Here is a 72,089-nt window from a genome sequence, read left to right as displayed (position 1 = left end):
AGGCCCCATTGGAGAAATATATTTTTATTATTTTATCAGTTTCCTAAGCCTATCATTATTTTCTTTTTATTTTCAAGATTAAAAAAATAAAGACAATAAACATAAATAAAAGATCAATATTCCCCATTGATCATATATTCTTCTAGTAACATATGAGTGGAAACTTTTGTCACATAGTTTAGCAGTTCATAAGAACAGAGGAAAATAACTATTAAAACAATTATGACTATTATTGAAAATATTCCATATAACCTAAAAGCTGCTTAGTTTACATTTTAGTATATTAATCCCCAATGTATCTAATATATCCATATACCTTGTCTGATGTGACTCTTCTTAGGATGTTTGATGTAGTTGTCTTCAGCTGATCCTTTTAGGATGGTAATTGGAAGCAACGGAAGAGAACGCACAAGAGAGTTTTCCAGTTTTATAGCTCTTCAGTTGAGTTTTGTGGAAATAGGAAATTTACTAGACTTAGGATAAGGTCACTTCTGTCAAGTAATTTGATTTCAAAGACAAAGAAAGGATACTTGTCATTTGATGAGGTTGACAGTAGTCCTTTGTGCATCAGTGTCTTCCTGATGGACACAGTGATAACAAGAGGTTCTCAATGAATAATTTACCTGATTGATTAGTGTGATAGTGATTGATGACACTTAAGGAGACTTGAACAACCATGGGAAAGGTCTTCCAAGGAGGAACAAATCTTCCACCCCTTCCTGTTTTCCAGCCCATCAAAGTAAGCAGAGGGATTGTCCTGACAGTTCATGTGATGGGACACCATTTTTCTTCCATCAAGAAATACAATTTAGCAAAGTAGGATTTAAAAAAGCAACATGATGCTAAATGCAATTGACCTTGAACAACTTGGGCATTATGGGCGCTGACCTGCACAATTGGAAATCCATGTGTAACTTGACATCCACAGGTTCAGCGACCACAGATCTTCTGGTGCTATAGTATAGCTTCTATTTTTTTAAAAAAAGTCTCTGTATAAGTGGATCCATGCAGTTCAAACTCATGTTGTTCGAGGGTCAACTGTACTGGTGAAGGACAATGGGTTCAGAGCTGAGAGATAAACAATGAATTTTATAATATGAATAATTAAAACATTTTTGACTTTTACTTTGAAAAATATTCAAGCATACAGAAAAGTGAGGATAGTAGTATAATTCATAACCATACACCCACAGATTTCACAGTAGTTAACATTTTGCTATAGATGCTTAATCAATTGCTTTACTGAAGTATTTTAAGGTAAATTATGGAAAGCATGACAGCTTGTCTATAAATATTTCAGTATTTATCTCTAAAAATCCATTCCTTTGTTACACAACATAGCAATGTCTAACAACATTAATAACTCACACATAGAGCCTAAAACTCAGTCTGTATTCGAATTACACGAATTTTGCCAGAAGTATTTTTAGTTGTTTTGTTTTAAACCAGGACTCAAGTAAAGACTATGTGTTACATTTACTTGCTACATCTACTGCTACTGCTAAGTCGCTTCAGTCATGTCCGACTCTGTGCGACCCCATAGACGGCAGCCCACCAGGCTCCCCCATCCCTGGGATTCTCCAGGCAAGAACACTGGAGTGGGTTGCCATTTCCTTTTCCAATGCATGCAAGTGAAAAGTGAAAAGTGAAAATGAATTCGCTCAGTCGTTTCCAACTCTTGGCGACCCCATGGACTGCAGCCCACCAGGCTCCTCTGTCCATGGGATTTTCCAGGCAAGAGTACTGGAGTGGGGTGCCATGGCCTTCTCCGGCTACATCTCTAGCTTCTTTTATTCTAGAACTTTCTCCTCTCTTTTTCCCCATGATATTGATCTCTTGAATAACTAGACTAATTGGCTTATGAATATTTATTTTCAGAAAGAAATTTAAGGACCATTTTAATAGAAGTTTTAGAAATTAGATATTTCTACTCTAAAAAATCTTCAGACTGGAATACAATTTAGACTCCTAGCCATTTCTCCCCCCCGACATATGGCCTCTTAGAGCAGGTTCAGCAGTTACACTGTTTGGGTTTGACTCCTTGTTTCTCTACTTAGTAGAAATTTAGTTTTTGGCAAGGTATCTGATTTCTCTAAGCCTTACTTTTCTTATGTGCCAAATAGTGGTAGCATCTACGTTCCAAAGTTGTGAGCATAACATTAGATAATTTAAAGAGTCTGATATGGCACTTTGAAATTGTATGTTCTCAGCTATTAAATTGCCATCAGTGGGAAGTAGAAGTAATTTTTGGCATAGCACTGAGTTTGTGCATATGGATATATCAATTCCTTTCCCTCTTTTTTGATTGTAGTTGTTGTTTAGTTGTTAAGTCATGTCTGACCCTTTGCCATCACATGGACTGCAGCCTGCCAAGCTCCTCTGTCCATAGGACTTCCTAGGCAAAATACTGGAGTGGGTTGCCATTTTCTTCTCCAGGGGACCTTCTCCACCTAGAGATTGAACCCAAGTTTCCTGCACTGCAGGAAGCTTCTTTACCACCGAGCCACCACGAAAGCCCAAGTAACCAGTCATATGTATTTACAATATGCTTATTGTTGTCAAAATTGACTGTGAAATAGAATTTTTATTGATGTGAAACAAGTTTTTCTGAGTCCATGGCATCATCAGAATAATTATCAATCATCTTAAGCTATTGCCCACTTAGTTGTTGATATCTAATGATGATTTCCAGAAATAACTAATAATTTCCAGTCTTGGTTCATGCCTGGAGATAGCAGATTCAATTTTTTTGAATATTGGAAAAGCATAAAATAACATATTATAACCTAGTCCATGTCTTTCATATTTTATTTTTCAATAAATAACGACTATTGTTCTTTTAGTATCTTGCATTGTTGTTGTCACTTGACATTTTAGGAACTCATGATTATACAGCAGCATATGTCAATCATAAAAAATTTGGAAAATAAGAAAATTACTGACATATAGACTATAAATCACCATTATGCCTTAATTTGGATTAGCACCAGGTATTTTGATATGTTGCATAACATGATAACCTTACAGTATTCTGCCCATTGAGTTCTGCTGTTTTGAAATAGAAAAGCCACAGCTGATTTTCTGCTCCTCACTACATTCTCACTTCCATACCAGACTGCTTCATAGTCAGGAGGGAGAAATCTTCTTATTTGATTCAATCAGGACAGATGTTGAAAAGTCCATTAAAATAGAATTCATAGTAAAAGACTGTTGTTTTTTAAAGACCATTTTCCCACAGATCAGGGGGAGCAGGGGCTGGTTTCAGGATGATTCAGGTGCATTACATTTATTGTGCCCTTTATTTCTATTATTATTACATCAGCTCTACTTCAGATCATCAAACTTTTTACCAACCTTCTTTCTACCCTGATCCTTTTATACTTTCTAAGTAGTTTGTGAAATATAATTAGAATATGTAGATCATCAATTATTTCAATCAGTGGATTAAGATAGCTTTTATCATATCAATATTATTTTAGGATTTGTTTTTGATGTTTTAAATGTACCTTCTATTTTTACTAAAATTGACAGTTGACTTTCGTTAGAGTTTTGAGAAAGTTCTTAGCAGGATGGGAGACACTGTGGAATCCACTTCAAGGTTTAGAGAAATAATTTGGAGTTAGGAGCAAAAGAATTTGGTAATGACACTACAAAAGACTGGCCTAAAAAGTAGTGGAGAGCAGTATTTCAGCTTTGGCTAGCCCTGGCAGGAACTATATAATCACTTTTTGTCTATATATGCAAGGAGAAAAACAACAAAAAGTACGTGCATCTTCTTTAGTTTTTGATTTTTTCTGCTACTGCTTATTTTATCCATAGTATCAGTCCTAATGTCTTAAATGTGCCTAAATCCTTTTTACTTTCCGTGTATTTCTATATAGTTCACAATTAACCATAATCTAGAGCAATTATCCAGAGAAGGAAATGGCAACCCACTCCAGTGTTCTTGCCTGGAGAATCCCAGGGAAGGTGGAGCCTCGTGGGCTGCCGTCCATGGGGTCGCACAGAGTCAGACATGACTGAAGCGACTTAGCAGCAGCAGTAGTAGAGCAATTATCAAAAGCAAGCACAGTGTTCTGGAAATCTGTGGGGGCATTCATTTTGCTTAACAAAACAAAGCCGATAGATTAACAATGGATAATGGTAACATTGAAATCATCTTAATACTGCTTTCTTTAAGTATGTTCATTAGAGGAAGGTTAAATAAATAGTATGTTCTTTCCAATAAAATGGTTCATTTGGTATTTTCCATTTCTCCCACTTAAGTTAGCTTGTCAATCTTTCTTTGCCATGACTGCACCTTTTGTATCAGCTATGTACCTCTGGCTTCAGTTTTCTAAAACTAACCCTTTTTAGCGTGGAAATCTTTTTTTTTCCTTTTTTTTTTTTTTGACTTCAAGATTTCATTTTGATTATTTCCTTCTGGCTTGGATTCAGCAAAATGTAAGCTAACTCATTCCACTGAGTAAGGTTCTTCTTCATTGAGAGAAATTACAATTACTTTCATGATTGCCACGTCTGCCTCTGAAGTTTTATGGCTACTTTAAAGATGGGGTTCTGTATTGGAATAGGAGAAAAAGACATAGGATAAGACAGTCTTGGACTTAATGGACAGGGAAAGAAACCTGCTTTTAGAGGATAGCGAGATCTGTGAATATTCACGGAAAAACATAGGGGAGGTAGTTCTTGGCATCTTTCTATTGTTAGGTAGGCTTTTCCATAAAAGAATTGCTCAGTTTGAGTTGGGAAGTTAATTAACAGCATTTGTATTTCATTACCTTATCATTTTAATGCAGATATGTAATAAATAGAAAAGCAGTTGGAGGTGGCAGTGATCTTTCTGGCATTTTCTTTAATCCTATGAATTAAAAAATTTTATTATAGTATAGTTCATTTACAATGTTGTGTTAGTTTCTGCTGTATAGCAAAGTGAGTCAGTTATACATATATCTATATCTATATCTATATCTATATCTATATATATATCTCCACTCGTTTTTAGATTCTTTTCCCAGATAGGCCATTACAGAATACTGAGTAGAGTTTCCTGTGCTATGCAGTAGGTCCTTATTAGTTATCTACTTTATAAGTAGTAGTGTGTATATGTCAGTCCTAACCTCCTAATCTATCCCCCCTCCCTCGCTTTCCCCTCTGGTAACCCTAAGTTTGTTTTCTACATCTGTGACTTGTGAATTTTTGTAAAGGGTAGAATTTCACTTTCTGAACACAAGAAGAGGGTCAATTGACAGCTATGATGAAAAGGGCTTTTAAAATGCAGTATGTCTTCTAAAAAACTTGCTTGAAATTTTTTCCCTTTAAATGTCAGGTTTTTTTCCTCCAGGAAAGGATAAGAAATGTTATGAAATATGTTAAATATATTAAAATGCTTGTAATTTAACTTTTATGTAATAAAATATTAAAATAAATCTAATCCTTTATCTAAACAATTGCTGAGAAAAATACTGTTTTTAAGTTTCATCTGATTTAAGAGACAGAAAAGTTAAACATTACAAAGGAAGTAGAGACTCTCAGAACTGCTGTCCAATTAAAACAAAATAAAACAGGGGCCTCTAGTTAGAAAGAAAGTCACTGGGCAACTTGTGTGGAAATGCTGGAAATCCATAATTTTTCTTTTCTTTTGTGCTAAATAGAAAAAAGGAACCAAGATAACTCTGAACATGAAGAAATTATTTTCTTTGATTAGCTGACCATAATCAAAATAGAAAAGGAAAGACATTGGCTCAAGTGAAGTCAATTTACAATGACTTTAAGGTAGTTTCCCCGCAGTCATAGAAAGATGGACCCTAATATGTCTCACACAGGGATTTGTCTTCTGAGTACAAAGTATGAATAACAAGAAAGGTCTAATAGACTCTATGCAGACAGTTATAGAGTGAAATGTGTATTATAATTTAGGTTTAGTGAAAATTGTAAATAATTTATTGATACTGCTAGAGTGATTTGGTCATTTTAGGTTTTTGATGAGCTGCTGAATTTCTGGGGCTTTGATTTGTTGGCTACTCTGTGGTGCAGGAGATTTTTGATGAGGATTTGGTAGACGACTATGTGAATGAGGGCTGTGTTTGGCTATCACTAAGCTCTTTTGTCCATTTGCTTTTGTTTGTGGTTTACAGCATCTGGGTTTTTGTTTGCTTGTATTTCACTAGCGTTGAAACGATATTTTCTCTGCTCATTTTGCTTTCTTTTAGGATTTTTTACTTGATGCAATTGTTGTTTAATAGTTGTATTCTTATGATGTTTTGGTTGGCTGGAGAGCTTTGACTAGGTTTTATCTTTGGAAATCCCTTTGGACCAGTGCAATTTAAATAGGGTTGAGACTCTCCAAGTTTTTGTCAAGCAGATGAATTTAGCTGTGTGGCAATCCAACCATTTTTTGCCAAGGAAGGTACAGGCTGAAGTGAATCTGATGCTTGTGCAGATGAATTCACATGTAGTCTGTTTTTTTTTTTTTTTAGCCTGTTTGTCTCTCTTGTTTCATACTTGTCTATAGGAAGAGAAAGGAGAAGTATTTAGCTTAAATAACCTCTCATTTAAAATTTCATGAATTCAAAATCTTGACTAAGTTTCTTATACATTGAGTAAAACTCTATTATTATTAGATGATAGGAAAAACTCTTTTCTCTGAGACTGCTATTGTGTTAGAAGTAGAGTTTTATTTCAAGAGGACTCTCCAAATGCCACACTGTGGCTACCAGCCCAGAGTCACAAAGCCTGCCACATCTTCTACCCTTGACTGGTGCAATGGAGGAGAATGAGAAGCCTTGAGTTCTCTATTAGTCGGCAATACTTCCAACTCCTAGAAGACAAGGCAGAATTATATTCAGAGCCTTTAACTAAGGGACTTGTGCATTTTAGGTGCTCAATATATGCTGACTAGAGAACATATATTAATAAATATAGAAAACATAAATGTATATTTATAAACTATATAAAATATAGTTTACATGTTTATAAAATAATATATATATATTTATATAAAGATGATATAAAGAGAAACAGACTATTGTACAATACTTTTCCATATAACATTTCTCTACTACATTTTCTTTAATCCTTCTAGGCACATCTTCCAGACAAATTACTAATTAATCTTTACAATAAGATCCTCTAATCTTAGAAGTTTCATTGCAAAAATACTCCCATTCTCCAATTCAAGAATTTGTTTTTTGAAATTAAATATTTTGAATTTTCTTAGAATCCAGAATTGGTCATTTCTATCTCTTTATGATTCCATCCAAGTCTGTAATCTAAACTTTGAAATTCTGCATTTTGTATGCTTCATTTTGGACATGCTTTACTAGTTCTGTATGTTGCTTTAGTAACTTTGGGTGTGAAAGATGTTGGTTCACATCTCTGACTGTCAGAAATCCTGCACATTCTTTGACACTATAGGTATTTCCTGATTCTTCTTGCCAAAAGTGATTTCTTATTAGGGAGTGATATCTATTTTATTTTGTATTGAAGTATAGTTATTTATTTGTATACCATATTATTTTACTCCACTGAAATTTAATTCCTTGCCAGAAATTATACATTACTTTCTCTCCTCGTCAATTATAATGTCTTTCATAAAAAAGGACCACAAAAGTATTCACTGATTGAACAAGTATTTGATAGTTCACATCAGAACCACCTTAAGATTTCTCTGCTTTAGTTTAAATATTAATATCAATATAAATATTAATAACATTGATATTGATATTGTTTCCTTACCATTCCTTTTCCAGATAAAAATGTTCTCAAATCACATTCACCTCTTTGATTTTTTTCTACTGAACATTTTTAATTTTTTCAGTGTTCTCTGTTAATGTGTTCCTGGATTTTATTGCTATTTTATTTTTATATTGAAGCTAATGAAGCTCCCATACTTTGGCCACCTGATGTGAAGAACTAACTCATTGGAAAAGACCCAGATGCTGGGAAAGATTGAAGGCAGGAGGAGAAGGGGACGACAGAGGATGAGATGATTGGATGGCATCACCAACCAGTGGACATGAGTTGGAGTAAACTCCAGGAGACAGTGAAGGACAGGCAAGACTGGTGTGCTGCAGTTCATGGGTTCGTAAAGAGTCAGACACAACTTAGAGGCTGAACAACAGCAATATTTCGTGAGTGTTTATTGTGTGCTAAGATCATTTCTGAGCATGTTGTGTTATTAATTCCCCTTCTGTTAATACAGCCTTTTGAGGTGGGTGTACACAGGTCATTGTAGCCTCAGCAAGTCTGTTAGCACAGGCTCAGCCAACTTCATTTGTTTGAACAGCTGCCCACACTATTGAGTCACTATTGACTAATAACTAAAATGATTTGTAGTCCATGTTAAGTTCCTTTTTAAACAAATTGACTTTGGTTTATGGTGTTTCTTTTATGTTTCTTAAGTTGACTTTGAAAAACTGAAATAGAGAACTATTTATTACTGAGAGATAGAGAAGGAACATACCTCAACATAATAAAAGTCATATGCAATACTAAGCCCACAGCAAACATTATTCTCAATGGTGAAAAACTGAAAGAATTTCCTTCCAGATTAGGAATAAGACAAGGGTGCCTACTCTTACCACTATTATTCAACATAGTTTTGGAAGTACTAGCCATGGCAATCAAAGAAGAAACAGAAATAAAAGGAATTCAGATTGGAAAAGAAGTAAAATTCTCACTATTTGCAGATGACATGGAACTATATACAGAAAATCCTAAAGATACTATCAGAAAATTACTAGAGCTAATCAGTGAATTTAGTAAAGTTGCAGGATACGAAATTAATACACTAAAATCCCTTGAATTCTTGTACACTAGCAATGAAAAATCAAAAAGCGAAATTAAGGAATTAATTCCACTCACCATTGCAACAACAACAACAAAAAATACCTAGGGATAAACATACCTAAGGAGACAAAAGAACTGTATACAGAAAATTATAAGACACTGATGAAAGAAATCAAAGATAACATGTTCTTGGATTGGAAGAATCAATATTATGAAAATTACTATACGCACTTACCCAAAGCAATCTACAGAATCAATGTAACCCTTATAAAATCACCAGTGTCATTTTTCACAGAACGAGAACAAAAAATTTCACAATTCATATGGAAACACAAAAGATCCTGAATAACTAAAGCAATCTTGAGAAAGAAGGATGGAACTGGAGGAATTAAGCTTCCTGATTTCAGTTCTATGTATGTTAATATTTAAAAGCACAGACTGGTACCAAATGCATCTGCTTAGCATTGTGGTTTTGCCACTGACCAGTTGTGTAACCTTGGGACACTTTTCTTTCTAACTAGTCCATAATTCAGATCATAATGTATAAATTGTGGAGTTACAATAATGGTATCTCTTTTTAAGTTTCTTTTGAAGGTTAAATGAAATAAAAATGTAGTTAGGATACAGTAGGCACATAGTAGGTATTTCACAAAAGTTGGCTACTGGAATTGATTTTTTCTATATCACATTCTGTCAATTCTAAACCATTTTTCAAGCCTTTGCAGACATGGCAGCACTTGGTCCAAGGAGAGAAGGTAAAACAGTCCTTGAATGCATGCTAAGTCACTTCAGTTGTGTCTGACTCTGTGACCCAATGGATGGCAGCCCACCAGACTCCTCTGACATGGGATTCTCTAGGCAAGAATAATGAAGTGGGTTGCCTTGCCCTCCTCCAGAGGACTTTCCTGATCCCAGGATTGAACCTGAGTCTCTTATGTCTCCTGCATTGGCAGGCAGGTTCTTTACCACTAGTGCCAGCTGGGAAGCCCAGTAAAACAGTGAATAAGGGTAAATATGCAAAATTTTTGAGAAAAACTGGTTTTGGTGCCTATTCTTCGTGTCCCTAGATGCGTTTGAATATAACTATCTTTGAGTAGACAGTTTGGAGCAAAATCATTATTAGCATACCATACCATATTACTTTCATCACTAGGGCATGGGCATCTTCAGGTTTTGGTGGCTGTCTTATTCCTAGTTTGTATATTGTGGGATACACTTATTAGTGTAGTGAGAAAGGGAGATCACAGAAATAAAGGACAAATATAGTAAACAAAATGATGAGCAGTAAGATGAGTAGGCAAAGAACTAGTTGGTTTTGACTGAGAAAATAAGCAAATATTCACAGAAAATAAATCACTTGATATTTTGAACAAAAAATAGAAACAATGACATTTTTTGGAATTACGAACATAAAGGGGAAGATTATCTGGACCTGACATAAGACATATTATGAAATGACAATTAGAGGTCACTTTTGGCAAGAAGGATCAAGAAGGCCTATAGTATCAGGAGATGTATAGATTTTCTAACAGGCAGAGGTATGAACCAATGACTTTCAGATCAAGAGAAGTACTAAAACAGAATACAGAGTGACTCTCTATTGTAACAGAATGGATCTAATCTAATGAAGGGCGGGAAAAACATCAGCTAACTAGATACTTGGTGCTGAGTAAAAAAGAGGATATTAATGTTGAGAATTTGGAAAACAAGCTGTCACTCTTACGGTTTTGTAGCCTTAATTTAAATTACTTTTCTGAAAGAATTTATCTTCATTCCAGGCCACAAAGAATAAGAAGTTCACAGTCAAAAATAACTGACCCCACATGTACACAAAGCATGTCAAGGTGAATCAGCAGAAACAAATAGCTGTATTAGACCTTCAAAGGACTTCAGTTAATGGAATTATCAGATACAAATGTAAAGATGTTCTTGAAAAGACATGCAGGAACAAAGCACCATGAAAAAAAACAAAGTAAATTTTAAAATGAGCAAATTATCTTCTAGAAATGGAAAAAACCCCATAAATTGAACTAAAAAAACACAGTGAATGTATTTAACTTCAGATTAGGTGCAACTCAAAAGTGAACAAAAGATAAGTATGAAGAAGCTATCCAGAATGCAATATAGGAGAAAATAAGTAGATGATATAAAAACTGTTAAAAGACATAGAAGATAGAGCCACAGGGACTAGAATAATGTATCTGTTTTGGAATCCCAGAAAGAAAAGAAATTGAAAGTGATAGAGATATTATTTGAGAGATAATGCTGGCAATTTTATAAAATTGCTAAAGACAGCAACCCTTAGATTTATGAAAGCTAATGCCAAATAAAGGAGCCCCTGATGGCTCAGATAGTAAAGAGTCTGCCTGCAGTGCATATGTATTATATAATTATATATTATAGTGAAACTATGAAACAAGAAATACCAAAATGGAAGTTATAAAAGTAGCCTGAAAATCATAAAAGAAAAATGATTCCCTTAAGAATGAAGAAGAATTTAATGAATGAATGATATTCTTTATCATGTTTCTTGTCACATATTTTACAAATATATAAGAACAACAGCAACACTCTCTGCACTTTCATTAAAAGCATATCAGAAGTTCATTCTATCAGAGTGCTTGAAAAATTTTCCATTAACTGAAAAATTCAAAGTTTAAAGAACTAAATCTGGGTCTCTTTTCAGATTTAGAAAATGACCAGTACCTCTTTTCAGATTTAGAAAATGACCAGTACCTACCCTTGTGGCTTCTTCCTTCTCGATGTGGTTAAATTATTAGTTAAATGGATTCCGGTCCATTACTGTGCTTGAGCATGTTCACAGTCCAAGGGTAGGTGAAGACTGGGGACAGGAGTAAGAAGAACCAGGCCTCAACAATGGTTTTTATAGCCTGCCATTTTCCCTATTCCGTTCTTTTTGAAGATAGCAAATATTCTGCTGGAAGAGAAGGTCATGACTGGATTGAAGAGTTCTGCTGAAATAAGAGAATAGATAGTTGTCATTTACTGCGTTTGACAGTTGTCCTTTGTCTTCCTCCAGAGGAACAAGTGCGCTGTGATTCACCGCGCCAGGTTTTTCTGTGCCTGAGTTCAGTTTCCTGGAAGTTTAGGTAATCTATGTGCCAGTGGGGTCTCAAAGACTGAGCTTTCCATGCTTCTTAAAAATGTCTAGTGGTTTTAATAAAAAAAAAATACCCTTTATAAATCATGCCCATTTTATCCAAGATGTAATGTGCACACGGGGAAAGAATAATAAGATTGAAGGTATGAGAGACACTATAAAATATTAGTGAAAGGAGCCCATTTTGTTTGTTGTATAAATCCCATTGCACTATCTTATTTTGCACCCACCTCAGTATGCCTTTTATTACAGTAACGTGGATGTCTGTCTGACCTGCCCACTTAGTTAGGGACATATTTGGTGTTTTGATCACCTTTGTACTGACCATAGCTTTCAACATAGACTATTGTGAAAATCAGGTACTTAATGTCTGCCTGCTGAACCTGATTTTGTTCTATTTGACGGAAGACAGAATTTCTTCTTGAAATGGAAACTGTAACTTCAGGTACTGTTGACTTGGTCACATTCCACCTTCCTATATTTCAAAAATACGTAGAGGAATATGTGAACTATTAGATGTGCAATTTAAATAGGAATTTTTCACAACTTTTATGCATATCACTCACTTCACTCTTGGAGCTCTGTCACTTCTTTTTGATTCTGCTTCTCATGTAATATTTGTCTACTTATCCATCAAAACAAAACTGCTCACATTTCATTCCTTTATGAAGCCATTCTGAGCTTTGATTATTGTTTAATATCTCATGATTTAGTCCTCTGTTATACTCTGCTGTGTTTCTCTCTCTTTCCTTTTCTCTTGCATCTAGCCATTCATGGTTTGTTATCTAAGCTTCTTAATATTAACTTCTAGGAAAGTGAAAGAACCAGTGTGACATAGTCTCTATTATTTTTTGGGAGCCTACTTATAGTTACCACAAGAAAGCTAGAAACTTAGTTTGGAAAGTTTTTGTGTTCTGGAGTCTTTGAACTCTGGTGCATGCTTCTGAAATTTGTTAGTTTAAAATACAAATTTGCCTTGTTTTAATAATGTTAATATTTATTAATTCCAGATGATTAGCTAATTAGCTAAAATGCAAACTTTTACTTTAACACAGGTAGTGGATACACGGGATCAGCAGCAAGTATTATTTGACATGATTTTAGGAAAAAGATGACAAGTGATGCATGTTAAATTATGTTATGGCTTAAATTAAGCCTCTGCTCTCCAAAAGATATGTTGAAATCCTAACTCCCAGTAACTCAGAGTGTGATTTTATTTGGAGGTAGGGTCACTGCAGATGTAATCAGTTAAGGTGAGGTCATACTGGAGTAGGCTCTATTATGATATGTCCTCTTGAGAAGATGGTCACATACAGACTCAAGGAGAATGTTGTCAGAAGACAGGCAGAGATGGGAATTATGCTGCCATAAGCCAAGGGATGATTTGAGTTAACAGGAAGTGGGAGAAGCAAGCAAGGATTCTTTCCTCAGGAGGAGCAAGGCCCTGCCCACACTTTGGTTTTTGAAGTTCTAGGCTCCAGAACCGTGTCAGTTCAGTTCAGTTCAGGTGCTCAGTCATGTCTGACTCTGTGACCTCATGGATTTCAGCATGCCAGGCTTCCCTGTCCATCCCAACTCCCAGAGCCTATCCAAACTCTTGTCCATCACGTTGGTGATGCCATCCAACCATCTCATCCTCTGTCGTCCCCTTCTTCTCCCACATTCAATATTTCCCAGCATCAGGGTCTTTTCCAATGTGTCAGTTCTTTGCATCAGGTGGCCAAAGTACTGGAGTTTCAGCTTCACCATCAGTCCTTCCAATGAATATTCAGGACTGATTTCCTTTAGGACTGACATATTGGATCTCCTTGCAGTCCACGGGACTCTCGAGTCTTCTCCGACACCACAGTTTAAAAGCATCAATTCTTTGGTGCTCAGCTTTCTTTATAGTCCAACTCTCACATCCATACATGACTACTAGAAAAGCCATAGCTTTGACTAGATGGACCTTTGCTGGTAAAGTAATGTCTCTGCTTCTTAATATGCTGTCTAGGTTGGTCATAGCTTTTCTTCCAATGAACAAGCATCCTTTAATTTCATGGCTGCAGTAACCATCTGCAGTGATTTTGGAGCCCCCCAAAATAAAATCACTATTTCCATTGTTTCCCCATCTATTTGTAATGAAGTGATGGGACCAGATGCCGTGGTCTTAGTTTTCTGAATGTTGAGTTTTAAGCCAATTTTTTCACTCTCCTCTTTCACTTTCATCAAGAGGCTCTTTAGTTCTTCTTTGCTTTCTGCCATAAGGGTGGTGTCATCTGCATATCTGAGGTTATCGATATTTCTCCTGGCAATCTTGATTTCACCTTGGGCTTCACCCAGCCTGGGCTTTTGCATGATGTACTCTGCATATAAGTTATATATGCAGAGTGACAATATACAGCCTTGACGTTCTCCTTTACTGGTTTGGAACCAGTCTGTTGTTCCATGTCCAGTTCTAACTGTTGCTTCTTGACCTGCATACAGATTTCTCAGGAGGCAGGTCAGGTGGTCTGGTATTCCCATCTCTTGAAGAATTTTCCACAGTTAGTCGTGATCCACACGGTCAAAGGCTTTGGCATAGTCAATAAAACATAAGTAGATGTTTTTCTGGAACTCTCTTGCTTTTTCGATGATCCAGTGGATGGCTCTAACCAAACGCGAAAGGCTCTAACCTAACAGCCTGGCCTGCTCACAGAACAAAGGATTGAGCGAATACCAAAGGAGAGCTAGCTGGCTCTGTACTGGCTGCTCCCCACCCAGAGGCAGAGGCAGGCTTGTGACAGCCAGAACCGTGACGCTATACATTTTTGTGTTTAAACCACGAAGTGTGTGAAGCATTTTTTAGGATAGCTCTAGGAAACTAATACCAATAGATACAGGATTTCTTAATAAGTAATATCTCCATGAGGTTTTGAATGCTTTTCTCTTACTTTTTTCTCTTTTACATTAATATGTATGTGTCTAGCTCCCTGTTCTTATAGTTAAAACTTCCCAGATTCATGCCCTGTGAAGTCATCCATCTCCAGCATGTTCTTTCTAATTCCTCTTCCTCTCTTTTGTATGAGATTATACTCTGTTTAAATAAGGACAGAACACTATCTACCTCTGTTTTCCTTTATTTTGTTTTCAGCACTGTATCATGTTTCTTAGATTTGTTTCTCAATCTAGGGTAGAGTGTCTGCGTGAAAGATTTTCTTTTCCTTCCAAAAGAACTGTACAGTTTGCCAACACCTTGGGTACAGATACTTTGCAAAGTTGGCAGATTGATTTGGAATTATTTTTTATGCTTAAGACATTATCTGTTAGTTAAAACTTTATTGGTGGTGGTTTAATTGCTAAGTTATGTCCAACCCTTGCCTGCCAGGCTCCTCTGTCCATGGGATTCTCCAGGCAAGAATACTGGAGTGGGTTGCCATTTCCTTCTTCATAAAACTCTATTACTTAAAATAAAAAGAAGATTTTCATAATCTAATGCTCAGTGACACAGGGAGTTGAGACATTTTTTATGTTGGGATAACAATAGAGTTTTCTGGAAGTAAAAAAGTCTATAAAGTTGATTCTGTCTCCAGGTTAATATCCTTAAGAGTGGGTATCAGAAGGTTAGAGAAACTGTATTTAGCAGAAAAAGTCTCCTTTGATATTTCAATTCCTTCTCTTTCAATTACCCTAGCAGACAGTTGACATCACCTGTGTCCATGAGAAGTGAGAATCTCTGAATTGTCATGTTTTAAGGATGTATCATTGTTTGGATTATTTTTTGCTTTCTAGAAAACTTTATTCTTTGGGACATGAAATTTGAAATTATTTAGTGGTTTCTTTTGGCAGGCCTTTTCCACACCAATCTTCAAGGCTCATAAAATACTGTCAGTCAGTTGAAGCAGTTTCCTGTTTTAGCAGAAGCGTCTTGTTAGGAGGAGGGATAAAGCCTTTGTTGTGTTCTACAGCAGCAAGTTGCTCGTTTTATAGCTAACAGACAGAAAGCCCTTCAGGTTGCTCTCTACTTCTTGGGCCTTTTCAATACTCTTTTGGAGTACTCAGTGTGTTTTTTTCTAGACTTTGGATTAATCTCTAAGTATTTTGGAGAAGGACCCAAGTGTTTCCTCTTTCACTGAATATCCTTTCAGGTGTTGTTTATGGTGGCTGAATAATGGAGATTAGTCTCCGGACCATGAGCGTCCAAGACTCAGGCTTAGGAAAAGCAGAGAAGAGTCCCTGACCACAGTGTTCTCAGCTATCAGCCAGGCAGTCACATTAGTGACAAGAGAATACATACAAGAGAATACATTTCCTCTTCACCAGAGCAGTCAGGGACAGAGGGAGAGCCTAGGTATGTTCTCTCCATCAGTTTTGGTCTGTGATGTCCAAAACTAGTAAGATGAAAGTTGAGATGCCATAGTCATCCTCTGGTCATTATTGACAATATCAAGTCTGCCAATATGTTTGTATGAGTTACTCACTGATCAAAGATGCCCAGAAAGAGGGGTAAGTGAGAGTTGAAATCTAGCCTTTTTCCTGCTTACTAAGTCATGAACTTTTTTTTTATTTCATCTTTCTCTTTATTCAAAATACAATAGCATAAAAATCCAAAAGCAATAGGCTCTTCCCTGTATGGTCTCCAATGCTCTGAGGAGGCAGAACTGAGCTCCGAGGAATGTGAGAGGACCATCTTAAGCAAGTAATAGTTCCTGTGCTGAGTTTGAGGGCCCCAAACTAAATCCTTGGATGTGTGCTAGGGTTGGGGCTCCAGTTCTTGAAGAGGAATAGGAGTGGAAATCATTTTGAGATGACAAACTGACCAGAAGAGGGCTCAGCACCAGTAAGGTCTGGTGGGAGAAGCAGGGAAAGTGACCCTCCTTTCTGCCGCCACCTAAGGCAGAGGCATGTGACTCCAGCAAGGGCTGAAGTAGGCAGCAGCTCCTCGGATCCCATAATGGAGAGGCCAACCCACTCCGGGGCTGGTTAACTGGTGTGCCCTGGCAGTGGAATGCTAGCCATAAGAAGGGAGACAAACTGCTCTAATTTCTGTGCAGCTTGCTTCCCAGCCTCTAGTACTTCCTTGTGATCGGCCTTCCCCTGGCTTTCATAATCCATGATGACCTTGTTTGTGATGAGTGAGAAGCCAAAGACTCGAAGTCCACAGTGTCTTGCGACTATAACTTCTGGTACTGTGCTCATGCCAACAGCATCTGCCCCTAGATTCCGCAGCAGGCGACACTCTGCCACAGTCTCATAATTGGGGCCCCCCAACATCACATAGGTGCCTTCCTGTAACTCTCTTTGCTCCCCCATTTGTTTCCAGGTACTGTGAGCTTTCTGCCTCATATCCCGGTCGTAGGCATCAGACATGGCAGGGAAACGAACTCCAAACCTTTCCTCATTGGGCCCTCTGAGAGGGTTCTCACCACTGAAACCAGGTAGGTTGATGTGATCACGGATCAGCATGATATCGCCAACCTCAAAGTTGGGGTTCAGCCCTCCAGCTGCGTTGGTGACCACTAGGATCTCCACACCCAGAAGCCGGAAAACCCTCACTGGGAACGTCACCTTCCAGAACGGGTAGCCTTCATACATGTGGAACCTGCCCTGCATCATCACACAGGCTCTGCCATTCAAGATCCCAAACACCAGTCGACCAGCATGACCTGGCACTGTACTTTTGGGAAAGTTTGGTATTTCACTGTAGTCAAAGGTCTGGGCTTGAGTCAATCTGTTAATCAGACCTCCTAACCCAGAACCACAGATCATTGCCACTCGAGGTTGCTGTTCGGTATGAGACAAAAGCCATTTTGCAGTGTCTTGATAATCTTCATATGTAAATCCATTCTCCATGGTCCCGCAGACGCCCTCTCGATGAGTTTGCCCTTCTCGGTTTATATCTGCTCCTCTGAGCTGAGCTGGCTCCAGTAACCGAGTGTTACCCACCCAGCGTCTGTCATGAACTTTTGTAAAGGGTTGTATTAAATTGGTAGAAGGGGTAGTAGTTTTTTATTTTCACAAAGATGCTTTATGGTTTATTTGCAACCCTGAAACATAGTGAGGAGGTTTATATTTAAGACAATCAAACTTAGCTGTCTATCGGGTGTCTACATGCTCTTTACTTCAAAACAGTATTTGGAAAGTGGGAATGATTACAGTCTAGCATTTTAAGTGGTGTCCCTGTAGTGAGGGTGACTTTCCTAGATACTCATATTTTCTCTTCTAATCATTTCTGGAATCAGCACACACATTTATAAGGTAGTTGTAAGATGTGTAGCTCAGTTAGGAATTCAATGTGTGGCTTTTCTGTATATGGAAGCCTTCAATTCCATAGAGCTTCCCTAGTAAGATGAATCTGATGGATAATGTCTTTATCTCTAATTATTTCTTAAAAAAGTAATCAAACTTTTTTCTTGAATGAATATGAAGTAATTGGGATCCAGCTAGACTCCTTGATCTCTTGGCATCAACTTGTTGCATGGGTTTGTGCCATATTTTAGGTTCTCTTTACCTTGTCTCTTAGTCTTCCCTGTTATGTTGCCCTTCATGAGCTGACATTGGCAAATCATAGAAATCAGTCAATCAATAGATGCAGCATAAAATTAAAAATAACAACAACAAACTGAATCATGAAGTAAAGATCAAGATTGGGTTTGTATCAGGTGACAAATTGAGGTCCAAAAGATAGAGACCAGGATTTAGCACACAGAGATCAAATTTGCAATAATAGTAACCAGATGATAAGAAACCATTGATCAGGAAAAGTCAGAAATGCAAAGGAGCAGAGTCAGGTTTGCAAATGAGTGTCAAAAGTACCAGGCTTCCCATTTCATGAAAGAGAGGAGAAATAGAAGTTCAGTCTCACAGGCCAGAGCAGGGTGGAGCTGGACAGATGGATCACAGGCAGAAAGAATATGCTGCAGGTGGCCTCTTCCTGTGACCTTGATGTCTACATTTGCCTGGAAACCCATTTCCTGTTGTCCTGGTTGAGTGCAATGGGTATGCAGGTTTACAAAGCATTAGCTAATGTCATGACAAACCCATCAAACTGGATTCTGAAAGTTTAACATACTGGAAAATGACCTTAGTATTAGTGACCTTAGTATTACAAAGCATTAGCTAATGTCATGACAAACCCATCAAACTGGATTCTGAAAGTTTAACATACTGGAAAATGACCTTAGTATTAGTGACCTTAGTATTACAAAGCATTAGCTAATGTCATGACAAACCCATCAAACTGGATTCTGAAAGTTTAACATACTGGAAAATGACCTTAGTATTAGTATAATATCAGTATTATATCTGATATTATGCAGATTTCACAGACACTCAACATGACTTTCTGGGGAGATCATTGTGGGTACAGTCTGGTCCAGGTGGCTTAAGGGAAGCAGAGAAAGTGAGCTGAGCCTTTATGGCTTTTAGAGAGGTGGGTCTGGGCAAGAGTTCACAGTGGGTTTGGGGACTGTGAAGTTCGAATTGTTCTTGGACACCAAAAACATGAAATACACACTGAATTTCTTCTCTTAGTTGTTCAGATGTGGAAAGACAGGGAGGAGCTTGGGAATTTAAAAGCTGTCAATGGTCAAACATCAAAAATGGAACCAGTCTCTCTTTTTTTTTAAATTTTTTTTATTTTTTATTTTTTTAAAATTTTATTTTATTTTTAAACTTTACATAATTGTATTAGTTTTGCCAAATATCAAAATGAATCCACCACAGGCATACATGTGTTCCCCATCCTGAACCCTCCTCCCTCCTCCCTCCCCACACCATCCCTCTGGGTCGTCCCAGTGCACCAGCCCCAAGCATCCAGTATCGCGCATCAAACCTGGACTGGCAACTCGTTTCTTACATGATATTCTACATGTTTCAATGTCACTCTCCCAAATCTTCCCACCCTCTCCCTCTCCCACAGAGTCCATAAGACTGTTCTATACATCAGTGTCTCTTTTGCTGTCCCGTACACCAGGTTATTGTTACCATCTTTCTAAATTCCATATATATGCGTTAGTATACTGTATTTATGTTTTTCCTTCTGGCTTACTTCACTCTGTATAATAAGCAGTGGTACATATATACAATGGAGTATTACTCAGCCATTAAAAAGAATACATTTGAATCAGTTCTAATGAGGTGGAACCAGTCTCTTAATTAGAGGAGAATACATATCAAAGTAGTCATATGGTCATACATTTTTGTAATATACTGTGCTGTGATTAGTCTCTCAGTTCAGTTCAGTTCAGTCGCTCAGTTGTGTCCAACTCTTTGCGACCCCATGAATCACAGCACACCAGGCCTTCCTGTCCACCACCAACTCCCGGAGTTCACTCAAACTCACGTCCATCGAGTCAGTGATGCCATCCAGCCATCTCATCCTCTGTCGTCCCCTTCTCCTCCTGCCCCCAATCCCTCCCAGCATCAGAGTCTTTTCCAATGAGTCAACTCTTCGCATGAGGTGAACACCCAGGACTGATCTCCTCTAGCATGGACTGGTTGGATCTCCTTGCAGTCCAAGGGACTTCTCCAACACCACAGTTCAAAAGCATCAATTCTTCGGTGCTCAGCTTTCTTCACAGTCCAACTCTCACATCCATACATGACTACTGGAAAAACCATAGCCTTGACTAGACAGACACTCAGTTGTGTCCAACTCTTTGCAACCCCATGGACTGTAGCCCATCATCCTCCATTCCATGGAGAGGCTCCTCTCTCCATGAAATTCTACAGGCAAGAATCCTGGAGTGGGTAACCATTCCCTTCTCCAGGGAATCTTCCCCATCCAGGGATAGAACCTAGGTCTCCCACATTGCCAGCAGATTCCTTACTGTCTGAGCCACCAGGAAAGTCCTTTTTTTTTTTTGCAGTATTTATAGTAATAAAATATTTAATCATGAAAGGTTAAGACTAATGTCTTTTTCTTCTTCAATTCTTCTTCTGTCTCACTTCCTTTTGTGTCTGGAGGCACTGGAGAGGGTGTTGCAAGCCTTTTGGAGAACACGTTATATGGGACTTGAGAGGGGGAATATAGTTAATTTGGACATAATAGGATATATTTATGTGGGTCACAGTCACTTTTAGGTATAGTTAAGTTATTACTAGGCTTCTTGGTGTAAAAGCAGCTTCTGGAAATAATTATATTACTTGGCTTTGTGATATGAATGTGTAGGGCCAAATGTCATGTCAGTGTAAAAACATATCTTAGAGTTACTAGTCCCAAAAGAAAAGTGGACAGAGGAAGAGAAACACATTTTGAAAGGTACAGAGACTGTGAAAAATATTTTACTCATCAGATACAGAAAATTGTAAAGATATAATTTAGTTCTCATTGATGCCTAGTCAAAATGGAAACTCCTGCCTTAATTATTGTTGTTTAGTTTATAAGTCATGTCTGATTCTTTTGTGACTCCATAGACTATTTATCATCTATTCTATATCAATCTCAAGAATGTCATGGAATATAATATTCATATTTTCTGTTTTCATAGTGCATGAACCAAGCTATTCTGACTCTTTGAAATCCCATGGACTGTAGCCCTCCAGGATCCTCTGTCCATGGGATTTCCCAGGCAAGAATACTGGAGTGGGTTGCCTTTTCCTTCTCCAGGGGATCTTCCTAACCTGGGGATTGAGCCTGCATCTCCTACATTGGCAGGAGAATTCTTTACCACTGAGCCACTTGGGAAGCTCCAATTTAAAAGTGAGTACATCTTTATTTTGAGCCACATATTTTATGCATATCCAGGAAATGTTAGTATTTTCAAAAATATTATAAAACTCGTAATATATTACTATAATTGAGGACATTATCAATAAAGTGCATGGTTTCAAAAAACTTTTAAGATAAGTTACTTTTATAAGAAAACTTTCATTACTCTGAACTCTTACAGTTCATATATGAAGGGAACTTGGCAAAATATCCCAATATTTGGCAATGATTTAAAAAATTTACATGTTATTGCCAACAATGAGTAGTAAAGCTTAAATGAAATTTCTAAACTATCAATAATAAAAATATGTTTTAATCATCCATACTTCCCAGGTGCTACAAGCGGTAAAGAATCTGCCTGCCAATGCAGAAGACACAAGAGATGGAGGTTCAATCCATGAGGTGGGAAGCTCCCCTGGAGACGGAAATGGCAACCCACTCCAGTATTTCTTGCCTGGAAAATTCCATGGACAGAGGAGTCTGGCAGCCTACAGTACATGGGGTTGCAGAGTTGGACACAATTGAGCACACACATACATGCTAAAGGGAAACTGAATTATTATTTTTTGTTTCTTACAGAAAATGATAATTTCTGTAAGAAACATTTCATTAAGTCATGTCATTTGAAGTGGTAATCAAAGACTAAAAAATTCAACTTACTAAGAATGTAGACATTTTTTAGGTGGTTGATTACTAAGATTTTTAGGGAGGAGATTGTGTCAGTTTTTAAAAGTTTATAATTTGTTGAGATTTCTTACATTTTTCTAAGTAGACATTCACTCTTGTACATGATTTAGAATTCATAATTTTGTATTCTTTTCCTTAAGAGGACCACCCAAATGATATAAGATTCCAGTCCCACAAAACCTGGATGTGCCCCATTAGTAACAGTATTGGAATCTGAGGTCAGTAATCCTTTACTATCTCATTAAGGGTAGGCTACCCTTAATATAACCAAGGGCTAAAGATTTATAAGTGTGACTACTACTATTGTTATCTTTCAGTTCAGTTCAGTTCAGTTCAGTCACTCAACGGTGTCTGACTCTTTGCGACCCCATGGACTGCAGCACGCCAGGCTTCCTTGTCCACGTGTCCATCACCAACTCCCAGAGCTTACTCAAAATCATGTCCATTGAGTCGGTGATGCCATCCAACCATCTCATCTTCTGTTGTCCCCTTCTCCTCCTGCCCTCAATCTTTCCCAGCAGCAGGGTCTTTTCAAATGAGTCAGTTCTTCACATCAAGTGGCCAAAGTACTAGAGTTTCAGCTTCAGCATCAGTCCTTCCAATGAATATTCAGGAATGATTTCCTTTAGGACTGACAAGTTGGATCTCCTTGCAGTCCAAGGGACTTGCAAGAGTCTTCTCCGACACCACGGTTCAAAAGCATCAGTTCTTCGACGCTCAGCTTTCTTTATAGTCCAACTCTCCCATTCATACATGAATGAATGGGAAAAACCATAACTTTGACTAGACGGACCTTTGCTGGATTATAATGTCTCTGCTTTTTAATATGCTGTCTAGGTTGGTTATAGCTTTTCTTCCAAGGAGCAAGCGTCTTTTAATTTCATGGCTGCAGTCACCATCTGCAGTGATTTTGGAGCCCAAAACATAAAGTCTTTCACTGTTTCCATTGTTTCCCCACCTATCTGCCATGAAGTGATGGGACCAGATGCCATGGTCTTAGTTTTCTGAATGTTGAATTTTAAGCCAACTTTTTCACTCTCCTCTTTCACTTTCATCAAGAGGCTCTTTAGTTCTTCACTTTCTGCCATAAGTGTGGTGTCATCTTCATATCTAAGGTTATTGATATTTCTCCTGGCAATCTTGATTCCAGCTTGTGTTTCATGCAGCCCAGCGTTTCTCATGATATACTCTGCATATAAGTTAAATGATCAGGGTGGCAATATACAGCCTTGATGCACTCCTTTAATGATTTGGATCTAGTCTGTTGTTCCATGTCCAGTTCTAACTGTTGCTTCTTGACCTGCATACAGATTTCTCAGGAGGCCAGATCGGGTGGTCTGGTATTCCTATCTCTTTAAGAATTTTCTACAGTTTTTTGTCATCCACACAATCAAAGGCTTTGACATAGTCAATAAACCAAAAGTGGATGTTTTTCTAAAACTCTCTCACTTTTTGGATGATCCAATGTATGTTGGCAATTTAATCTCTGCTTCCTCTACCTTTTCTAAATCCAACTTGAACATCTGGACATTCACAGTTCACATACTATTGAAGCCTGGCTTGGAGAATTTTGAGCATTACTTTGCTAGTGTGTGAAATGAGTGCAATTGTGTGGTAGTTTGAGTATTCTTTGGCATTGCCTTTCTTTGGGATTGGAATGAAAACTGACCTTTTCCAATCCTGTGGCCATTATCTTTACTAGTGAAAAAAACTTGTCAACAAAGATAATCTGGGCTTATTTATGTCATGGCTATTTCTGGGAAGTATTAGGGAGAGTGAGAAAGAGAGTAAGCGTAAGTAAATGTGAGACATTCAACTTTATTAATTATTTTTTCCAGAATCAGTAATATAGAAAGTGGGTATTTCATAGTTCTAATATCCATAAGTTTGTGCATGTACAAAGTTGCTTCAGTTGTGTCTGACTCTATGGACTACAGCCTGCCAGGTTCCTCTGTCCATGGGTTTCTCCAGGCAAGAATATTGTAATAGGTTGCTATGCCCTTCTCCAGGGAATCTTCCAGACCTAAGAATTGAATCTGAGTCTCTTACATCTACTTGCACTGGCAGGCAGGTTCTTTCCACTATCATAACTTGGGAAGTCTATATGTTTATGGACTACCAAATCCTGACACTCTGACACTTTTAGGCTGTTTGATGGAACATAATAATTGTTTTAAGGGTTACATGAGCTTATATTTATAAAGTTCTTACTGTTGGGCAGTACCATGCATGTGTTAAATAAAACAAATTTTTCTTGTGGTGGCCAATGTAGATTTTCTCTGTCTCATTGCTTCACCTCAGTTCTGTTCAGTTGGCCTTTGTTAGGTGACTCAGCAGAGTTTTTTCCCCCCATTTTGTCATATTTAAAATTTTTATAGGTCAGCTGAGACTCCAAGGGGAAAAAAAGCTCTCTCTGTTCTACCCCTTCACATCTCAGTCCTGCTCCCCAGAGGCAAGTGTTTCCAACTCTTGAGTGGTTTCTTCCAGTATTTATGTCCATATCTTAAATCTCATAAGTTTAACAGGTACTTTAAAAATTGTTGACATTTTTTTCTTACTTATTTAAATTGGAGTATAATTGCTTTACAATGTTGTGTTAGTTTCTGCTGTACAGCAAAGTGAATCAGCTATATATATACATATATTTGGGCTTCCCTGGTGTTCAGTGGTAAAGATTCTGCCTGCCAATGCAAGGGACACAGGTTTAATCCCTGGGTTGGGAAGATGCCCTAGAAGGAAGGAAATGGCAACCCACTCCAGTATTCTTGCCTGGGAAATCCCCTGGACAGTGGAGCCTGGCAGGCTACAGTCCATGGGGTCGCAAAGAATCGAACATGACTTAACAGCTAAACAACAACACATACCTATATCCCCTCCCTCTGGAGCCTCCCTCCCCCTGCCATCCCACCCCCTAGGTCATCACAGAGCACTGAGCTGAGCTCCCTGTGCTGTACAGCAGCTTCTCATTAGCTGTCTATCTTACACATGATAGTGTATATAGTCAGTGCTATATTTGTCTCATCCTTTTCTTCCCTCTCTTTGTCCACAAATCTATTCAATATGTCTGCATAACTATTCCTGTCCTACAGAAATAGGTTTATCAGTACCATTTCGCTAGACTCCATATATATGCAATGATATATGATATTTGTTTTTCTCTCTGACTTAATTCACTCTGTATGACAGACCCTGTGTTCATTCACTTAACTACAAATGACCCAATTTTGTTCCTTTTTATGACTGAGTAATATTCCATTGTATATATGTACCACAGCTTCTTTATCCATTCTTCTGTTGATGGACATTAAGGTTGCTTCCATCTCCTGGTTATTGTAAATAGTGCTGTAATAGACATTGGGGTCCACATGTCTTTTTAAATTGTGATTTTCTTAGGGTATATGACTATTGGCCTTTTAAGGAGGTATAACATACTTCCAGTAAAGTGTGCACATCTTTACCTTCACACATGTTACATCTTGAATTTTTACACATTACCTATGCATGCACATGTGTGCCTAGAGCCCAGATCAATGTACGAAAGATTGCTAGCTCCCCAGCAGCAGAGTTCCTTTTACTTCCTTGTAGCTGTAACATTCCAAGCATAACTCATCCATCAACTTTGAACTGGGTCTTTCAACCCCAGAACTACTGACATTTATGGGACTATCCTGTGCCCTGTAGGATGTTTGGCAGCATCCCTGTCTTTCACTCATTTGCTTAGGCAGAAGAATACACTCCCCAGATATCTGTGCCCTAATCCCTGAATCCTGTGAAGCCTATTACATGGTGAGGGGGGTATTGAGATGGGAGATGAAATTAAGGTTGCTAATCAGCTGACCATATTATAAGCCAATTAGCCTGAATTATCTAGATGGACCATGTAATCACAAGGGTTCTTAAATATGGAAGAGGCAGGCAGTGATGCACGTTGATGATGGAGGAAGAAACCACAAGCCTTGGAACTTAGGCCACCCCTAGAGGCTGGAAAAGACGAGGAAGTGGATGTTCCCCTAGAACCTCCAGGAAGAACACAGCCTTTCTGACACCTTAATTCTAGCCCAGTGAAACCCATTTGAGGTTTTTGAACAGAATTTTCTGGTTGATCTGTAATGTTTTATACTTCGGAACTTGATATTGAAATTGTTGCTCAGTTACTAAATCACGTCCGACTCTTTGCGACCCCATGGACTCCAGCATGCCATGTCCTTCACTATCTCCTGGAGTTTGATCAAATTCATGTCCACTGAGTCAGTGATGTTGTCTAACCATCTCATCCTCTGCCACCCCCTTCTCCTTTTGCCCTCAATCTTTCTTAGTGTCAGGGTCTTTTCCAATGAGTTGGCTCTTCGTGTCAAGTGGCCAAAGTACTGGAACTTCAGCTTCAGCATCAGTCCTTCTGTTCTGGGCCATCAGTAGCTTAGGGAATTTCACTTAACATAGGTTGTTTCCTTCCTATTTGATCACACAGCTCTCTGCTTTTGCAAAACATTTGCAATATATATATATATATATATTTTAATGTCTATCTTCTCAGCCAAATAGTAGGCTCTGTGAAAATAACAACCCTGTACTTTGCTAAAACTCAAGCACCAAGGACAATGCCTGACACATGGCAGACATTTCTGAGGTGAATGGCATTGAATTGCATGAAGCATCGTAGGTGAAGCATTTTTCACTTTCCAGCCACAACCCTGTGTCATGGTGACTGTTGTGTGTATCACACCCACTGTGTCCAGCCACTGCAGCATAGTCAATGTGGCTCAGCTCTTTCATTCGACAGAACTTTCTGTCAAAGTTTACTCACATCTCACTCTCTCCCTCACCCAGCCAAGTGGATATGATGCAAGACACACACACATGTGGTATCTGATGATGCCCTGAGTGGTTGAAAACTGGAGGGAGGAGGGTTCAGGATGGGGAACACATATATACCTGTGGCAGATTCATTTTGATATATGGTAAAACCAATACAATATTGTAAAATAAAATAAAGTAAAAAAAATTGATAAGCTGTTCTTAGTCACCTTTTATGATTATGGTATGGCCTTTTTCCTAGGAGCTGTGGGCTTGGTTATAATGGCAGTAGTGTTTGATGGGTATGTATTCTCCTTTGTGATTAAGAGAAATTTGGAAAGTAAGAGTGCCTTTTTCTTTTCTTTTAAATTGAGATAAAGATGTACAGAACATTTTAAGACTTCTGGAGGCTTATAACTTAATGTTGCAGAGGGCTTGAATAGTTGTGATTTGAGAAAACATGTTCTGTCTTTAGGGCTTCCCAGGTGACTCACTGCTAAAGAATAGTCCTGCCAAGCAGGAGACATGAATTTGATTCCTGGGTTGAGAAGATGCCTGGAGAAGGAAATGGCAACCCACCCCAGTATTCTTGCCTGGAAAATCCCAAGGACAGAGGCACCTGGCGGGCTATGGTCCATGGGGTCACCAAAAGTCAGACATGACTGAGTGACTGAATAGCAGCAGTAGCTCTGTCTTTTGGGGGAAGCCTGGTTCATTCGTTTCACTCTTCAAGAGAAATCTCCGGATCTTGGGAAATTTTCTACTAAAAGAACAGGAATTTCAGATAGCATGGTGAAAGTGTCTAGCATATTAATAGAAGATCAGTTGTCTGTAGGGAAGTAGGGCAGACTTACTGGGTATGGTGCAGCTGGTGGGCAATAGCCCTCCTAAAAACATATAGGGTACAACTTGCAGAATGTGAGGGGTAGCTCTGGAAGTGTGAGTGACAGGGAATAGATTTTGGGAGGGAATAGGTGTGGGGAGGGCTCTAAGTCTTGACTGGAAGTTGTACCTAACAGGAATATGGGAAACAGAAGCTTGGGAGGAAAGGTATGCTGAAGGTGAAATGAAGTTAATGGCAGACTTTCATCACCAATGAGCCCTTACATTTCACTGGAGCATCAGTGTGATGTGACCCAACAAATTTATTTTACCATGGGCTCATGGAAGAGAGGAGAGGAGTGAGCAAGTGGCCAGCCTTGCCTGGTGACTGAAATAGGGCTCATGGCAGAGATGGCAGATTGCCCCCATTAAAAACTTTGTTGAGGGATGAGATAATGCATGCCTAAACTCAAAGGGATAAAAAGCTCCTTGATGGTAGGAAATGTTTTGACTATGAATGTCTAGTAGTATTTATTTAATCCTCAAATTGAAGATTAAACTGGAATTGGCATGGATCTGTTCAGTTGCTACTAGCAGAACAGGTAAGGAAACAGACAGCTGACATTGCAGAGACCCTGATGATCCCTCATGCTTATGATGATCCCTTATGTGATGCTTAAATATTATACAAATTTGCAAGCCAGATTATGGTAATGACAGCTGACAAGGAGACTGGGGCAATCTGGCTCTAGTAGTGCCTTAAAGTAGGAGTTCAGAGTTATTCTTAAAAGGCTAAATATACAGAGATACAAATTTGTATGCTCCCAGACATTTTATACATTCCATAAAAAGTTGGTTAATCTTTTGTTTCAAACAATTTAAAATTTATTTTTCAGGAACAAATGCAATTTGAAATGACCTTAATATACCTGATATACCTCTAAAAAGTATTTTCCTGCTATAATCAAATTTCATTTTAATTCTATTTTATTAAAATAAATAAAATTCTGCCTCATGTCTCCATTTAGACATTTAGATTTGCTAGAATGGATACAATGGACTTTTCACTCCCCAAATCAATGACACTGTCTTTATTAAAAAATGATTACCTAATTTGAGAGATATTTTGAGGGGAAGTAAAATGATAAATTTATTAGAATACTGTTTCATTTTTTATATTCATTGGCTTATGCTGATGTACTCAAGACAGCATGTTAAAATTTAATAATGTATTTAATTTATATTAATGTATTTATGCATGCATTATTTCTATTTTATTATTTTATATTTATTTTAAAAATTTGGTGTTGTAATGTATTTTTACTATTTCATTGTCCATATTGATTGGTACATTTCTGGGAGAAAGACAGTAAAAGTTGATATAATTTTATAATTTACCTTACTGCTAGCTCTCTCCCTGTCTATGCAAGAAGTCAGGAACTCATATTTTACCTTACCTACTTGTTCAGTTTCAAGATGCTGAACAGGCTGCTACTGATATGTGCTAATAGTTCCTAATGAGCAGTTCACCCTTCTCTGGTTAGCTTTCTATCCTGGGAGGACAACCATACAAACTCCTTGTCTCTCAGATTTTTGTTGGAGTCCATTGATGAAAGAAATAGGAGAAGGAAAGAGGAAGGGATATTATACTGCTCTCTTCCTGTTGTGGGCAGTAGTGATGACCCTTCACAGCAACAGATAACACTCATTTCATCCACAGTCCTCAGCTCTCATTCAGGTTCTGGTATTGCTATTCGCTCCTTTGTCCCATCAAGTTGAGGCACACCACAAGCTCCACTGTGGTTAGACTTTGTATGCCTCAACACCCTTTGCTGGTTCACTTAATACTGTCCGTTCTCTTTGAGCAGATCTTTTACTAAATGCTTTTTGTCCCCCTCATAAAATGTGTCTGTTTCTTTCTCTGAAACTCATTTTATCAGCTGTAGGTAGGTAATAAAAATAGGAAAGGTGATAGTCATCAAGACAGCAATACGTGCATATAATTGCTTGAACACTTTATTTGCTTTGGTTAGAACAAGATAGGTTCCATTGAAATAATTGAAGTTCATTTTACATAAGATCTCAGAGAAGTTTAGAAAATAATTTTTCACATCTCCAAACAAGAAATTAAAGGAATTTATTCCCAGAACTCTTTAAATTCATACAGGTGGATGTAGTTTGGGAGTTGTAAACACGGACAGTTGTATTGGGCAATATGGTGGAGGGAGGGCTGATTATAATTTGAGTAGTAACTTTGGTAGGAACTGTGGAGGTAATTTCTACTGATATTGTGTTGGTAGGTGGGCTCTTTTGCTGAAGGCATGGGTACTGTTGAAGAGGTTGTGAATTCTGTTGTGATAGTGGGTTCTGTGAAAATGCTGAAAGTGGTTGCTGTGGTAGTGGAGTTTGTGAAAATACTTGTAGTGATTGTTATTGTGATGGGTTATGTACTAGTGTTGATAATTGCTGGAGTGGGAAATTCTGTATAAATAGTGGTAGTTGGTGTGGAGGTGTATTCTGTAGAAGCAATAGTTGCTGCTGTGGTGGAAGTGATGATGGTTGCAGTAGTGGTGAATTTTGTGGAAGTTGTGGTAATTGGTACAGTAGTGAGTTCTGTGGAAATGCTGGTGGTTGCTATTGTGATGGGTTACATGCAAAGAATGGTGGTTGGAGTTGTGGGAGGTTCAGCAGAAGTGGTGGGTTCTGTAGTAGTAGTGATGGTTGCTGTGTTGGGGAATTTTGTGGAAGAGGTGACGGTTACTATAGAGGTGGGCTCTGTAATGATTGCTGCTGTGATGATGGGTTCAGTAGAAATAGTGGTGGTGGTGACTGTGGCTGGTTCAGTAGAAGTTGTGTTTGTTGCTACAGTGGGGGTTTCTGTAGAAGTAGTGGTGGTTGCTATCGAGGTGGATTCTTTGGAAGTAGGATAGAGCTTAGTGGAAATAGTGGTGGTTGCTGTGGTGGTGGTGCCTTCATTAGAAGTTGTGGCAGTTGCTGTGGTTGTGGGTTCTTTGAAAGTGGTAGTGGGTCCTGTTATGGTGGTATCTTCTGTGGAAATAGTGGTGGTTGCTGTGGTGGTCGTAGGTTCAGTGGAATTGGTGGTGGTTGCTGTGGTGGTAGTGGCTTCATTAGAAGTTGTAGTAGTTGCAGTGCTACTGGGTTCAGTTAGAGCAGTCATAGTTGATATGGTGGTCAGTTCTGTAGAACTGACTGTTGTTCTTGTAGAGGGTTCTTTGGAGGTTGTGGTAGTTCCAGTTGTGGTGGTAGGTTCAGTTAAAGTGGTGGCGATTTCTTTGGTGGTGAGTTTGGTAGTAGTGATTATTGTTTCTGTGGTGTGGGATTCTGTGGAAGTGGTTGCTATAGTGGTGGGCTCTATGGAAGTAATGATGGTTGCTGTGGTAGAGTCAATGGTAGTGGTATAGGGTTCTGTGGGAGTGGTAATGGTTGCTGTTCTGGTGGTAGATTTTATGGAAGTGGTTGTTGCTGCTATGGCAGTGAGTTGGGTTGAAGGGGTGGTGATTTTTGTTCCAGTGGTTTCTGTAGTATTGATACTGTTTGCTGTGGTGGAGGGTTCTGATGAAGTACTGATGGCTGCAGCAGTGGGTGCTATGGAACTGATGGGTGCTGATGAGATGGTAGGTTCTGTTAAAGTGGTAGTGGCTGCTTTTGTGGTGGTAAGTTCAGTTGCAGTACTGGTGGTTGCTGTGGTGGTAGATTCTGTAGAAGTGGCTATTGTTTCTCTTGTGGTTGATTCTGTGGAAGTTGTAGTGGTTCCTGTTGCTGGGGGAGGTTCATTTGAAGTGATGATGGTTGCTGTGGTTATGTGTTCAGTGGGAGCAGGAGTGGTTGCTGTTGTGGTGGGTTCTGTAGTACTGATGATGGTTGCTGTGTTGGGGAATTCTGTGGAGGTAGTGATGGCTACTGTAGTGGCAGGCTCTGTGGAAGTGATGGTTGCTGTTGTGGCAATGGGTTCTGTGGAAATAGTTGTGCTTGCTATTGTGGCAGGTTCTGTGTAAGTGATAGCTGCTGTTGTGGTGGTGGATTCTGTGGAAATGGGGATAGTTGCTATTGTGGTAAGTTCAGTGGAATTGGTGGTTGCTGTGGTAGTGGGTTCAGTTACAGTGGTTGTGGTTGTGGTGGCAGATGATTTTCTAGATGAAAATATTGTTGCTCTGGTGGTGGGTTCTGTGGGGGAGGTGATGGTTCCTGCTGTGGTGGTAGGTTCAGTTGAAGTGATTATGGTTGCTGGGGTTACATATTTAGTGGGAGCAGGGGTAGTGGCTGATGTGATGGGTACTGTAGTACTGGTGATGGTTGCTGTGTTGGGTAATTCTGTGGAAGTAGTGATGTCTACTGTAGTGTCAGGTTCTGTGGAAGTGATGGTTGCTCTTGTGGCAATGGGTTCTGTGGAAATGGTGGTAGTTGCTATTGTGGCAGGTTCTTTGGGAGTGATGGGTGCTCTTGTGGCAATGGGTTCTGTGGAAATGGTGGTAGTTGCTATTGTGTCAGGTTCTTTGGGAGTGATGGGTGCTGTTGTGGTAGTGGATTCTGTGGTAGTGTCATAGGGTTCTGTGGAAGTGGTGATAGTTACTATCTTGGTGCTAGGTTCAGTGGAATTGGTGGTTGCTGTGGTGGTGGGTTCACTTACAGTGATTGTGGCTGATATGGTAGAGGATTCTCTAGAAGTGAAGATGTTTTCTCTGGTTGTGGGTTCTGTGGAGGTGGTGGTGGTTCCTAATGCAGTGGTAGATTCAGTTGAAGTGGTGGTTATTGCTTTGCTGATGAGTTCTATAGTAGTGATGAGTTTTGCCCTGGTGTGGGATTCTGCAGATGTAGTGGTGGTTGCTGTGGTGGTGGGCTCTATGGAAGTAATGGTGTTTGCTGTGGTAGACTCAGTGGAAGTGGTGTAGGGTTCTGTGGAAGTGATGGTGGTTGCTGTTCTGGTGGTTGATTTTATGGAAGAGGTTATTGCTGGTGTGGTAGTAGGTTCAGTAGAAGGGGTTGTGATTGTTGGCATGGTTGATTCTGTAGTATTAATGCTGGTTGGTGTGGTAGAGAACTCTAGTAAAGTAGTGAATGTTGCTGTAGCAGTGGGTGCTGTAAAACTGATGGGTGCTGATGTGATGGTGGATTCTCTGGAAGTGGTGATGGTTGATGTTGTGGTGGTAGGTTCTTTTGAAGTGATTGGGGTTGCTGTGGTGGTGGGTTCTGTAGAATCGATGATTACTGCTCTTGTGGTTTGCTCTGTGGCCATTGTGGTGATAGATTCAGTTGAAGTAGCGATTGCTGTGGAAGTGGGATTGGTGAAATCTGTGTTAGTTGCTCCTATGGTAGGTTCTATAGTGGTGATGTTTGTGGTGGGGGAGTCTGTGGATATAGTCATGGTTGGTATAGTGGTAGACTCTGTTGAAGTGATGGTGGGATAAATGGAAGTGTTAGTGGTTGCTATTTTGGCGGATCCTGTGGAAGTAGCATAGGCTTCCATGGAAGTGGTGAAGCTTTCAGTTGTGGTGGTAGGTTCAGATGAAGTGGTAGTTGCTGTAGTGGGCTCTGTGGAAATAATTGTTCCCATTTTGGTGGTAAATGATGTAGAATTCATGGTATTTGCTATTGTGGTGGGTTCTGTAGAGGTAAATATGGTTACTGTGGTGGATTCTGTGGATGTGGAATAGGGTTCTCTGGAAGTGTTAATGGTTACCATTGTGGTGTTAGGCTCTGTAGAAGTGGTGGTGGTGGGCACAGTGGAAGCAGTGACTGCTCTTGTGGTGAGTTCTGTACTAGTATTGATAATATCTATGGTTGGAATTTCTGTGAAAGTACTGGTGGTTGCTATGGAGGTGGATTCTTTAGAAGTGAATATTGCTGCTGTGGTGGTGGACTCTGTGGAAGTAATCATTGAAACTGTGGTGGTGGGTTCTGTGGAAATATTGGTCATTGCTACTGTGGTGGGTTCTGTGGAAGTAATGATGGTTTTTGTGGTTAATTCTGTGGAAGTTGTATAGGGTTCTACAGAAGTGGTGAAGGTTGCTAATTTGGTAGGAGGTTTATTTGAAGTGGTGCTGTGTTCAGTGGAAGCAGTGGTGCTTGTTGTTGTGGGTTCTGTAGTAGTGATGATGGCTGATGTATTGGGCAATTCTGTGGAAGTAGTGGTATTTACTATAGTGGTAGGTTCTGTAGAAGCGGTCATTGCTGTTTTGATGATCGGTTCTGTGGAAATAATGGTGGTTTCCAGTGTGGAAGGTTCTGTAGATGTGACTACTGTTGCTGTGGTGGGGGTCTCCACGGAAGTAGTAGTGGTTGCTGTGGTGGTAGAATCTGTGGTAGTGATGGATGCTGTTGAAGTGGTGGGTCCTGTGGAATTGGTGGTGGTTGCTATCATGGTAAATTCCATGGAAGCAGTGTAGGGTCCTATGGAAGTGATGATGGTTGCTGTTTTGGTGGTAGGCTCAGTTAAAGTGGTGGTGGTTGGTATTTTGGTTGAATCTTTGGAAGTGATAGTTGTTTCTTTGGTAGTAGGTCCTATGGAAGTGGTTGTGATTTGTATTGTGGTGGCAGGTTCAGATGAAGTGGTGGCAATTGCTGTAGTGTTGGGCTCTGTGGAACTGATTGTTGCCATTGTGGTGGTGGGTGATATGGAAGTTGCAGTGGTTGCTATTGTTGTGGGTTCTGTGGAAGTAAATATGGTTGCTGTGGTGGATGGTACAGAAGTGATATAGGGTTCTGTGAAAGTGGTGTTGGACTCTGTAGAACTGATATTTGTTCCTATGGTGGTGGTGATATCTGTGGAAGTTGTGGTTGATCCTGTTGTGGTGGCAGATTCAGTTGCAGTGGTGTTGATTGCTGCAGTGGTGGGTTCTGTGGAAGTAATGATTGTTGCTGTGCTGGTGGTATCTCTAGAAGTGGTTTCTGCTGTAGTAGGTTCAGTTGAAATGATAATGGTTGCTATGGTGATGTGTTCAGTGGAAACAGCCGTGGTTTCTATTGTGGCAGGTTCTGTAGTAGTGGTGGTTGCTGTGGTGGGAAATTCTGTGGAAGTAGCAGTGGTTATGGCAGTGGAAGGCTCTGTGGAAGTGATGGTTGCTGTTGTGGTGATGGGTTCTGTGGAAATGGTGGTAGTTGCTATGGTAGTGGAATCCGTGGAAGTGATGACTGCTGTGGTGGTGGTGGGTTTTTTGGAAGTGGGATAGGGTTCTGTGGTAATAATTGCTGTTTTGGTGGTAGGTCCAGTTGAATTGGTGATGGTTACTGTGGTGGTTGGCTCTTTAATGATGGCTGGTATAGTAGATTCTGTGGTAGTTGCATAATGTTCTGTGGAAGTAGTAATGGTAGCTGCCTTGGTGGTGGGTTCTATGGAAGTGGTGGTAGTTTCTCTGGTGTTGGGTTTGGTAGAAGTGGTGGTTCCTGTGGTGATGGATTCTGAAGAAGTGTTGATTGTTGCTGTGGCTGTGGGTTGTATGGAAGTTGTAGTGGTTCCTGCTGTGGTAGTAGATTCAGTTACAGAGGTAGTGGTTGCTGTAGTATTGAGATCAGTGGAAGTGGTGCTGCTTGCTAATGTGGTGGATTCTGTAGTAGCGAGGCTGATTGATGTGGTGGGGGATTCTTTGGACATGGTGATGGTTGATGTAGTGGTAGGCTTTGTGATTTTGTTTGTTACTGTGGCTGATTCAGTGGAAGTAATGATGGTGGCTGCTATGGATTCTGTGGAAGTGGTATAAAGTTCAGTGTTTGTTTTGATGGTGGCCATTGTGGTTGGTTCAGTGGAAGTGGTGTTGGTTGGTGTGTTGGTGGATTTTCTAGAAGTGATGATTGTAGCTGTGGCACTAGGTTCAGTAGAAGTTGTAGTGGTTCTGTTTGAGGTAGTAGGTACAGTCAAAGTGATGGTGGTTTTCTTGATAATGGGTTCTGAAGTAATAATGGTTGCTGTGGTGGGGGTTTCTGTGGATGTGATGGTTGATGTTGTGGTAATAGGTTCAGTTAAAGTAGCTGTGGTTGTTGGATTGGTGGGCTTGGTGGAAGTGATAGTTGATGTTATGGTGGGTTTTGTGGTGGTAGATTCCATAGAAGTGATGGTTGTTGCATGAGTAATAATGTCTTTGGAAGTTGTGGTAGTTCCTGTTGTAGTGGTAGGTTCAGTCGAAGTGATGGTGATTGCTTGGGTGGTGGGTTTTGTAGTAGTAATGATTGTTGCTGTGGTGTGGGATTCTGCAGAAATATTGGTGATTGCTGTAGTGGTGGGCTCTGTAGAAGTAATAGTAGTTGCTGTGGTAGATTCTGTGGAAGTGGTAATGGTTGGTGTTCTGGTGGTTGATTCTATGGAACTTGGGGTGTTTGCTGTGGTGAGGGTTTCAGTGGAAGCTGTGATGATTGCTCTTGTGGTGGGTTTTATAATTGTCATGATAGTCATTGTGTTGGGGGATTCCAAGGAAGTAGTGGGTACTGCTGTAGTGGTGGGCTCTGTAGAAGTGATGATTGTTGTTATGGAGGTGGGTTCTACAGAGGTGTTTATTGTTGCTTTGGTTTTAGGTTCCATGGAAGCTGTAGTGGTTGCTGTGGTGGTCGATTCTGCAGAGGTGTTGATTGTTGCTTTGGTTGTGGCTCCTGTGGAAGTTATGGTTGTTGAAAATGTGGTAGGTTCTGTAGATGTGATGATGGTTGCTGTGGTGGGTGATTCTGTGGAAGTAGTGGTGGTTACTGTGGTTGTGGGCTCTATGAAAGTGGTGGTGGTTGCTATTGTAGTGGGTTCTGTGGAAACAGTAATGGCTGTGGCATATTCTGTGGAAGTTGTATAATGTTCAGTGGACATGGTGATGGTTGCTGTTGTAGTGGGAGGTTCAGTGGAAGTGGTGTTGGTTGCTGTGATGGTGGGCTCTATGTAAGTGATGGTTGCTGGTGTTGGGATAGGTTCAGTTGAAGTTATGGTGGCTGCTGTGTTGGTCAGTTCTGAAGAAGTGGCGGTGTTTGCTATGGTGGTGTGCTCTGAAGAAGTGATGATTACTGCTGTGGTGGCAGGTTCCTTGGAAGTTATAATGTTTCCTGTTGTGGTAGTTTCAGTTGAAGTGGTGGTAGTTGCTATGGTGGTTGGCACTGTGGAAATGATGGTTACAGTTTTGGCAGAAGGTTCAGTTGAAATGGTCATGGTTCCTGAGTTGGTGGACTCTGTGGAAGTAATCGTTGCTGTTGTGGTAGGTTCTGTGGAAGTAATGATAGTTGCTGTGGTAGATTCCGTGGAAATGGTAGTAGATTCTGTGGTGGTGGATTCTGTAGAAGTTACGGTTTTTCCTATTGAGTTGTTAGGTTCAGTTGAAGTGGTGGTAATTGCTGTTGTGGTGTGCTCTGTGGGAAATTTGGCTGCTATTGTCTTTGTAGGTTCAGTTGAAGTGGTGGTGGGTTCCGTGGAAGTGATGGTTGCTGTTGAGGTGGTAGGTTCAGAAGAACTGGTAGTGGTTTCTGTGGTGGGCTTGGTGGTAGGAATGGTTGGTGTTTTATCAATGAGTTCTGTGGAAGTGGTGGTGGTTTCTATTGCAGCAGGCTCCATGGAAGTAACATTGCTTGCTGTGGAGGATTTTATGAGAGTAGTATTTGGTTCAGTGGAAGTGATGGTGGTTGCTATTGTGGTGGCTGGTTCAGTTGAACTTGTGATTGCTGTGGTGGTTGGTTCTCTAGAAGAAGTAGTGGTTGTGTGTTCTGTAGTAGTAGTAGTGATGGTTGCTGTGGTAAGCAATTCTATGGATTGTATACTGGTAGTTGTAATAGTGTGTTCTGTAGAAGTGATGGTGGTTGCTGTGGTGAAGGGATAAATGGGAGTAGTGGTGGTTGCTATTTTGTTGGGTTCTGTGGAAATAATGATGGCAGCTGTGGTAGATTCTGTGGAAGTTGTATTGTTTCCTGTTGTGGTTATAGGTTCAGCTGAAGTGGTTGCTGCGGTGGTGGGTTCAATGGAAACAGTATTGGCTACTATTGTGGTAGGTTCTGTAGTAGTGATGATGGTTGCTGTGGTGGAGGATTCTGTGGAAGTGATATTGGGTTCTGTGGAAGTCGTGATGCTTGCTGTTATGGTGGCAGATTCATTTGAAGTGATGGCGGTTGCTCTGTTGGGCTCAGTGGTAGGGATGGTTGCTGTTTTATTGGTGAATTTTGAGGCAGTGGTGGTAGTTTCTATTGTGATGGGCTCTGTATAAGTAATGAAGGTTGCCGTGGAGAATTCTGTGGAAGTAGTGGTGGTTGCTGTGCTTGCAGACCCTGTGGAAAGAGTGGTGGTTTCTATTATGGTGGGCTCTGTGGATGCAGTGATTGTTTCTGTCACAGATTCTGTAGAGGTGATGTAGGATTCAGTGGTAGTGGTTATGGTTGGTGTTATGGTAATAGATTCAGTAGAAGGGATAGTTGCTGTGGAGGCAGATTCTGTATCAGTGATTGTTGTTACTATGGTGGTGGGTTCTGTGGAAGTGGTTATAGTTGTGTTGGTCGGTTCAGAGGAAATGGTGAATGCTATAGTGGTGGGCTCTGTAGAAGTGATGGTTGCTGTTGTGGTGGTGGGTTCTGAGATGGTAGTGGATTTTGTAACAGTAGTAGTGGGTGTGGTTGCGGTTGTTTTAGTTGAATGTGGAAAGTGCCCTTTTGTACCAGGAGGAGGTGGAAGGCACCCTTTTGTAACAGGAAGGGGAAGGTGCCCTTTTGTGTCAAGTGGGGGAGAGGGAGGATGCCCTTTAGTGCCAGGAGAGGGAGGGGGAAAGCGCCCTTTAGTGCCAGGAGGGGGAGAGGGGAGGCGCCCTTTAGTGCCAGGAGACAGAGGGGGAAGACACCCTATAGTGCCAGGAGGGGGTGGGGGAAGACGCCCTTTTGTGCCTGGAGGGGGAAGGCGCCCTTTTGTGCTAGGAGGAGGAGGGGGAAGATGGCCACTTGTGCCAGGAGAGGGAGGGGGAAGGTGCCCTTTTGTGACAGGAGGGGCAGGGGGAAGACGCCCTTTTGTGCCAGGAGGGGGAAGGCGCCCTTTTTTGCCAGGAGGAGGAGGGCGAAGACGGCCTCTTGTGCCAGGAGAGGGAGGGGGAAGGCGCCCTTTTGTGCCAGGAGGGGCAGGGGGAAGACGCCCTTTTGTGCCAGGAGGGGGAAGGCGCCCTTTTTTGCCAGGAGGAAGAGGGCGAAGACGGCCTCTTGTGCCAGGAGAGGGAGGGGGAAGGCGCCCTTTTTTAGCAGGAGGGGGAAGATGCCCTTTTGTGCCAGGAGGGGGAAGGCGCCCTTTTTTGCCAGGAGGAGGGCGAAGACGGCCTCTTGTGCCAGGAGAGGGAGGGGTAAGGCGCCCTTTTGTGCCAGGAGGGGCAGGGGGAAGACGCCCTTTTGTGCCAGGAGGGGGAAGGCGTCCTTTTTTGCCAGGAGGAGGAGGGCGAAGACGGCCTCTTGTGCCAGGAGAGGGAGGGGGAAAGCGCCCTTTTGTGCCAGGAGGGGCAGGGGGAAGACGCCCTTTTGTGCCAGGAGGGGGAAGGCGTCCTTTTTTGCCAGGAGGAGGAGGGCGAAGACGGCCTCTTGTGCCAGGAGAGGGAGGGGGAAGGCGCCCTTTTTTAGCAGGAGGGGGAAGACGCCCTTTTGTGCCAGAAGGGGGTGCAGGAAGGCGCCCCTTTTTAGCAGGAGGGGGAAGGCGCCCTGTTGTACCAGGAGCAGGAGGGGGAAGGCGCCCTTTTTTAGCAGGAGGGGGCAGACGCCCTTTTGTGCCAGAAGGGGGAGAGGAAAGGCGCCCTTTGTTAGCAGGAGCAGGACGGGGAAGGCGCCCTTCAGTGTCAGGTGGAGAAGATGAAAGTTGCCTTTCTGTACCAGGAGCAGGAGGAGGTGCACGGTTCCCATTTGCGCCAAGAGGAGGACGTGGAGCCAGGCGACCTGTAGTCCCAGGAGAAGTAGGTGGTACACCTTTCCCGTTTCTAAAAAGAGGGGGAGGTAGCACAGGCCCTTGTGGTGAAATAAGTGCTAGGCTGTTGGCAGGAGCGAGCGGAGGAACATCTCTTCTTGGCTTGTAAGGTGTAACTGATGATAATCGCTCTCTGGATGGATACGGTCCCCTGGGAATGCTTTGACTCTCGCCAGGCTGTGGGGATAAAAACCAACAAAAAGCAAAAAAGATTTCCAAATCTTATCATTTAAAGTTCAAACACTGATATATGTACTTTTAAAAGTCATGCAGTCATATGTTTCACTGAGAAAATAAGTTAGATAAAAGAAGCAGAGAATTTCCCTTCTCTTCTGGAAGTCTGGGCACTTGATGAAACCTAGAACAGCAATAAATGCAAAAAACAAAACAGAAATAAACCTACTCTCTCACCTATAGATTTCAGAGGAGGCCAAATCACCTTCATTGCATAATAAAAGAGACCATCTTTGGGCTTCCCTGGTGGCTCACCAGTAAAGAATCTGCCTGCCAGTGCAGGAGACCTAGGCTTGATCCCTGGATCGGAAAGATCCCCTGGAGAAGGAAATGGCAGACTACTCCAGTAATCTTGCCTGAGAAATTCCATGGACAGAGGAACCTGGTGGGCTACAGTCCTTGGGGTGTTGCGAGTTGGACATAACTTAGCGACTGAACAGCAATCTTTGGAAATAGCTTTAGTTGGAAGGAAATGCTCCAATGAAACTCCCTGGACAATTCCTTATTACTCTTCATTCTGAGGATTCAGTGAGAGTCCAGGCTCTGAGCCATTAATTAATTGTGTAACTATTTGTTGAGAGCTGTTTATATGCAATGCACATTTTTAGGGGTTAAGGGAAAGAAATTTAAGACCTGAATCCTTTCTTACAGAAGTCTGAAATCTAGAAGAACTATAACCTCCTAATTTACAATATAAGACAATACAATAAAAAGCCTGTGGGAAGTTGTGTAGTGTGTTGGTTAAGACAAAGACACTGGAGTCTGACTGCTAGAGCTATTCCTTCTGTTGCACGCTAGCTGAGATGTTTATACTGTCTCTGCCTCTGCTTCTTCATTTCTAAAATAGTTCTAGGAAAAATTCATGTCTTATATTCTGTTGATATAACTATATAATCAATGGAAAGTACTTAGACATGGTAAAGTATGGTAAGGAAGGACTCAATATTAATGTGAAGTATTATTTGTTGCCTTTTTTTTCTTTTGAACTTTTTATTTTGTATTGGAGTATAGCTGATTAACAATGTTGTGATAGTTTCAGGTGAACAGTGAAGGGCCTCAGCCATACATATACATGTATCTATTCTTCTCCAAACTCCCCTCCCATCCAGGCTGCCACAAACCATTGAGCAGAGTTCCATGTGCTATACAATAGGTCCTTGTTGGTTATCTGTTTTAAGTATAGCAGTGTATACATGACCTTCTCAAAGTTTCCAACTACCCTTCCTCTCGGCAACCATAAGTTCATTTTCTAAGTCTGTGAGTTTCTGTTTTATAAGCTCATCAGTATCATTTCTTTTTAGACTCCACAAATGAGTGGTATCTTACAATATTGCTCCTTCTCTGTCCGACTTCACTCACTATGACACTCTCTAGGTCCATGCATGTTGCTGCCAATGGCATTATCTAACTTTTTAAATGGCTGAGTAATATTCCATTGTATATCTGTACCACATCTTCCTTATTCATCTGTTGATGGACATTTAGGTTGCTTTCATGTCTTAGCTATTGTAAACAGTGCTGCAATGAACATTGGGGTGCATGTATCCTTTTGGATATTTTTCTCCAGGTATATGTCCAGGAGAGGAATTGCAGCATCATATGGTAGCTCTATTTTTAGTTTTTTAAGGAACCTCCATACGGTTATCCATAGTGGCTGTACCAATTTACATTCCCATCAACAGTGTTGGAGGATTCCCTTCTCTCTACACCCTCTCCAGCATTTATTGTTTGTGGATTTTTTGATGATAGCCATTGTGGCTGGTGTGAGGTGATATCTCATTGTAGTTTTGATTTGCATTTCTCTAATAATTAGTGATATTGAGCATCTTTTCATGTGCCTATTGGCCAACCGTATGTCTTTTTTGCAGAAATGTCTGTTTAGATCTTCTGCCCGTTTTTTATGTGTAGGTTGTTTGTTTTGATGCTGTTAAGCTCTTTGTAAATTTTGGAGACTAATCCCTTATTGGTCACATCATTTGCAAATATTTTCTCCCAATCTGTGGGGTTTTTAAAAAATTTATTGTTTCCTTTGCTGTGCAAAAGCTTTTGAGTTTAAGTAGGTCCCCTTTGTTAATTCTTGTTTTTATTTCCATTATTCTGAGAGATGGATCAAAAAAGATGTTGCTGTGATTTATGTCAGATAAAGTTCTGTCTGTTTCCCTCTAGGAGTTACATAGTATCCAGTCTCAATGTGAGCTATTTTGTCTTCTATGAATACCAGCTGCAGTGATTTGTGGGTCTGATAGCAGATCAAGAAATAGTTGATAAATAGTGCAAAAAATTCTGATGCAATAACAATTTTAAGGCAAAGTTTAATTTTGGTGAAAAAGAGAACTAAGGATTGCCTTGCAGAAAGATAACATTTAAAATGAAGCTTAAACAATAAAGTTGAAATGAAGAAGATGAATTCAAATTAAAAGAATGTTGTAAGCAAATAAACAGGGTCAGGAAATAGAAGTCCTAGTCTAGGGACAGTCAGAAGACTAATTGGTCTGCAATAGAAATTTCAGGAAGGTGCAGGACTCTAGTCACTCACTTGTTACGTTCAGTGACTTGCCTTTGTGTCTTTCTGCCCTATTGAGCTAGGAAACATCAAATACTTGGATCAACTCTGTACAAACTATTTCTACTGCCAGACTGGTGAACATTGCTGGAGAATGCCACAAATCCCCAAATATTAGATTTATAGTGTCCATCCTCATCTAGCACCCCAATGATGCTAATCCATTCTCCCCTATTTTCCCCAAAATGCTGTCTTCTGAGCATCTACACCTCTTTTCATCTCCTCTTGCCTCCTATCCCCAAGAGAAGATGGTCATGTCTTCTGTTTCACAAAATTGATGCTACTGCATGGAGAACTTTGCTTTTCTGCCCACATGCTTATAAAACGTCCCTATCTCCAGCTGTTTCCTTTTCCTGTTTACAGTCAACTTTTTCATCTGTATCCTGTAACTATCTTCTCTCCCTTCCCAGGGCTTTTTCTCTTTTAATTATCACCTTTCACTTTTCATAGCAACCTCTTTTTAATCCTTTGCTGTATTCTCCCAGTCCATAATATCAACTTACATCTCATGTATTAAAGAATCCCATTCTCAGAGTACCTCTGGTTGTTAACCTCCATAGTACCTCTGTAGCTGTTATCACAAGTTTATCCCGTTTCATTCCTAGCCGTATGGTGAGGAAAGCGAGACTAGATTTTCTGTTCCTACCTCCTAATTTCTATTTCCTATTTATCCTGATGTCTATTACCAACACACAGCTGAATCCCTTTTACAAAGACTAGTGATCACTCAAAAATTCTAAGTCATTTCACAGGGAGGGGAAGGAGAGGGTGGGATGAATTGAAAGAGAGTAGCATTGAAACATATACATTACCATATATAAAATTAGATAGCCAGTGGAAATTTTCTGTATGATGCAGGGAGCTCAATTCTGGTGCTCTGTGACAACTTAGAGGGATGGGATGGAGGGGGGTGCTAGGAGGCAGGTTCAAGAGAGAGGGACATACATATACCTATGGCTGATTCATGTTGATATATGGCAGAAACCAACACAATATTGTAAAGCAATTCTCCTCCAATTAAAAAGAAATAAATTAAAAAAATTCTGTCAAACAATTCATCCAATCAAAACATGGGCAGATGACCTAAATATACATTTCTTTCAAAGAGACATACAGATGACCAATGGGCACATGAAAAGATGCTCAACATAGCTAATTATTAGAGAAATGCAAATCAAAACCTCATACCAATCAGAATGGCTATCCTAAAAAAGTCTACGAACAATAAATGCTGGAGAGGGTGTGAAGAAAAGGGAACCCTTCTGCACTGTTGATAGGAATGTAGATTGGTGCAGCCACTATGAAGAAGAGTATGGAGGTTTATTAAAAATCTAAAAGCAGAGTTACCAGAAATGATCCAGAAATCCCACTCCTGGGCATATATCTATAGAAGACAAAAACTAATTTGAAAAGACACATGCATGTACCTCGATGTTCATAGCTGCACTGTTTGTATTACCCAAGACACGGAAGTAAACTAAATGTTCATTAAAAGGTGAATAAAGAAAATGTGACATATATATACACACGCACACACACACATGCATACATAAGTGTATATATATATATATTATATATATATATATACACACACAATGGAATATTATTTAGTCATATAAAAGAATAAAATATTGCCATTTGCAGTAACATGAATGAACTTAGAGATTATCATACTGAGTGAAGTAAGTCAGACAGAGAAAGACATATGCTATATGATATCACTCATATGTGGATCTAAAAAATAATACAAATGAATGTATTTGCAAAACAGGAACAGGCTCACAGACATAGAAAACAAACTTATGGTTACCAAAAAGGAAGGACAGAAAAGGGATAAATGAGGAGTATGGGGTTAACAGATATACACAACTATACATAAAATATACAAGCAACCAGGATTTACTATATAGCACAGGGAGCTATATTCAATATCTCATAATAGCCTATAATGGAAAGGAATCTGAAAAAATATATGTAACTGAATCACTTTGCTGGACACCTGAAACTAACACTATTGTAAATCAACTATGCTTCAATACAAAAAAAATTCTAAGTCATTTCAGAAGGATCCATAGCCATGTTTTTTTTAGCATGACTGATTTTTCTCTGGCTACCTTTATTTGAATTATTTCTGGATTATAGACCAAAGATCTTCCAGAGTGCTTGCCATCCAGGATACTTTGACTTATGGTCAGATGAAGGAAAATAAACCATATTTACAAAATTCTTTCTCTGTAACCTGAAATAGAAAATACTAAAATTGCCTAATGAAGTGGGAACTAAAATATGAATATTAGGGGTTAAAATGAGCTAGATAAAGACTGGGGCTTTAATAAGAGCCACCTGTAAACTAAACTATGGGGACACAGAAACTATGAGTAAAGAGAACACATCTCTCCTGAGAGAGAGAACAGTGCAAGGATAAGGAGGTATGCCATGCGATAGGGACTGTCTTTTAGGGATGCCTGAATTTGTTGTTCCAGTTCTAATTTACATCTATTTCTTGCATTGACTTATCTTTTCTTGAGATATCCATAGTGGGTCCCTGTCCTTTGCAACCAACAAGATAGCCTGTTATACCATCTAAGCTCATCTCTTGTCATTCCCTTCTTCATCCTTGCTTTGACCGTACAGAACTATTGCTTGCCTTGATTGCATAAACCATATAGAACTATCAATACAAGGAGCTGTTTCTTGCCCCTGTGCCTTTGTACAGACTCTTCTTCTAGCAGAGAATTCTTTTCTCCCTCCCTAATGTCCATCCACTTGGGTGGCCATTGCCTTCCTTCAAAATGTTTAAGTATCTTTATGCACCCTCAACACATTAATTTGAAGATTAAAAAATTGTATAGCAAATATCTTTATATAATATATAATCAACCAAATTTTTACTTTTGTGAAGCCGTCACTGGAGTTCAAAGCAAGCATCATTACTTTGTTCTTACAGTGATAGAAACCATTTGTTTTGATATTTCTCTCTCTTTAATATCATAAGCTGTTTTATTGTTGCTGAAGAAAGAGTTGGTATCTTCCTCAGTTTTGTATCTCTAGCATCTCAATCAGAATCCAACATCTTTGAGGGAGTGAGGAGGAGGTAAGTTAGGTGTCCTTGGCCTTTTTGTTGCTTTACCACTTTTATTATAATACTTATAATCCCTTACCATTTTGTACAGTAATTGCTTGCCTGTGTGCTAAGTCACTTCAGTAATGTCTGACTCTTTGTGACCCTATAGACTGCAGCCTGCCAGGCTCCTCTGCCCATGGGATTCTCCAGGCAAGAATATTGGAGTAGGTTGCCACTTCCTCTTCCAGGGAATCTTCCTGACCCAAGAATCAAACCCTCATCTCTTACTTCTCCTGCATTGGCAGTCAGGTTCTTTAATGCCACCTTTAGCTTCTCTTTTTTCCCCCAGTACCCCCCAAAACAATGTCTCTATTTTGTTCATCTTTCTATCTTCAGTTCTAGCACCTTCCAGACTCTCAGTAAATGTTTTTGAATGAATGAATAAAGACTCAAATAAAATCCTCAAATCTTAAGTCATGGTCCCTGTCATTAATGAAGATAAACATGCCAAGAGGGAAAAGGGTCAATTAAGTTTTGGTCATTTTGAGTTTGAAAAGGCATGAAGCCTTGTAAACGCAGATTGAAATCTCAGAGCTGAGGTTCTATAATCTTTTAAACTAGAAAGAATTTAAGTTGTATTAGTTTCACAGTGCAGGCATCTTGAGTAAAAATTTGCCTTTAATTCATTATACTCTTCAAGATTGATGATTTGTATTAGGTTTCTCAGAAGTTACTTATTCTCAGTATGAAACAGATGGTTGAAGGAGGGGGACCAAGGACAGCATTTTCTCTGTTATTGTCTCTGAAAAGTGCTGTAGTAAACCAAATTGTAATTAATTGTGTTTGACTTTCCTAAATTACTTGACCAGAGAGCTTCCTTTATCTTCAAACTATTTACATTTCCATGGAAATCACATTTGTCACAAAGTTTGGGGAAATGTTCCAGAAAAGGGGGTTTGTTCTAGCATGATAAATTTGATAATTACTTATAATCATTGACTTAAGACTTTTTCATTTGATGTATTGATTTCACCTACATTTATCTTAAAATTCTCTTGATATACCTCATGTAACTATAACAGAATAGCTTGAGAAGTTAATTTCAATAAAATCTATTCGAGTAGTCTCAAACTTAAGCATGCATAACAATTCCCTGGATTGCAGATGTTCAGACCTCAAAGTCAGATGTTCTTTTTTCTTCTCAGGCCTGGGCCAGGGTCTGTAAATATACAGTCTTAAGAGTTGGATCAGATGTTCCTGATACAGATATCCCATGGAATGAAACATTGTTCAATTTTGTATTGTAGATGAGAAACTGAGCTAGGTGAAAATAAACCACTTGTCCAAAAATATTTACATAAAATCATTGAATGTATCAAAATAATACTTCTACTTTATCTCCTTGTATTATTGTTGGACCCTATTGACATATACCTAAGAGAAACTATTTAGAAAACAATCTATACTACACATATATTTGCTCACTGTGTAGTATGGATTGTTTTTTAAATAGTTTATCTTATGTAAGTGTAAGAAATGAGAACTATGATCTATGAGGACCCCAATTTCAAATTCAACATCGTGCTTTTTGTACCATCCAGCAGGACTCAGCCCACAGTGGATTGTCAATAATTATTAAGGAATGAAACATATTTTGAGCTTTCTCTCTTCTAACTCCCATCTCAGCACCAAAGTACACTAGCATAACTATTCTTTCTCTGGGGTTCAAATTAATCTATTGATGCTCATGGCTATGGAATTTATCACTTGTTTCTTTGCATTATATATATTTTGACTCTTCTATGCAGTTTAACCAATGCTTTTCAGAAGTTTGAAGTAACATAAGTGTTTCTTGAATGAATGACCTTTCTTTTTGTACTGTTCTTTTAAGTAAAAAGGTAGAACTTTATTTCCTAGTCAATTAATAGAAATATTTTAGCCCTAACCAATGTTTTTAAGACATAAGAAGAACTTTCTAATTTTAAAGTCTTTACAATACATTTATAAATTTTAGAAAATTTATCTTTGAGATCCACTTTCTGTTTTCCTATTTCCTGCAGTCTTAAAGCACTTAGTTGGAGAAGGCAATGGCACCCCACTCCAGTACTCTTGCTTGGAAAATCCCATGGACGGAGGAGCCTGGTAGGCTGCAGTCCATGGGGTCGCTAAGAGTCAGACACGACTGAGCAACTTCACTTTCACCTTTCATGCATTGGAGAAGGAAATGGCAACCCACTCGAGTGTTCTTGCCTGGAGAATCCCAGGGACAGGGAAGCCTGGTGGGCTGCCGTCTATGGGGTCGCACAGAGTCAGACACTACTGAAGCGACTTAGCAGCAGTAGCAGCAAACTTACATTATGTGTTTCTGACAATTTGATTGTAATACTTTTGAAAAAGAAAAAAAAGGAAGAGATGTTTCTGGATAAGACAAAACTCTTCCAGATTCTCCCTGGCCTCTGTTCCTTCAAGCCCATGACCAGTGCCCAGATGAGTAGTCATATGTAAAAGAGAAAGAAAAAGGAAAATAAGAACAAGTCTATAATGATTGACATTTGGACACTCTACTGTTATATAAAGTAGGATGATATCATAGATATCAGAATTTTATTTGAAGTTATAATTAGTAAGAAACATATGAAGAATAAGACTGGGGGAACTTACCATAAGATGTGTGACAAGAGCCAATAGGCTGAAGATGAAAGTTAAGTTTTTCATTCTTTAAAGTTGCCCCTGAAAGCAGACCAATGATTGTCCATGATTAGTCAATTGATTATTTATTGTTTTCAAAATTTAAAACAAAAATTTAGTAAGGACTCTAGTATATGTTATATGATATAACAAAGAAATAGCACTGCAGCCTTTCAAAGGTGTGCTTGACATTTTGGGGAAAGGAAGCAGCATGTATGCACAGCAATATTGTTGTTTGTGATATTTTATAACAAAATAATGGGACTTGTATTTAATGAAAGGCAATTCCCAGATAGGTGTTCAAATACATTTTGAAAATAAAAGTTTTTTTGGAAAATCCTTGCTGTCTACAGTGGTGACTACTTTTAAGAGACATAACTTATTTGGGTGTACTTTTGATAGTAGTAATAACTGACAGATTTCTGTAGATTCATGACCTGGATAATGTCAGTGTGACCATATTGTTGTAAAAAAGATCAATTCTTAGCATAATTATTTTTTTAAAAAACAAAAAAGTAATCCCTCTTAGTTAGATTTATCTGAAGAGAAAATACTATGCAATATGTATCTTCCCTTTAACAACACTACAAGATATTATTGCCATATATTTTTCCACAAGTGATTCCCAAAAGCCAATTATTGTCCATCAGAGTCTGAATTAGGAAAAGGAGACTTTGTCCTTAATTCGGTTACAGTTTTCAGTACTATATCAAGTGCATGACAACCTGTGTTCTGGGAAGGCAAATTCAATCACCACCATGATGACAGATTGCCTTGGGATCAGAATGATATCCATCATCTGTGCTAACCTTGAAAATGACCTAGGACAAGAGGTCCACAGATTCTACAGTTGTAGGTTGGTGAGGCCACCCCTTTAAAATTACCTTTCTAATATGTTCTCTTAAAAGGCAGTTTCAAGATGCATTAAAAACTCAACTCAAACAAAAACAACAGAAATGTAAATATATCTTTGAGTTTAAGACTCTTCTATTCATGATTAACTTTAGAGACCATAAAATATGTCAGCAGAAAAGAGTCAATAGCTTATTAAGTTGGATGTAAATCGTGCAACCAGTCAACAGGAATGCTCTTCTCAACACACTCTTTCAGAAATTTTAGACTTAATGAGCTTTACCACTGACAATGCTTTTTTCTTAAAATACATCTGAGTTTTTCAGGTAACATGACTATTTAAATTTTTTAAGCTTTATTGAGATGTAATTGACAAATATAATATAAACTGTGTAATATTATTATTTGATATGTATACATTGTGAAAGGACTCTCCTCTGGATTACTTAATGCGTCTATCACCTCACCTATTTATTTATTTTTTAATGAGAACATTTAAGTTCTACTCATCAAACTTCAGAACTGATTGTCAACTATAGTCACTGTGTTATACATTAGATCCTGAGACTTTATAAGTGAAAATTTGTTCACTTTACTAACCTCTCCTCATTTCACTCTCTACCCCCTATCCTGCTTCTATTCTCTGTTTCTATGGGTTTGGCTTAAAAAATTTTTTTTACATATAAGTGATAGCATGCACTTGTATTTTTCTCTTTGGTTTATTTCATGTAGTATAATGCCCTCTAGGTACATCTGTGTTGTTGCAAATGACAGTATTTCCTTCTTTTTAAGGTTGGATACTATTTCCATATATATAATATTCCTGGTATTATTTCATGGTATCACATCACGAAAATGATATGATTGAGAGTATGAGTAAAAGTTAGAATTCCAAAGTCAAAATCCTTACATCTATTTTCTAAGTACCTACCTTGGCAGGAGGTTCTTCTTTGGAATAACCAAACTGTTGTTTAATTTTTTTGATCAGATACTCAGCTTAGATAGCCACAATTTGAGAACACAAGAAGAAAAAGAACTTCTACAGAAAAATCTCTCTCCTTAAATACCTCTCTCTGGATTTCTATTGGAGTTAAGAGAAAGCTGGAGGAAAGGTAATATGTGTTGATTTTCTTTATGTAAACAAAGCAATGACAGTTGCAGTTACCAGTTTGGCAGCTTCGTCCATAGAACTGTGATCCAGTCATTGCCTAGCAAGCCTTGAGGAAGTATGCTGAATGCTCTAATATAGTAGTTTTCAAACTTGACTGCACATGAAAATTACCTGGGGAACTTTAACAATATTCTCAATTTTCAGACCTTACCCCAGAACAATTTATCAGAATCTATGGAGTAAGAGGACGCACAAAAGTATTTTTAAAACGTCTTTGAAATTATTGCAAAGTGAAAACTTGTGAATTACTTCTTTAAAATGGTATGAATTCTGGAATTTGCACATGTCTTGGAGAAGGCAATGGCAAGCCACTCCAGTGTTCTTGCCTGGAGAATCCCAGGGGCGGGGGAGCCTGGTGGGCTGCTGTCTATGGGGTCGCATAGAGTCGGACACGACTGAAGCGACTTAGCAGCAGCAGGAGCAGCAGATTTACATGTCAGAACTGACATGTATATGGTAAGCGCTGACTTATTTTGGAAGAAGCATTTTGAAGAACAGGAAAAGAAGGCAGTTGAAATAAATGCCTTGTTTCAATTTTGAAAGTAAGAGGAAGGATCTTGTGGTGAGAAATAGAGAATTAGGAAACAGAGACTTAATAGTACTTTAAAAAAAATTTTATTTATTTATTGAAGTATAGCTGACTTACAACATTGTGTTAGTTTCAGGTGTACAGCAAAGTGATTCAGTTATATATGTATTATCTATATAATATATATACACACATGTATACATATATTTATATTCTTTTACAGTCATCTTAATTTTATATTTCCTCCCTAGATGTGTACTTTTATCTATCGGTATTGCATACAGGTATTTGAGCTACTTAAAATATTAAATATATGGAAATGGCTTAATATATTTTTCCTAGCTAATGAATAATCGGATTACTTAAAGAGTAAGAAAATACTCCAAAATATATTGGGTTCATATGTAAATGTATACAATATACACTAGCCTAGCAAAGATGGTAGGAATGGGAAAATTACTAATCTATTTTTAATTGAATATATAGTAAATCAGATAATTTTATGTTTAAGATGAATCCAGGTACTCAGAGATTTATCCATATGAGATAATTTTCATTAAGTTGAGAAAAAATTATCCTATCCTGGAAGATATTATTCTTTATTCTCTAATAGCTATGGTGTGCTGGGTCTTTGCCACATCCTGGACTGTGTGCTAATTACTTAATGTGGATTAGATCATTTAATTCTCACAATAATCCTTTGAAATATATGTTATTACTGCCAGATTGAAGGGCCCCTAGTGGTTCAGATGGTAAAGTGTCTGCCTGCAATGCAGGAGACCCAGGTTCGATCCCTGGGTTGGGAAGATCCCCTGGAGAAGGAAATGGCAACCCACTCCAGTACTCTTGCCTGGAAAATTCCATGGACAGAGGAGCCTGGTAGACTACAGTCCATGTGGTCACAAAGAGTCAGACATGACTGAATGACTTCACTTTTACTTTCACTGCCGGATTACTCACTGGGAAAGAAATCATAGGAGAAATAAAAAACCTAGTTCAAGTTTGCATGAATATTTAAGATAGGAATTGAACTTAAATTTGACACATTTCAAAGATTGAATCTTTTCTACTGTACTATTTTGTTTTCCAAATCCAATTGGTTTCCAGTCACCTAACTAACATACTTCAAAAAAAATGACAACACTATTGCAGTGTGGATGCAACCCACTATAAGTGATACCAATTTAGAGAATAGGAAACAGAATTTAAAAAATGGATAGAGCAGTGTAGAGAAAAAATATCAGATTGCATTATGTGTAAGTATATTTTCAAGAAACATTTTATGGTTATATAGGTGGATATATATTGGGTTACTTTGTAAATTGTGTTTGAGTTGCAGTCAGAAAAATGTGAGTCTTCTGTTGTACAGCAGTTTAGCGGTGTGTGTGGGATGAAATCAGGTAGCCTGATTGAAATCCCAGCTCCTCTCTTGTATATAGCTGTGTGTTGTATGGCCAGTGACCTAATCACTTGTATCTCACCACTGTCATCTACAAAATAAAATAGTACTAATCTGCTTTATAGAATTTGTTCTGTAGATTAAATAAAAAAGCTGGCCCATGTGACAAATAAATGTTAGTCTTTCAATAGCAATTTCTTCCTTCAGTTCAGTTCAGTCACTCAGTCGTGTCCGACTCTTTGCGATCCCATGAATCACAGCATGCCAGGCCTCCCTGTCCATCACCAACTCCCGGAGTTCATCCAAACTCACGTGCATTGAGTCGGTGATGCCATCCAGCCATCTCATCCTCTGTCATCCCCTTCTCCTCCTGCCCCCAATCCTTCCCAGCATCAGGGTCTTTTCCAATGAGTCAACTCTTCGCATGAGGTGGCCAAAGTATTGGAGTTTTAGCCTCAGCATCCAATGAACAGCCTCAGTCCTTCCAATGAACACCCAGGACTGATCTCCTTTAGGATGGACTGGTTGGATATCCTTGCAGTCCAAGGGACTCGCAAGAGTCTTCTCCAGCACCACAGTTCAAAAGCATCAATTCTTTGGTGCTCAGCTTTCTTCACAGTCCAACTCTCACATCCATACATGACCACTGGAAAATTTCAAAATATCCTGGTATGATGAGTCTATAGTAATTGAAGGGTGTGTACATGCATGCTAAGTCGCTTCAGTTGTGTCTGACTCTGTGCGACCCTATGGACTGTAGCCCACCAGGCTCCTCTGTGCATGGGATTCTCCAGGCAAGAATGCTGGAGTGGGTTGCCCTATCCTCTTCCAGGATATCTTCCCAACCCAGGGATAGAACATGTGTCTCTCCTGTCTCCTGCAATTACTGGGAAACCCAGTAATTGAGGGGTATTGTGTATTTAATTTGTAAAGGTGATTTGAAAGCTTTTAGTGGTGACGGGGAAATTGAGTTGAAGTTGATCTTAAACTAGCAAGTTTTCTTTGCCTTATCACATCTTCGCTAATGATTTCATGTACCTGACAACTAGAACTCATGCACAATTTATTAGTTTGCTAATTATTTTTGACACAATTCTGTTGCTATACATTTATATGAGCCAGTAAATCATCTAAGTTAATGCTGAATACTTCATGAATTGTTACCCATTGTTACCTTTTCCAGATACAAGGGCTTCCCGGATGGCTCAGCAGGTAAAGAATCCACCTGCAAGGCAGAGAGGATGGTTTGATCCCTGGGTCAGGAAGATCCCTTGGAGGAGGAAATGGCAGCCCACTCCAGTATTCTTGCCTGGAGAATCCCATGGACAGAGGAGCCTGGTAGGCTACACTCTCCATGGCGTCACAAAGAGTTGGACACAACTGAGAGACTAAGCACACTGGCTAGTCGCATACTTACTTTATGGAAAAGCTAACTTTTCTTTCTCCTTGGTGCTATAATTTGTTTTGATGCCAAGATACATTTTCAGTTAAGCGTTTTAAATACAAGGTTTAATTTATAGTTCTAATGGAACGCTGGCTGTGAAGGATTTAAGAACACTGTCAAAAGTGAAACAGTTTCTGCATGGGTCGTAGCCAACAAAGGATTCGAGTGTCCGAAGCAAGCGGAAGCACACTTTTAAAAACAAAAACTCTTACTCGAGCGCAATTTTAATTAAAACCTGACTTTAAAAGATTTTGACTAGCTGCTTTCTAGAACAGTACCTAAAGTAGCAATCATCTTTTGTCACAGGGAATTCAAATTGCAGGTGGAGACTGTTGGTGAATTAAGTTATTTGACAGATTAAAATTTTTTCTAAAGGAATATGTATCTATAATAATTAAATTCAGTGATGTATATTTGCTGCACTGTTATAAGAGCCCTTTTTATCCTTTAGTTCTATCAGTTCTTGCATTGTATACCTAGAGGCTATGTCTTAAATTTAAAATGGTTAGTTTATTGTTGAATTCATTCTTTTGTGTTAGGAAATCTGCTTTCTTATCTCTAGTAATACTTGTCTTTAAATCTGTCTGCTATTAGTATAACTACACCAGGTTCCTTTTGAATAGTGCTTTTGGTACAATATACATTTTTCCCCCTCAAACATTCGGTGTTGTCATGTTTAAAGAGAATTTTTGTAATCAATATATAATTTTTAAAAATTAGGTCTGACTATCTTTGTGTTTTAATTAGATAATCTATTTGCTTACATTAAATGTTAAGTACTGATATCTTTGTGTTTAAATTTATCATTTTACTGTTTGTTTTCTATGTCTCTTTATATGTTATATTTTCTTTATTTGTCTTTGATATTTATTAGCTCCATTTTTCTTGTTTTATTTCCCTTCTATTCATTTGTTAGCAATATATTCTTTTATTATTATTTTAGTTATTATCCTAGAGATTAAAGTATGCCTCCTTGGTTTATTAAAATCTATCTTAATACTTTTATTACTTCCCAGGCAGTGTGAGACTCTTACAGCATTTTAATTCAATTTACTTTCAACTTTTATGCTGTTACTATAATGAATTCTAGTTCTGCATATACATATACTAAATACATCATTAATATTTTTGAAATAGCTATTTATTTAGATATATCCATATGATTATTCTTTATAGTTCTTATTTCTTTCTTCCTGTGTTTCATATTTCCATCTGAGATCGTACTCCTTTAGTTTGAATAACTCTCTTTAGAATTTCTCTATTGTGAGTCAACTGGTGACCCATTTTCTTAGATTTTTATCATCTTCAAATCTTTTTGTTTCATTTTTGAAAGATATTTTTGCAAGGTTAAAAAAAGATATTTTTTACAATGTAGAATCCTAGGTTTCTAGTTACTTTCAGCACTTTAAAAATGTCAATACAAGAAAAGAATATTATACTTATTAACATATATTCACCCAATATAGAAGCATCTAAATACATAAAACAAATACTAACAGACATAAGGAGAAATTGACTGGAATACAATAATATTAGGAGACTTTAATGTCCAACAGACATCAATGGACAGATCTTCCAAACAGAGAATCAATAAGCCAATAGAGATCCTAAATGATACAATAGAACCCTTAGACTTCATTGATACTTTGAAGACATTACAATCTAGAAAACCCAGAATAAACATTCTTTTCAAGTGTACTTGAAGCATCCTTTGTTGTTTGTTGTTGTTCAGTCTTTAGGTTGTGTCTGACTCCTTGTGATTCTATGGACTGTAGCATGCCAGACTCCTCCTGGGTTACTATTACCCTAATACATTCCACATCTAAATCATTCATTTAGATATCTCAGTTGGTGGGGGAGGGCCACAACCACCCTCTTTCAAGCTTTCATGCTCAACTATTCGCACTGGCATCTCACTTGGAACACCAGTCCATTGACCTTTTGGCTTCCTCACAATCCATCAACTCTTTGTCATTTCCCTTTTTATTCAGTACAGAGTTAAAGGCAAAATATTAAGGGAATATTCTTTCTGATATATTAAATCAGTATTTAAAAATTTAAATTATGCATAGCAGTTTTGATGGAATGAGGTTCGTGACATTGTACAGGAGACAGGGATCAAGACCATTCGCATAGAAAAGAAATGCAAAAAAGCAAAATGGCTGTCTGGGGAGGCCTTACAAATAGCTGTGAAAAGAAGAGAAGTGAAAAGCAAAGGAGAAAAGGAAAGATATAAACATCTGAATGCAGAGTTCCAAAGAATAGCAAGAAGAGATAAGAAAGCCTTCTTCAGCGATCAATGCAAAGAAATAGAGGAAAGCAACAGAATGGGAAAGACATGCAAAGATGAGCTCGATAAAGGACAGAAATGGTATGGACCTAACAGAAGCAGAAGATATTCAGAAGAGATGGCGAGAATACACAGAAGAACTGTACAAAAAAGATCTTCACGACCCAGATAATCACGATGGTGTGATCACTGACCTAAAGCCAGACATCCTGGAATGTGAAGTCAAGTGGGCCTTAGAAAGCATCACTACGAACAAAGCTAGTGGAGGTGATGGAATTCCAGTTGAGCTGTTCCAAATCCTGAAAGATGATGCTGTGAAAGTGCTGCACTCAATATGCCAGCAAATTTGGACAACTCAGCAGTGGCCACAGGACTGGAAAAGGTCAGTTTTCATTCCAATCCCAAAGAAAGGCAATGCCAAAGAATGCTCAAACTACCGCACAATCGCACTCATCTCACAAGCTAGTAAAGTAATGCTCAAAATTCTCCAAGCCAGGCTTCAGCAATATGTGAACCGTGAACTTCCTGATGTTCAAGCTGGTTTTAGAAAAGGCAGAGGAACCAGAGATCAATTGCCAACATCCGCTGGATCATGGAAAAAGCAAGAGAGTTCCAGAAAAACATCTATTTCTGCTTTATTGACTATGCCAAAACCTTTGACTGTGTGGATCACAATAAACTGTGGAAAATTCTGAAAGACATGGGCATACCAGACCACCTGATCTGCCTCTTGAGAAATTTGTATGCAGGTCAGGAAGCAACAGTTAGAACTGGACATGGAACAACAGACTGGTTCCAAATTGGGAAAGGAGTACGTCAAGGCTGTATATTGTCACCCTGCTTAATTAACTTCTATGCAGAGTACATAATGAGAAAACGCTGGACTGGAAGAAGCATAAGCTGGAATCAAGATTGCCAGGAGAAATATCAATCACCTCAGATATGCAGATGACACCACCCTTATGGCAGAAAGTGAAGAGGAACTGAAAAGCCTCGTGATGAAGGTGAAAGAGGAGAGTGAAAAGGTTGGCTTAAAGCTCAACATTCAGAAAACGAAGATCATGGCATCTGGTCCCATCACTTCATGGCAAATAGATGGGGAAACAGTGGAAACAGTGTCAGACTTTATTTTTTGGGCTCCAAAATCACTGCAGATGGTGACTGCAGCCATGAAATTAAAACTTTTCCTTGGAAGGAAAGTTATGACCAACCTAGATACCATATTCAAAAGCAGAGACATTACTTTGCCAACAAAGGTTAGTCTAGTCAAGGCTATGGTTTTTCCTGTGGTCATGTATGGATGTGAGAGTTGGACTGTGAAGAAAGCTGAGCTTCGAAGAACTGATGCTTTTGAACTGTGATGTTGGAGAAGACTCTTGAGAGTCCCCTGGACTGCAAGGAGATCCAAGCAGTCCATTCTGAAGGAGATCAGCCCTAGGTGTTCTTTGGAAGGAATGATGCTAAAGCTGAAACTCCAGTACTTTGGCCACCTCATGGGAAGAGTTGACTCATTGGAAAAGACTCTGATGCTGGGAGGGATTGGGGGCAGGAGGAGAAGGGGATGACAGAGGATGAGATGGCTGGATGGCATCACTGACTCGATGGACGTGAGTCTGAGTGAACTCTGGGAGTTGGTGATGGACAGGGATGCCTGGTGTGTTGCGATTCATGGGGTCGCAAAGAGTCGGACACGACTGAGTGACTGATCTGATCTGATCTGATCTAGCAGTTTTTATGCATGTACATAGAAATACATTGAAGACTGTGGCCCAATATGCATACGTGGGCACATATGTAATAGAACAAGGACTTATGAAGTGCAGTGCACTCTGTTCCAGAGAAGGAAGTGGCAACCCACTCCAGTACTCATGCTTGGAAAATCCCATGGATGGAGGAGCCTGGTAGTCTATAGTCCATGGGGTCACAAAGAGTCAGACACGACTGAGTGACTTCACTTTCACTTTTCACTTCATGCATTGAAGAAGGGAATGGCAACTCACTCGAGTGTTCTTGCCTGGAGAATACCAGGGACGGGGGAGCCTGGTGGGCTGCCGTCTATGGGGCTGCACAGAGTTGGACACGACTGAAGCGACTTAGCAGCAGCAGCAGCAGCAGCAGGACTCTGTTCCATTCCATTCCATTTCGTCTTATTACATTTTATTCTAGACTATCTTGTGTGATTATATTTCATCATAAATCCTACCTATCCAAGATGGAGAATATATTCCCTGGTATAAGATAAAAGTGAGACCTCTTCATAATCTGCTGCAGTGGTCAAAGTAATATTAAAAAAGTCATTATTATATATTCAGTTATGACTGTCTACAAAACACCTAAGAGGATTCAGAAAATAATATGAGTATTTCAGAATCTATTTACATACCTATCTAGAAACTTTCAATCTATTTAGATAAGATTATAAAGAAAACTTCAAATTATAATAAAAACATATTTAAAGTTCAAGTAATCTGGCACCCATATAAATGTTGTAAAGGAGGTGGGAGAGGAAACACTAGGTTTCTTCATCCATTGCCCTAGAATTGCAGGCTCGGTGGGCATATGGATGGCTTATCTTGCAAGTTATTGCAAAGGTTAGTTTTATCTTACTTTTTATTGCCTTATACGGTGTCATTCTTTTTATCCTCTTTTATGTCTTAACCATGTGCCATTTGATTAGTAAACCATTGCTTAGCAATCTCTCATTCTCCTTTATCAATATAGTCCCCCACTTCAAAATAGGATACTGATTTCTTTGTTAGAGTAGCAAAAAGTACAAGAATATATACCAAAACCATAGTAACTTAGAACAATGGTACTTAATTTCTTGCTTATACAATGTTTTATTGACATCATAGGTCATCAGGGTTAAAACTGGGAAGGCTTGTTTGCAGGCCACTATTTAGAGAACAAGAATGATGGCAGTTCTGCTATCATCAACATGTGATTATAAAGGTTTCCCTGGGGATCAGCATTCCAGTAGCAGGAAGGGGAAATTCCGAAGGAACACACAGGAAGAATTTATGGCTGTGTTTAGAAGTGACTTTGTCCATTTCTGTTCTCATTGGCTGAAATTCAGACACATTGCCATGTCTAAATGCAAGGAAGCCTGGGAAATATAATCTAGCTGAGAATTCAAAAGTGGGTAAGAAGAGGGAAATGGCTTCTTCTCTGACACTTTAGGGTTCCTGTTATAGTCTGAATTGTTTTGACAATTAAACTTCTTTCCTCATTTTATGGATTGTCCTAGAGGTTTGGCATTCCTTTGAAAGGACACTTTAGAATAAATATTTTTATAAAGGACTTTTCTTTTCTATTCATGCAGGATTCTGGGTATTTGTGGATTTCTTAAACCCCAAATTTTACCCATATGATTTTTCAATTGGGCTCATTCTGAAGCTTCATCCATCTTGGTATTGCTACAACCATACTGTTTGTAATTGACAGAGATGGATGACATCACAATAGAGCATTATCCATGTGGAGGGGCACCCACAGAAAGCTGGCATTATGAAGTGAACATTACACCACAGTACTGTCAATATATGAAATCAGGAGTAACTATCAGCAACCAGGGTGAGATCATTTTTCATCTTTGTGAGCAGATTCATCAAGGTCCTGTGTACTCAACTGGGATCAAAGGAATACATATATACTAGGTGTCTTCTGTATATTGTCATTGTATCTTAGCTTAAGGTGTAATTTTATTTTCATTGACAAGACACTTGAGATTTGAGTTTGCATATTTATAAGGATGAGTGGTCTCTACTTGCTCTTAGGTTGCTCCCCATGTAAGAGAGGAGGTAGGTAAAATAGACTGCTTCCAGTAGCGGTAGGAACACGTAGCCTGTTCAGACAGCATAGACTGGTGATCTCTCTCAGCAGTGTTCATTGACCTAATTGTGGGAACAGAGAAAGTAGACAGTAGGAGTTGCTCACAACATAAAAATCGAAATAAGAATGGTAAGCATTTGTGTACAGAATATAGATGTGGATTTGGATCTGCTTGAGTTGAATCCTGTCTCTGTCAGTGAGATGCTTGTTCTTGGCCAAGTTACTTTACTTCTCTGAGCCTCATCTGAATAAGGAAAATGTAAATATATATTTTTGTAGAACTGATATGTATATAATGTATATCTATCATTCTATCTATCTGTCTCGTGATCTAGCTGCCTATCAATTATCTAGGTATGTCAGTACCTAGATACATATGTAGATATACCCAATGAAAGTGAAAAGTGAAGTTGCTCAGTTGTGTCCACCTCTTTGTGACCCCATGGAGAGTGTAGCCTACCAGGCTCCTCTGTCCATGGGATTTTCCAGGCAAGAATACTGGAGTGGGTTGCCATTTTCTTCTCCAGGAGATCTTCCTGACCCAGGGATTGAAACCGGGTCTTCCTCATTGTAGGCAGACACTTTACCATCTGAGCCACCAGGGAAGTCCCAGATATACCCAGTAGTGGATATATATATATATATATATATATATGTATGTATATATATATGCACATATTCTACATCTATCTTTCTATCTCTCTACTACCTAGGTATATTGGATTACTTTTCAATATCTGTAATTTGCATTCTGATTTTCAAGCATTTTGTAGATTTACAATACTCAATGTGGTTATTGTTATTAAGTGTTGTAGTGAACTTATTGTTAGCTTGAAAATATTTACTAAATAGCATGTATAACTATATGCTGTTTTTCAATATAGGGAGCCAGGCAGAAAATGTAAACAAGTGAAATTCAAATGTTCATCATATACGTAGAAGTCAGGAGGACCTCAGGAAACCAGTGAGATTGCAGAGGATATTCAATAAAGGAAGAAAAAAAATGCAATTTAGAACACAGAAAATGGCTAGAGAGGAGGGTTCTAGAATACCAGAGTTGAGGTGGAGGAAATTAATGAGTTATCTATATATTGGAATGGTTTTTCTGGGGATTGGCTTAAGTAATGTTGGTGGGCCAATAAAATGGGCCATGAAAAATGATGTGGTCAGAAACTAAGAAGCTAGGAATCAATTGGCATGAAACCAGGGGGACTAACATGGTGCCAAAAGCGATGGGGCAGAGCAGGAGGAAAAATGGAGCAAGCTCTAAAACTCAGAAAGAGGGGTGCACTTTCTAGTAGTTGGTTTATGGCTTTTATGAGGCTATGGAAGTAGTCCATGACTTCCATTTTATTTATTTTACATTATTTATTTATTTGACTGTGTTGGGCTTTAGTTGGGGTATATGGAATCTTTCGTTGTGGTGCACGAACTCCCTAGTTGTGGCACGCATGTTCTGGAGTTCAAGATTCAGTAGTTGCGATGCTCAGACTTAGTTGCTCCTCTGTATGTGAAATCTGTTTCCCAACTAGGGGTTGAACCCACATCTCGAGCGCTGCAAGGCGGATTCCTAACCACTGGACCACCTGGGAAGACCCTATCTATGGCTTATGAGAGAAGGAATTTTTTAATGAAGGCAGCAGTCTGCTGTGACTGAGGGCATGAAGCAAAAGTTCCTGGAGGCATATAGTCAGTCTATAGGGAGTAGGATAAGGAGTATTTTTTTTTTTTTATTGAAATGAATGTGTGTATGCTATTGTGAGGAAAGCACCAGATTATTTACCATTAAAGAGAGAACCAAAATAGAGGGATATTTGCTTATAAAAGAGCAGGGACCCTTATTAGATGGTAGAAAGGGCTGATTCAATACAATATAGACTATGGTCTGTTTCCAGCTGACCCAGTCACCTATTCCTTGTTTCCCATTCTTCTTTTGTCCTTGCCAGGGTTCTATTCAAGGAAAGAAGGCATTCTTTTAAGTAGAAAGGGGATCCATAGAGATAAATGTGTGCTTGCAAAGCATTAGTAAGAGGATTGAAGAAATAGAAGTTAGGGGGCTTCCACTGTCTCTTCATCTTGGGGTTGGATGGTTAGAGTTGTGACTCAGAAAGTACAGAACTGTCTCTGCTGCTACACTGCAGTCAAAGTGCCTCACACACGAGGCAGTGGTGTGCTTCAAGCGTATCTATCCGATTTTGCTTGGTGGCAGTCAAAGCAGGAAAAAGGGCTTCTGCCCTATTTTTGCCTTTCTATTCCCATGCCACTGGGTCCTGCTGGATTGAGTTCAGTCACATGCAGAAATCAAGCTCTGTCTTGGAAATAGAAATTTTAGTTTTATCTCCTCTTCCATATAAGAAGTTACATATAAATTATCAGGATTTGAAGACAAATGGTAATAAAGCTTGGGCTTCCCTGGTAGCTCAACTGATAATCTGCCTGCAATGCAGGGGACCCCAGTTCAATTCCTGGGTTGGGAAGATCCCCTGGAGAAGGGATAGGCCACCCACTCCAGTATTCTTGGCTTCCCTGGTGGCTCAGCTGGTAAAGAATCCACCTGCAATGCGGGAGACCTGGGTTGGGAAGATTCCCTGGAGGAGGGTATGGCTATCCACTCCAGTATTCTTGCTTGGAGAATCCCCATGGATAGAGGAACCTGGCGGGCTACAATCCTTGGAGTCACAAAGAGTCAGACATGACTGAATGACTAAGGACAAGCACACAATAAAGCATATTAAATATAGTCCCCAAATCCTTTTATTTTTTGTTGTTGCTGTTATTTATGTTTCTATAGTTCATTCCTGTAATCTTTCCTTGTATACTGTTATCAACCAGGTCCATGCTCAGTAACCTTAGTTAAACTTGATGGCACATTAAGAAAAAACATGCAAAACAAGCTACCTACTTTGTTTAGGCTCTGCATAAAATCCCTTAAAAGGCAATATAGTGAAACTTTCAGTGTGATGCATGTTTCCCCTATTTAAAAGGTTCAAAGGTCAGTTCTGGATCCTGTGATGGGGTAGACTTTTCCATCTACCCTGGCTGCTGAGACACCCCAAGTTTCTCTGTGCCTGCAGGAGGAAGGGAAGTACCAGGCAGCCCCCCTGCTCACTCACCGGCACAACATTTTCCTGATCTCATTTCAAGCACATCATTTTCTCTGCTCATTTAGATGCTTGATAATAGTATGAAGTGGAGGTGTACTTATCCAAGTCTGAGTTGTTTCTAAGTCCAGTTTGTAAACTTGTCTTTGTTATATGGCTTAGCTTACATGCAACTCTCATTCCCTGAATAGCTTCTCTTCCCTACCTAGCTTTCCCCTTCTAACTTTCTCCTGGCAAAACTGGGATTCTGGCTAAACTCAAACCTCCCACTTGAGCTGCTCCTGCATATATATATCCTGCCTGCTCAGAGTCTCTACCTAGAAGTTGTAGTAGGCATGTTTCTAAGCATCTGCCCTTCAGGATTTCCATTCCCTCATTATTTAATCAAGCTCTCATTGATTGTGTGAAATGAAATATTACTCTGAAATGAACTATTTCTGTGAAATGAAGTATCTTCTTATACCAGTAACAAGCCATGGCATAGCCATCTGAGCCCAGGTAAAACAATGCCAGCTATTCTGCAGCCATCAGCCACTTCCTCTCTAATAAGCACTGAGGACTTGGGGGGATGTGGGGAACACAAGAAGCAGTTATCTGCCACATCACCAGCTCTTATGGTTATACAAGGAATTAGGATCTGAACAATCAAAAAGCAGGATTTGGCCCCAGATAGCTGAGATGCATATGAGAGAAATGATTTCAGTAAGCCTTGTGTATCTTCCCATACATAGAAGAGCACTAAATCTCTTCATGCAAGAGATCTGGTTTTCCTTAATTAACAATAATCTTTTAATATTCAGATTACCTGCCCCTTGCTGCAAACTTGTATATAGCCTGGCTCCTTCCCTTTCCTTCTCAGAAGCAGCTCTCTCTAGGTCACCTGAGATACTGTTTACTGGGCTTGGAGTCCTCGTGATTCCCACCGAATAAACCTAACTCTCAACTTTTAGGTTGCACATATTTTTTCAGTGGACAATTGAATAATGAGGGGAAGTAAAGGCAACTTTTCAAAGAGTTATGCTGTCAAAGTGCTTTCCAGATATTATTACGTTATATGTGTGTGTGCGTGTGTCTGACTCTCTGCAACACCATGGACTGTAGCCTACCAGACTTCTCTGTCCATCGAATTTTCCAGACAAGGATACTGGAGTGGGTTGCCATTTCCTACTCCAGGGGGATCTCCTCAACCCAGGAATAGACCTACTATTGTGTCTCTAGCATTGGCAGGCAGATTCTTCACCACTGTGCCACCTGGGAAACCCTTTATTATGCTATAATTCTTTCAAAAAAGAAATTATCCTCAATTTTTTTTTTTGGTAGGCCTGCTCTAATTAATTGAGCTCTTCATAGTAGATAAATTTCTCCGGCTGGAGTCAGAGGATGTAGCAGAAGAAGAGTTAGGCAAGAGAGACGTATAGAGAGATGACTGAGCCTTGAAATAGTTTCACCTCAGAGCTTCTAAAAAGGATTACAGCCTTGATGATACCTTTATTTCAGTCTTGTGAGACTCTAAGCAGAGAAACTATGTGACCCGGCCATTGTGTACACTTCTGATATATAGAACTGGGAGATAAAGCATTTTCCCTATTCCAGGATGCTGTCTATGGTGATATGCTGTGGCAGTAATAAAAAACAGTACAGAAGTTAGAGATCTCTAAGTTAATATATCCAGTTCAGAACTTAGTATATTCCAAATCCTTAAACCCTGATTCCTCTCCAGTCTATCTTGTCAGTAAAAGACATCATTATTCATATACTCACTTGGGTCCCATATATCAGAGTTATTTCTAGATTTTTTTTTTGAAATCCACATCCAACATTTTTCAAATACCTCTGGGTATTTCCAGCATTTCTATATCTGATCCTTTCTCCCCTGGGAGCCTGATCCCAGCCTAGTCTAAATAATCACCCCTCTCAACAGAAGTTTTGAAATAGACTTTACTCTTTTTTTTTCCTAAACAGAATCATATTCACAGGATCATCATAGAAATGAAAATTTGAAAATGCAAATCAGAAAATGTTATTATTTTATCTAAAATTTTAGTTACCTTCCATACATTTAGAATGGAATTCAAATCCTAGGTCCTTTATGATGTGATCTGTCTGCCTCCTTGATATTCTCTTCTTTCTTACTAAGTTTGAATCAGATTAACATTCTATGGTCTGATACACACAGAATTCATTGCTACTTCAGGTCTTTCCATCTTTGATTCCTTCTGCCTTGAGTGTCCTTTTACCAGATATTGTAATACTTTGCTCTTAACATTCTTCAAGTCTTTGCTTAGATATCATTTCATCAGAGATTCTGCCAAATAAGACAGCCAATCACCATAGTTTTTTTTTTATCACCTCACCCTTCATCTTCCCTGGTGGCTCAGGTGGTAAAGAGTCTCCCGGCAGTGCAGGAGACCCAGGTTCAGTCCCTAGGTTGGGAAGATCCCCTGGAGAAGGAAATGGCAACCAACTCCAGTATTCTTGCCTGGAAAATCCAATGGATGGAGGAGCCTGGTAGGTTATAGTCTGTGGGGTCGCAAAAAGTTGGACACGACTGAGCTACTTCACTTCTTAGGAAAGTGCTTTTTCCTTCTTAAATTACATTTACATTTGCTTACTTTCTTTTCCTGTTATATTAGAATATAAGCTCCATGAAAGCAGTGATTTTGACTGCCTTCATTATTACTGATCTCTCATTTGCTGTAACAGTCTCTGTTTCATGGCAGATTCTCAATAAGTAGTTGTGGAATAAGGATAGCATTAAACACCAAGAAACAAATTTAGGCTTACTTCAAGTATCTTTGAGAAGTTTTGATTCATAAGTACTTGGTGGAAATGTGCTTAATTAAGTAAGTGTACAGAAAGAAAATGCAGGTTTATACTTCAACAGTGAAAAAGAGATGATTGCTCTCATGATACAATGAGGCCATGATGGTCATAATACTTTTTTTCCCCAAATGGTCATAATATTGTGATTAAAATCTTACCTAATAATAGGAAGCAAGAGGAAATCTGGAAATCTCAGCCATCTTCCTTTTATTATTGATGTCTGAAATGATCATTATTTATCAAGTCCTACTTTGGCTGGAAAATGATTTTTTATATGACATTTCAAGATTTGTGCCTTGATTGTACCTCATTTAGATATTTAGATTTGCTAGGAAGACATCTCTGCTCTGGAATTGACAGATCATGTAAAAAGCTGCAAGAGCTATTATTTAATTTTAGTATCTTTTAACATGTTATTTTGTGTTTTGTAATTATATGATGGGTTGAGGTACCCAAGAAAGGATCCTGTTGCCTACTTTTCCAACTTCATTACCCTAAACTACAAGTCTAGGTATCTCATTGTATTTTTTCCTAATTCCCTCCTTGGTTTCATAGCACAAGGGCAGGTTTCTGGTAGCAATAATTTTCAAATGGGTGGCATAAATGTGGACAAAATGATGGCTCTCTTGAGGACACTGGAGGCTTAGTATCATTGTTGAATTCTTTATTTTCAATTTGTTGGCATACTGTTTTCATAACTTGTGCTTTCTTTTACAATTTCTAAGATTATTTAGCCCCAAAACTCAGAGCTCATGGGCTCTGTCTTCTATATCCAAAAAAGGAAAGAAGTTTTTCTAAAAATCTAGTAAAGGAATTTTGGGTATCGGGTGATGTAGTTGTGGGGTTAATGAATTTGGTGGGGGGTTCTGCTGTGTTTGTAGTGGAGTCTGCATCATTTGTTATGGGGACTGTTGTGGTTATAATGGAGCCTATTGTGTCAGCAGTGGGGACTGTTGTGCGGTAATGGGGACTGTTGTGTCGGTAATGGGGACTGTTGTGTTGGCAGTGGGGAGTATTGTGTCGGTAGTGGGGACTATTGTGTCGGTAGTGGGGACTGTTGTGTTGGCAGTGGGGAGTATTGTGTTGGTAGTGGGGACTGTTGTGTCGGCAGTGGGGACTGTTGTGTCGGTAGTGGGGACTGTTGTGTCGGTAGTGGGGACTGTTGTGTCGGCACTAGGGACTATTGTGCTGGCGTTGGGGACTGTTGTGTTTGTAATGGAGTTTGTTGTGTTGGTAATGGAGATAGTAGGGGAGGCTGTGGTAGTTGCTGGTTTTGGGGGTAGAGGTGGAAAGAAGGGAGGATACAATGGAGGATATGGAAGGGGCTTTTGAGGTCTAGATGGATAAGGTCTTGGTGGATTTGGATAACCTGGGAAGAAAGGAGGGCGTGGTGGAATTCTCCCTGGACGAGAAGGTAGAAGAAGGTATGGTGGGATTCTCCCAGGACCAGAAGGTAGAGAAGGGCGTTGAACAAATCCTGGGACAGAAGGAATACGTGATGGAGGAAGACGAGCAGGTGGCAGTGGTCTAGGCACTGGTAGTCTGGGGCCTCTGTGACTCTCTCCAGACTATGGGAAAAAAAAGAAGTAAACAGTTTTAAATTAGATATTTCAGTGTCAAGCATAAAAATGTGTATTTTCTGTGTTAGGCAGAATTCTTAGGTGCCTCCCAAGATTCCTATTCCCTGCTGGCCCAAGCTGGCCTGACTTATCAGTTGAGCTCATTTATTGTAAAATAGGTTCTACAGGTCAGAGAGAGAATTCAGAGAGACTTGAATGCCTTCTGCTGACTTTGAAGCAGAGTGCCACACACCATGTGTGGAGATGGTGCCTTGAGTGTGAATGCCTTGGGTGGTAAGAGCTGGGATTGGTCTCTGGTTCTTAGCCAGAAAGCAAGTGGGGACTTCAGTCTTACTGACAAGGGACTGAATTCTGTCAACATCCATGCAAGTTGAAAGAGGACCTGGGCTCCAGAATGGACCATAGCCCTGGCTACACCTTTCAAAATTTCTAAAAGTATGAGCAAGAATCCAACCAAGCCAAGGCCAGAGTCTGACCAAAGAAATAGCAAGACAATAAATGCATTTTTAAAAACTACTAGTTTATGGCAACTTATTATGCAGCAACGAAAAACTCTTCCATGTGTCTAAAGTCTCTGTCAGAGAAAATGTGGAATTTCTTTTTTACTCTCTGAATGCCTAGTCTCTCAATGAAACCTGAGATAATACTGAGTGGAAAAGAGTTCAGTCAAATCATTTTGTTTGCTTATAGTAGAACGTGTGCTTGCAATCATTCCAAATGGGGAAAATGTCTCTTTATTCAGGGTTGTTCCAGGCTTTGAACACTAATAAAATGTGAAAAATATTACTACTTTTTGGTCTACACTAATGTAGGAGAGGTAGACACACACTCCTGCTTTTGTGAGTCTATAAACCAAGTACCTACAATGCACAGCAGTTCAAAAATTGCCAAAAGGGAGGCAGAAAGCTAGTCTCTTGGAGCTTCATGCCCAGGTTTAAATTCTGCATCTGCTCCTTAGAGATTGTGTGAATGTGGAGTCCTTTTGGAGACTCTCTTTCCTCATTTGGAAAATGTCACTCCTAAAAGTACCCCCCTCCTAGGGCCATTGTGAGGTTTGTTGTGAAATGGTGCCTGTCATGTACTTGGACCATGCTTGGTTCAGGTACAGTGCTCAAGAAATGTTACCTGCTACTCTGAAAATACAACTTTTAACAGATAGTGCAGGAAATAAATGTTGATTAGGTTTTATTAGAGGAAAGATTAATGATTATCTCACTAAAAGGCCAGCCTTTGTAAAGAGGCTTAAATAATATAAAACGGGGAGAGGGTGTACAAGTGAAGGGAAAATATGGCAATGCTCTAGGGTAAGAAAGTACAAGTCTTCCTTCACTGAGGGTTTCCATAGACACACAAGCACATTCCCTCTTGCTCTCCTCAGGCCCTCCACCTATTGGTTTGTCTGTTGTTTTCCCTTTGATAATTCCTAATTTTAGAATTGGACTTCCCAGGTGGTGCGGTGATAAAGAATCTGCCTGACAATGCAGGAGATTCAAGAGATGTGAATGTGATCCCTGGGTCGGGAAGATCCCTTGGAGAAGGAAATGGCAACCCACTCCAGTATTCTTGCCTATAAAATCCCACAGACAGAGGAGCCTGGCGGGCTACAGTCCTTGGGTTTGCAGAGTCAAGCACGACTGAGCATGCACAACTTTAGAATTAACCTTAAATTGTCAATGATTCCTTGTCCTGAGTTCTTGAACAGAGCTGGCAGATAATGAAAGCACTGTGCCACCACAGATTATGGTCCTTCAGTGCTGTCCTGCAGACCTCTCAAGTATTTGAAGTTTGCTTTTCACATTCCTTAGAGGTCTGTGATTTTCCCAAGTGGATGCCAATTTCATTAAAATTCTCTACCTCTTTCTGAACCCCCATCTTCCCCACCAAGATGATTTTCCTCCCTCTTCTCCAAAATGATGCACACAATTGGAAATGAGTCACAGATTTGCCAGCCACACAACCATAAAGTCATCAATATCTAGATATTTCCTTTTGTTCACAAGTAACATCTCAGAGCTCTGTCAGTTGTCCCGTTTGCTTCCTGCACTTCATATATGTGCCTTTCAATTGGCTTGTTTTTCTCAGGAAACTATCCCTTATGTTCAGTTTACCTTTTTGAAAAAGGTCCGCTTTCAACTATGCTTTCCCTTGCTGTGATAGCTCTCTGCATCACTTTGCAATACTTTCAGAAAAGGTAGTCTAGGTTTGCTAACCCTACTTCTTCATTTCTATTGACTCTTCAGTCAGGCTTCTCCCCACAACATGTCAGTGAAGTTCTTTTATTGGTGTACCAGTGAGGTGGTAAAATGCCAAAACTCTTCTCTGCATCAGTACTCTTGTTTGCCCTCTCTAGCTTGTTTGACTGGAGTTTGGAGGATACTTGACTCAATGGCGGACAAGCCAAAAACTAGTCAAGGTGTTTAAAAAGTTTCAGATTTAATTTTTATTTTTCTAGAAAACGAATTCTTAGTGTAGGGAAAATATTTAACATCATTTTCATTGTTGACACAAAGAATTAGGTAAAAGTAGCCTTGTCTCCTAAGGATATTCTGATATAGATCCAAAGGTTAGGTCTAGTGAAAAATCTTCCTAGTAAATGCCTGTTCTTTTCCTAATCTCTTAACCCAGCCACAGTGATTGGTTATTTTTCCACCTTGGGGTCAAGGTAGTGAACTTGGTAAAAGTGATGACAATACTATGTCAGTAGAAGAACCTGTCCTCTCATTGGAATATAATTGGAGCTGATCCTTTGGACCTAAATTTATTTGTATTTTAATAGAATTAATAGTAAACCATTTGTCTTTCTTTGAGGATTATGAGATAATGTATATTCAGTTCAGTTCAGTTGCTCAGTCGTGTCCGACTCTTTGCAACCCCATGAATCACAGCACGCCAGGCCTCCCTGTCCATCACCAACTCCCAGAGTTCACTGAGACTCATGTCCATCGAGTCAGTGATGCCATCCAGCCATCTCTTCCTCTGTCATCCCCTTCTCCTCCTGTCCCCAATCCCTCCCAAATTCTGTATAATGGAATGAACATGCAAAATATTTCATGCCCAATATTACTACTTATCTTGCCCATATGTAAAAGATATTCTACTCATTGCATTTCTAAAATTCAGTAGTTGTTAATGATCATTAGTCTCATATAATTAAGCTGAGAAAAGACTTATTTCTACTTAAACTGCTTATATTACTGGACTCAAATTTATTTTGCAAAAACATTATTTAGATAATCAAAATATGATCCTTTAAATTAAGAAAATGTTTTTTCTCATATTCTGAGGATATAAACATATTGAAAATCTTCTTTAAGATTAGGTCAGTAAGACATGATATGAACTTTTAAATATGTCTGTATGTTTAACTGGCTTATCAAAATTATATCATAAGATACTTAATAATAGAATATAATGCACTAATATGTACTTTGGCCAATGTTGGACTCCCTGAGTGACCTATTGAATGACCTGGTCTTACTCAAGTTTCTGAGAGTAGATGGAAGAAGCATTATTTGATGTTTAAGAATGATATAATTTTATGTTTCCTGTTTTGTTAAAGTCCTAATGATCTGAAAAAAAGTTTTCTTTTTCCAGTTGGTATAAAGGATCTTACAGATCTTTGGCAGAAATTACTCTGGAATTAATCTCCTCATTCCTATATTGGAATTCATCCATCCCTCCTTGGAGATTATCATTTCACTACTTAAGAAAACCCCAAACTTGTGGGTTTTTATCCTTTGCAATTTAAGATAGTTAGAAGCTTCTACAGTCTTTTCCATGAGATATGTTGGTACAAATGTTTATAGTTTCTCAAAAGTTAGCATGCATAGATTCCCCTGAGTGCTTGACAAAATGTAGATCCCTATATCCTCCTCTCTGGGCTCTCTTGTTTGTTCTGGGATGAAGTGCAGAATATATAGCATATTTTAAATAAATGAATCTGTTTACTCTGAGGCACATGATCCATGAACACTAGGTATGTGTGCTGAGTCCTGTCCGACTCTGTGATCTCATGGACTGTAGCCTGCCAGGTTCCTCTGTCCATGGGATTTTCCATGAACACTATGATGACCATAAATGTTCTTTTTTAACTATCTCATTTTATAGATTAGGAAATGAAGTCCCAATAACATTAAACAACTGTGTTAAATATCAATAATATTCAAATATTGTCTTTCAGTATGTTGGATCAAAAACTTGCAATCAATTTGTTTCAGCTACTTGTGAAATTGCTAATGTATGGGACCCGCATTTGTACGTGTCTGCATAAAGTAGCCTGATATTGTAGATCTAAACTTCCCAAAATAGCAGCCATGAGCAATGTGTTGCTTTTGAAATTAAGTTAGCTTTTAAATTTCAGGCAGATTAAAACACTAGAACAGTGCTTCAACAATGATTGCTAACTACTAATATATAAAGTAGGATGATATCATTAATGCAAAAAGAAATCTGAAGTAGTAGTTGTTAGAAAAATGTACAGATGTGTGTAATGAGACTTACCAAGAAACATGTTACAAAAGCCAAAAGGCCCAAGGTCAAGCACAGTGGTTTCATCCTTATGGTTACTCCTGAAAGTGAGCACAGTGGCTGATCAGCATTACTTTTTAATAGTACTATTCAGAAAGTGTCCCAACACTTGTATATGACTCATACAGGAATACTACTGCAGCATTTTAAGAATTTTGTCTAATATTATTTTGGGCTCACAATTAATGTCAGTAGGCCGTAGTAACATTTAACTTT

At 39.2% G+C, this 72,089-nt stretch overlaps 1 protein-coding gene, 1 long non-coding RNA gene and 1 pseudogene across 2 annotated transcripts in view; all 3 read right to left on the bottom strand.

Moving 5' to 3' along the window:
* Window positions 1–16,422: 16,422 nt before the first annotated feature.
* Window positions 16,423–17,817, bottom strand: LOC109560549 (purine nucleoside phosphorylase pseudogene; annotated as a pseudogene).
* Window positions 17,818–30,528: 12,711 nt separating this feature from the next.
* On the bottom strand, window positions 30,529–34,260 carry MUC22 (mucin 22). The gene has a single exon (XM_070790742.1). It carries the CDS (start codon window positions 34,258–34,260, stop codon window positions 30,529–30,531), a length of 3,732 nt encoding a protein of 1,243 aa, XP_070646843.1.
* A 32,935-nt stretch (window positions 34,261–67,195) lies between these two features.
* LOC139183647 (uncharacterized) overlaps window positions 67,196–72,089 on the bottom strand; it is a 6,089-nt gene continuing 1,195 nt past the window's right edge. Inside the window, exons 2-3 of the long non-coding RNA XR_011567215.1 lie at window positions 71,847–71,914; window positions 67,196–67,334 (exon numbers count right to left, since the gene is read on the bottom strand). This is a non-coding gene — a long non-coding RNA (uncharacterized lncRNA). The remainder of the gene's footprint in view (window positions 67,335–71,846; window positions 71,915–72,089) is intronic.

The sequence above is a fragment of the Bos indicus genome, chromosome 6 (assembly GCF_029378745.1).
Source record: "Bos indicus isolate NIAB-ARS_2022 breed Sahiwal x Tharparkar chromosome 6, NIAB-ARS_B.indTharparkar_mat_pri_1.0, whole genome shotgun sequence".
Lineage (NCBI taxonomy): Eukaryota > Metazoa > Chordata > Mammalia > Artiodactyla > Bovidae > Bos > Bos indicus.
The sequence above is the reverse complement of the archived record's forward strand: the minus strand, read 5'-3'. Positions and strand labels throughout refer to the sequence as shown.

Bases quoted from the DNA above. Each gene is read 5' to 3' on its own strand.
- MUC22 (XM_070790742.1), bottom strand. From the start codon at position 34,260: ATGATAGCAACCACCACCAATTCCACAGGACCCACCACTTCAACAGCA.